The sequence below is a fragment of the Calypte anna genome, chromosome 7 (genome assembly GCF_003957555.1).
Source record: "Calypte anna isolate BGI_N300 chromosome 7, bCalAnn1_v1.p, whole genome shotgun sequence".
Taxonomy (NCBI): Eukaryota; Metazoa; Chordata; class Aves; order Apodiformes; family Trochilidae; genus Calypte; species Calypte anna.
The window spans coordinates 36029567-36099672 of record NC_044253.1 but is presented as its reverse complement, the minus strand read 5'-3'; the positions used below and the strand labels follow the sequence as shown (position 1 = coordinate 36099672).

At 49.3% G+C, this 70106-nt stretch overlaps 1 protein-coding gene across 1 annotated transcript; it reads left to right on the top strand.

Moving 5' to 3' along the window:
- The first annotated feature begins 22015 nt into the window (after positions 1-22015).
- On the top strand, positions 22016-69865 carry KLF7 (Kruppel like factor 7). Its single transcript, XM_008495932.2, has 4 exons — positions 22016-22195; positions 48271-48883; positions 62544-62667; positions 68553-69865. Exons 1-4 carry the CDS (start codon positions 22016-22018, stop codon positions 68602-68604), a joined length of 969 nt encoding a protein of 322 aa, XP_008494154.2. The 3' UTR covers positions 68605-69865.
- Positions 69866-70106: the final 241 nt, after the last annotated feature.

Below are 70106 nucleotides of genomic sequence, written 5' to 3'. Positions count from 1 at the left end.
GGGGGCACCCATGGGCATAGCTGCCCCCTCTCCACCCCATTGCTCCCCCCAGCTCCCTGGAAGGAGGATGTAGCCAGGTGGCTGTTGGTCTCTTCTCCCCAGGTGATAGAACAGGAGGAAATGGCCTCAAGTTGTGCCAGGGGAGGTTAGGATGGGATGTGGGGAATAATTTCTTCACCAAAAAGGGCTGTGAGGCCCTGGCACGTGCTGCCCGGGGAACTGATTGAGTTCTTGTCCCTGGAGGGATTTAAAGCCAGGTAGATGTGGTGCTGAGGGACAAGGTTTAGTGCTGGATATTGCCATGTGCTAGGCTAATGGTTGGGCTGGGTGATCTTAAAGGTCTTTTCTAAACAAAGTGATTCTATGGCTGATTTTCAGGAATGGAAACTGGAGGGCACAAGGCCATATCCCCTTGTGGCAATTGCTCCCGGGGCTCCTTGGCAAAGGAGAGGGGGAAAAGGCAATTTAAGTGAAGACCAAACCTTCCCCAGACCTCTGCTCAGTGAAATGGCATTTGTGGAGAACTTCAAAGTCATTCCCCACAATTTGGGCTGGGGGAGAAGAGCCAGTACCCTGATTTGCCTCCACTGCTCTTTAGTGACCACAGATGCTCCGTGGCACGGGATCGGCTTAACGATATTCCAGTCAGAAGTTCCTAATTCACTAGAAATTAGTAACTGCACACAGCAAGCTGGAGGCAGCCACCTCTTTTCCTCCCCCCCGGGGTCAGCATTAATTTATTGATCCAGGCAATGAGTAAGAGTGGTAATCCTGGAGGCAGGCAGTGCCAGCATCTGGGCATCCCCTGGGAGGTGCAGATGGTCCCTTCAGACCCCGTGGGGCCTCAGCAGCACCAGAGTGTCAGCTCCTGGCTCTGGGAAAGAGAGAGCTCATTTCTGAAATTCCCGGAAAGTTGGGGAAGTTGAGTCTTTAATGGCACCCACCACACCTATATCCACGTTTAACTGTTCAGCCTTGTCTCTAAGGTAAAGAAAAGTGAGGCTCATTAGAGCTCTTTTTCTAATTAGCTGCTGCAAACAGATTTGCCTTTATAAATGTCTGAATGTAAAGTTATTTGTGTACCTAATTTCCTTTTTATGTTACATTTATTTTTAAGTGTAATTCACTAAGGCTTAACATTTGTAATTCTTACAGGGGCACTACAGCCAACGATGCACATTTATTACAACCCTTTAAATTGCTGCATTTTATTTCCATATGCTTTCCAATTGCTCTCGAGCTTGTTCTGTACTCTTCCCATCGTTAAAGTGTATTTTTTTATTGTACATAAATGGTAAATAATTGATACCTGCCATCTGGTGCTAATCATCCTGCCAGCCCTCTGTCTCCACCCTATCCTTTTATTCCTTCCTAGCTCTCCCTGGACACCTCTTCCCATTTCTTCCCCAGTTTTCTCTGCATCTTCACCCCTTTGCTCTCTGGAGGTGCACGCAGCCTGTGGTGCTGTGAGGAAGCCCTGAGTTACATGGGCTGAAAACCCACAGGCTGAAACCCCACATTTGTCTTGTGTCATTTGTCACCAGAGCCAAGATAGGGACAGCCCAGGGTGAGGGATGGGAGCCCAGGCTGCAGAGGTGAAGGGGAGGCTTGGGGAAGCTGAGGAGAAAAGAGCCAGTGCTTCAGCCCCTCCCCACTGCTCCCCCTGGCCCTGCAGAGGTGGAATTGGGCTGTTTCAGGACAATTTGGTCATTCTGTCCTTGCTGTGGCTCTGCAATGAACCCAGCTCCTCTCCCCACAGCCTGTGTGTCAGGGAACCTGCGTGGAGCAGCCACCTCCCAGCACCAGGCAGCTGAGCTTCCCCCTGTCCTGCAGAACCCTTCTTGGCAGGCTGGGGCTTCACTGGGGGACCTACTGAGCCGTAATTAAAACACCGCATAATTAAAATCTCATGAAAACCTTCTCTGAGTTTGCTCAAAGAGAAATACATCAGCGGCTCTACGAGCTGCAGCATCCCCCAAGCACACGGTGATGTGACCGGGGCTCCTGCTGCTCCCCCGGGGCACTGATGCATTTCCAGCACGGGTTGCATCATTTGCAGGGCGGGTGCCTGCAGGGAGCTGGGCTGCTGGGATGGCTTTTGTTCAGAAAACAGAGCAGGTTTACCTGGTTGTGAGCTCCAGCAACTGGGAGCCCCGAATCTGAGCAGTGAACCCCTTGATGTGGAGCAAGAGGCACCGTGAGGAGCCAAAGTCCAGTGATAGCCCTCCACAACCGAGTGAAATGTAAAGGCATTTTACCTCTTTGCTGCCAGGTGACCATGGTGAGAGTGGGACCTGCAGCCGAGGTGCTTCTTTTTATCTGTCCATCACCCCAGTGATGGTGGCAAAAGGGCACTTTTCCTACAGAAAATACAGATATTTGGTTCTGGGCACCTGAACACTAAAGCCTACCTAGCATCCTCTCTTTGTACCCCCAGTTCCTGCCGGCAGAGCCAAGCCCCTCTGCCCGGGGACACTTTTCTGGGTTCATTCAGGCTTCTGGAAGGCTCTGCCTAAGTGACATTCATTAGCTGGGGGAAATTTCTTAAGAGGGGAAAAAAAACCCCAACCTCTGCACTGGAGCCCGGCGCCACCGATGTGTGATTAACGCTGGGGTCTGGGCAGGCCAGCGGGGGGAGCAGGAATGTTCTTTCACTCCCAAATGTCTTTGGCACAAGCCTTGGCAGCTCTTTCTAAGCTTTTCTTGAAAACGAGCTCTCTTGTGGGATCCAAAAAAAAAAAAAAAAAAAAGAAAAAGAAAAAAAAAAGAAAAAACAAAAAAATCGCTGCTGCCTCAAGAGCCAAGCAGGTGAGACACAGCTCTGACCTTGCCAGGTTGTCCAAGCAAGACAATTCCTGACCCTGGCTGTGCCTGGATGCTCATTTTGGCCACCAGACCACATCCCATGTCCCCCTGGACCACATCCCCTGCCGGGCAGTGAGCCCATGAGCCCTGTGGGCCACCAGCATCCCCAGCAAGGTCTGTGGTGCCTCCAAATCCTCCCACATCCCCCGCCAGGCTGGGGAACACGCCGGCTTCCCAGCCGGAATTTTCTCACCTCCGGGCTAATTATTATTGATTGACATTTTTGGAGTTTTTAGGGGCACTTTGGGGGAAGAGCTGAGTGTGGGAAGAGGAATATGTTGACAACTTTTTTTCACACAATCCTTTCCAGCCCCCTCATTTTTCAGCCGGCCGTGGAACGTGTCCAAATATCTGGGGTTTTAATGAAATTAAAAGCAAGCAGACCTAAAAGCCCCTTTGAAAAAAGAAAAGGCAGCCCACGAGGGGCTGTTTCCCTCCCCTCCAGGGCTGGGGAAACGGGAGGGAATGGGAAGAATGGGAAGAACCAGCTGTCCTGAGCAACCTTTGGAGAGCCACAGCTGCTGGTGTGTATTAATCCTCAGCCTGGAGTGAAACCCCACCCGGAGCTGTACCTCAGCACAGGCCCTGCAGCATCCCCCAAGGGCTGCCAGCAGGTTTGTCTTAGGGACAAAAAAAAAAAAAAGCCCTTTGTACCCTTTGTATTAATAAGAAACAATCTACTTGAGCTGAACTGGACTGAATTTGTATTGCATGTGCTTTCAAGCTGCAGTCCAAGGTGGTTACAAGGGACAAATGATTGCAGTCTGGGTACATCAGCATTGACACGTGCAGCATCTCCCTCAGCTGCTTTCAATGCATTCGGAGGTAACTTCTGTATTATATGATGTATGATGCAAACTGGGGTGCAGGGAACACCTGACAAGCAAGCTGGGTTTTAAACAGGCATCAGATTTTCCTTGGGAATGGCAACAACCCCGCAGTGCCTGGGAGGCATCATCCCTGCACACCACCAGCAGCAGTGAGGGCTTAAACCAGACCCCAATACCTGCCCCTATCAGGTGAGGATTATGCACCTTACTCAATTTAAACAAGACTGGACAGGGGGGGTTTCCCCCCAGCCTGGACTAGTGAGACAGGGGGAAAAAAGGAAATTCAGCAGAAATCCTCTTCAGTCATTTTTATTGGGGTTATGTTCTCACATCTGAATCTCAGCTGCCAGTTTGCATCAATAATCTCAGATTAGCCCAGGTCCCTGGATTTTTTTCTTTATTTTTTTTCCTTATTTTTATTTTTTATTTGTTTCCCCCTTCCCAAAGAAGCACACTTTTGCAGTGACAAAGGAGACAAACGGTTCTCTGGGAGAACGTCTGTGACATCTAAATAACAATGATAACAAAGTCAGTCTAAAAAGGAGCAGCTTGGCACTCCTGGCTCCCCCCTCCCCACTATGCATTATTCATAGTAGACAACAGGACCAAATGTGTACACTCCCTGTGCAATTACCAGGAGAACATATTCAAAGACATATGCTGGTGCCTCTCAGTGAAAGGAGATGCACGAGTACCCATTATTTACCAGGCACTGTTATAAAATCTGCAAGTTTGACTCCAAGGTTGCAGCTTAATTGACTCCCCCTGGTAGCTCTTGTCATCCATCTAATTCAAGCCATGCGAAAGAGTGGTTGTTGTTTTGTGTGCATACAATGCACTGGCTGCTTGGGCACACGCTGGTGGAGAAAAAAAAGAAGTGTTTTGCATCAATTAGGCTGTTTTATGGGCAGGAGAAGGGCTGACTGTCAGGGATCCCAGAAGGGTGTCAAACTTCAGCCCTTCACTCCAAGCTCAGCGGTCCTCTGGTTGTCCCCGTTACAGGGAGACCCTTGGTCCTGAGCACAGAAGTCTCAGTGAGGATCATCTGCTCGGTTTATTGCTTTCCTGAGCCAATAAATAAATTTCCTGCCAGAAAAAACCCCTCCTGTGGGATTTACTCAAACCAGCCTCCCCGGATTCATCTCTGCAAACTTCCCTCCTCTTCCTCCCGCATGGGTTCTCTGTGTGCCGTAAGCTGCAAGGATTCTCTGTGCTGATTCCTTTCTGTAGCCCCTTCCCAGGCAGGCAGGAACCTGTGTGAAGGTGGAATTAATTATTTTTTCTCCAATCACCAGCACCAGTCCAGCTCTTTGTATCCTTCACGTGCATGCCCCAGAGACTGATATCCCTTTGGAGCTGATGCGCTGATGAGGGGTGGCAGAGAGGCACCACCAAAAGCCTCAGGAGGAGGGTGTTTCCCTCCATCCCTTTTCACAGTCCAGATGAAGAAATCTGGGGTTATTTATTTTTAACAGAGATATTTGACTTCTGTGGATCAGCCACTGCCCTCCTGTTCAGTCTTGCACCAAACGCTGTTTGCCTGGAGCCTGGCAGAGCCCAGGTAGCCCCCTGGCTCTCTCCAGGGGTGACCCTGCAAAAAAATCATCAGCAGCCATGCTGAGGCAGTGCAGGCACGGAAACCTCTTTCCTTCTGGAGCAGGAATGCCCCCAAAACAGGAGGGCCAACAGATCTGGTGCTTTCCAGGAGAGCCCTCGCAGTAGCCACGCTGCAGCGCCGCAAAGGGGAACCGACTTCCCTGCAGATGAAGCAAGGGCTTTAAGTGCTTTGTTGAACAACAGCCCAGCTCTTTGGTAATGAACCACAGTGACAAAAAATAAATAAAAAAAAAAAATAAAGAAAGAAGCAAGCGAGCAGTGCTAGCCTGATGTGGCTGCAGCGGGGTGGCTGCTGGTGTGGAGGGGACCTGAATGCCAGCTCTCCCCACACCATGCTGCAGCCTTTCACCAGGGGCTCGCTCAAAACCCTTGAAGGCTTGGCAATTAAGAGGGTCTCTAATTGAAACAGCACAAGGGTAGCATTTTAATTGTTATGCAGCTCCTCTCCGGAGCATCGTGGTCTCGCAGAAATCCAAGGTTTGTACAGGCAGGTTTAAAAGCTGGCTTTAAAACTCCCAGAGAAGCAGGTGCCACCTCCATGCTCTGCCTCCGGAGCAGCCAAGGAAGGGCTTGCTGGGGTGGAAAAGAAAGGCTGCTTCAGGGGTGACATGTGCCCTGGAGATATGGAATATATTGCTCTTCATCTCAGCAAAAAAAGGCCACTGGAGTAATTTTTGGGTTTTAACCCGCCAAGTAAAAGCTTTCTAGCTCATATTTATAGGTTTTATCTGATGAAAATGGTGCATCCACCAGGGGAGGGCTTTGGGTTTTTTTCTTCCCCATTAAACTTTCAAAGAAATGCTTTAATTTTATTTAAGCTGCCATTGATTTTTTTTTTTTTTTTCAGTAAGCAGAACGGGACATGTTCAAGCAGAAAAAAAAATCCATTTCGTTGCAAGCCAATCCGTTTAGGAGAACATTTCAACATACAGTTTCCAACTTGGTCTCCTCGCATCCTCCGATTGCTACACAGCAAGTAACAAGTGCAGAAAAAAAAAGACCCAAACCCAAAGACTTCGTTTGAGGAGCAATTGGACCTTTACACTTGTTTCCAGAGACTTTTGTGTTGCTGCTTTGTTTTTTTCACCAGCTGAAGAGGCTTCTGGCCCTGGGGAGCTGCAGGTTGGTGCCCAGCCCCTTTCGGGGGGATTTATCCCTTTCCCTCGTCCCACCACCACCGATGGCCAACAGGTAACTCCCCTGTTAAACCCAACCCCCTGGTGAAGCGCTGCCTGTCCCAGGCTCCCCGAAGGAGCTTTTGGATCTTGCAAGGTCACCCCCCTCCTTCTCTCCCCGTGTTACCCCCGGGGATGTCCCGCAGCTCCATCTCCCAGCCGATGCCCAGCAGCCAGGGCTCCCCGATGCCACTCGGATGGGCTTTGCTGCTGTCTCTGTTTGCTGCCAGCTGAAGGGGAAAAGGGAGAAGGTGAAAACCAAGGGAAGGGGCTCGGGCATTGCTCCTCTCCGAAGGGGGGAGGAAAGCTGCAGCTCCAGCCCGCAGGGGCAGCGTCTGCCGTGAGTCAGCAGCCAGCCAGATTTACTGCCGATTGATTAAATTAACATTTGTTATAAGCCAGGGAAAGGGGAGGAAGGAGGGGAGAAATCCTCTTCACGGCTCTTGAATTATTTATGCCCTGGCAGGCTCCACGCCAGGCTGGGGGCAGGGGCCACCTATTTGCAGAGTTAGTAGCCAGGCTGAGTGAGAAACGAGGCAGCAGCTCTTCCCTTTCTCTGGGTGCATTTCCCTTCCCGTGCTTTCCCACCCGAGGGGTCCCTGGCCCCTTTAGCCCTCCAGACCCCGGGGTCACCGTGCAGCATCAGGGCCAGGCCATGCAGCACAGGAAAATAAATTTAAGTATTTAAAGTCCTCGTTACAGTCAGCCATCAAATATTCATAGTAACAAATAAAGGAGGAGAGGAGGGGCCAGCCTATTGCGCTGGGCTGAAAAGGGACATAACATTTTACAACCAGCCGATTAAGTTATAAATCTGGAGACGTCCGGGATGTATTTTAAGCGCTCTCTGGATGTAAGCACTCTGCAGTCACCAGGGGAAGCAAGCAGGAGGGTTGCAGCTTCTCCAGCCCTGGGACAAACATGGGGCAAAGCAGGAAAGGGAGGAGAGGAGACTGGGATTGGGGTATGGGCACCAGCATCAGCTGGGAGGGGAAAGTTGTTCCCTCCCCAGCTCCCCAGGGTGAGAAAAACCCCGGTTTGCCATGGTGTGTCTGGAAATATTACAGGGAAAAAGCCACATCCCTGACATGGAGGGGTGAGATGGAGACCACACCACCCAGGAGGTGCCCCTGCAGCCCCGAGGGGTTGGGTTCTCCTCTGAGAGGGGAGGTCAGCAAAGTTTATTTCTGCACCAGGGTTTCCCTAATCCCCGAGGCACTGGGAAGGTTCCAGGGTGTATCTGGGCAGGGCAGAGCATCCGGCATGGCCACGGGTACCTGGACTCCTTTCCCAGGGAGCATTCCCAGACAATATCGTGGCTGCAGCTCCCGGTGTGCTGCATCCCAGGGAGCAGAGCAGCAGGGGGGTTGGAGCCATGCCGGGGGGGTTCAGTCGCTGATGAAGTTTCCAGTCACATTCTGTTTTAATTGAATGTTGAGATCCTCCCTTTGTTCAGTTCTTAGAGGTGACCCACAAGGGAAAGCTCAGGTTGGGCTGGTGCCCAGCCTTCCCTGGGCTGGATCAAAAGGACTGGAAGCAGTGTTTTTACAAAGCTGCTTTTTGGCATTAGGAACGGGGATCCTTGCTGTACCTCAGGACCCTGGGGAGGCCAAAGGCCTCACAAATGTTACAGAAGTGATAAGAATGTGAGCAGCAGGAGCCTGTCCAGCCCTGCCTTGGTTTGTTATTAACATCCCCTCCGTCCCGACGACAAAGCTGACATTTGGGGTGAAAAGCCCATGCTGAACCTTTGCATCCTTCCCCCCAGGCAGCCCTCCTCAGCAAACACCTCGGCTGCCACCCCAGCAGCTACAGCAGCAAGCAGGAGAATCTTTAGCAGCTTTTTCCCTCTAGGATCTTCATTCACACAGACCAGAAACCTAGGAGGCAGTGTAGAACATCACCACTCCACAAGCCCCTGGATGTCTTCCCGCAGGCTTCTGCCTCCCCCTCTGTGCCTGTGGTCCCTCCACGGACACCCCCACCTCTCTGCTCTCACCAGGGCTACCTCCAGCCCCTGGGTGGTGGCCAGGCTGGTGGCCAGGCACAGGGGACACTGCTGCAGCTCTGCTCTGCTGACTCATGGCCTCCTGCAGACCCGGTGCTGCTGGAAAGGCACCAAGAGCACTGCCAGCCCCAGCCCTGCACAGCCAGCCCGGGCCTGGCAGTGGCTCCTCCTGCAGCACATGGCTGCCTTCCTCCTCTCCTACAGCCACCCAGCGTCCTCCTCCTCCTCCTGCAGCACATGGCTGCCTTCCTCCTCCCCTACAGCCACCCAGCATCCTCCTCCTCCTCCTGCAGCACATGGTTGCCTTCCTCCTCCCCTCCAGCCACCCAGCATCCTCCTCCTCCTCCTGCAGCACATGGTTGCCTTCCTCCTCCCCTACAGCCACCCAGCATCCTCCTCCTCCTCCTGCAGCACATGGCTGCCTTCCTCCTCCCCTACAGCCACCCAGCATCCTTCCCCTCCTCCTCCAGCCTCCTCTCTGCCTGATGCCCACAGCAATGACACCAGCAGCAGCTGGAAAGGCACCTCCAGCTTGGGACTCCTCCAAAAAACCAAAGCCTCCAGAGCTGGCCAGCTGCTGCCACCAGTCATCCACAGCCTCTTGTTCCTCCTCCTACGTTCCTGTCCCTCAGCAAACCTCAGGATGGCTCCCACCCCCTGGCTGTGGGCATCCCCCCCTCCAGGCCAGGAGCAGACTGACACCTGAGTGACACTGAAGATGGACACTCAAGCAGATGGACACTCATCACCAGAGATGTGATGCTGGCCTTTTGTTGACACTTGTGAGCACGGGGCCTGCCCTGCCTCCTGGGAGGTTCACAGCCCATGGGCTCCCCTTCCCCTCATCAGCAGAATGATTTCTGGCCCCTGTGCCTCAGTTTCCCCTCCCAGGCTCAGACAGACATCCCTTCCTCTCCAGGCTGCTGTGACCACGGCTGTGTTGAAAGCCTGAGGTTCCTGGACACTATGGCAACGGGGCCAGACAAACACTTTGGGCTGATCCACCCTTTGTTTGGGGTTTCTGGAGCTCTGGTGTGACTGATGAGCTCTCACCAGACCAAAACCATCTCGAGCAGGCTCTGCTGGGGCCAGGCTCCTCTTGACGTCAGTGGGATTTGGACCTGGGCCCATCTTTCTGAGGAGGCAAAGCCACAGCTGCTTTTAAAGCCTGTTGCTTCTGCTGCCAGCAGTGAGGACAGAGCTGGGTGCAGGACCAGTGAGGTTCTCCAGGGATGGAGCTTGACTAAATCCACCTGCTTTTATCTGGCCAGCCCCACTCACCATGAGGGGTGGCTGCTGGGACCACCACGTTCCTGCAGAGCCCCCAGGGCCCTGCCATGGACCCACACACTCCCTGCTCTGAGAGCCCCAGCTGTGGCTTGGGAAGACAGAGCTTCCCCTGCCCAGCTCCTCAAGCATCACCCTTCAGCTCCTACAGAAAGGTTTCCTGAGGGGACAAGGTTACTGCCACCAGGATCTGCTGAGACCTGGGGACTGAGGGAGACCCAGAAGCAATGAGACCAGCTCCTGCTGACATTCCTGCTGTGGGAGACACCAGAAAGAGCAGCCACAAGACCCTGACAGCCCTGAAGAAGTATCTGAGGCCACGCTGCAAACACCAAATAACCAGCAACTCATGTCCCAGGGATCTGCCCTTACTGTTTGGCATCTAAGCATCTCCCTCCATGTCTGGGTCTTTACTGCGGTGTGGGACCCTCCCTGGGCCTCCACCTTACCCCTCTGGAGCTGTCTGCAGCCCTCTCAAGTGCCTCATTTTGTGCCCCATCCCCTCATCCCTCCCCCCCCAGGGTTTCTTCTCCCTGTTGATAATCCATTATCTACATTTACTGCCTGGCTGACGTCCTCCCCTTTGTCTGGTGGTGAAGCCCTGACCAGATGTGAAGCTTCTTCTGTTACTAATGGAAAATCTTTTTGCAGGAGCCTGTTGGAAAAAAAAGGGGGGAACTGTTTTTCTGGAATAAGAACTGAAACACTGGGCTCGTTTTCATCCTGCAGGCTTCAGGAAGGAGCAGGTTTTGTCTGGCATGGTTTCTGCTCTTTTACAGAAAACAAGTGTGGCTGGGGAGGTGGGTCTGCAGCTTCTAAACACTGCTGTCCCAGGGCAGTCACTGCTGCTCCCACCAACCACTGGCCCCTGAGAAAAGTTAAAAAAGGGGAGCAGGAGAGGGAATTGAAAAACGCCAATGTTCTGTGCTGTGCTCAGCCTTCAGAAACTGGAGGTCACTGGCATCCCTGCCAGACCCAGGATGCTGAGCTGGGCCCTGGGGTGAATTGTTGCAGCTCAGAGGAAGGGCTCCACTTAACCCTCAGACTGTGTTTTTAACACTTGGCATTCTTTCCAGAGTCCTTCTGCTTTTGTTTGTTTGTTTGTTGCTTGTTTTGGTTTTTTTCTGAGACAGGTGGTAAGAGGAGATCCTGGACCCCAGGAACCCCCAGCACTGCCAGCAAGCTGGGAGAGAAGTGTCCTCCTGCCCAAATGCTGATTCCTAGCCCTGCAGGTGTCCCTGGCTGTGCTTTCCCTGCAGAGGCAAGCATCCATTTTTGCAGCTAGTTGGGAATTCACTGACAAATGCCAGCTTGAAATGTTTCATCTCCTGTTCAATGAACTGTCACTGAACCAAGAAACAACAACAAAAAGAACATCTGCAAGGAGGTGCCTGGCCTCCTGGTGGGTCTGCCCCAGAGCCAGGATTTTAGGATCCCCCCAGACTTACTCATGACATTCATTTTTAGGTTTGGGGAATTCTAATTCAGAAAGATTTTTGCTTTTCATTTCTGGAGGGCCTGGAGCCTGCTGGGCTCTGCCTTTTCTGCTCCCCAGTACCACCAAGGAGAGGTGACCATAAGAGGGGTGACTGACCTCAATGAAGCCACAGTTTTACTGAACCACCTGGCTCAAGACCTTTGTCCTGAGAGGAAAAAACAGATAACTGAAGCCAAGTCCTGAGCCCAGAAGGAGTGCTCCTTTGTTTAAGACCCTTGCTAATGGCTGTGCTGCAGAGCCACCACACACACTCCTGTGATGCCCACCCCAGAAGTGTGCTGCCCCATCCGGCTGCCCAGGTAACTTTTTGGGGGCTAAAGCCAGTGCTGCTCCCTCCTGACCTGCATTATTTGCTTTACTGCATCCTCAAGTGCCCCCTCTGCCCTCCTCCCACCATCTGCTCCTCATTTATCCCCAGGGATGAAGCCCCTCAGCAGCATCCCGCTGGCCACCCCGTTGCTGGGGGCTGATGCCAGGGGGCTGGATGGCCACGGAGAGGGGTGACATCATTCCGGGGGCCAAGGGAAAGCCTTAGCCCACTTATTTTCTGACGCACACCTACAATTTTACCCTTTCAATCTCCTTCCAAGCTGGCTGCTCCCCCGTGAGTTCCTAATGTAGGACACGCAACGGGGCTTCTCCCCGCCTGGCCTCTCCTCATCTATCTGACTAATTAGCTGGGTTTGGCTGGAGGGGGCCTGGGGGTAGAGAGGGGGAGAAAGGATGAAGGGGGAGGGGGGAATCTTACCCAGCAGGTCCAGGAATAGACAGGGAGGATTTGGGGAATGTTCTCCCCCAAAAAATCCTGAGCTCCCAGTGCCAGACCCACCAGCACCAAAACTGCCCCAGCCGGGTCTTGTGGCAGGGGAGAAGCTTCCCGAGCCTGTTTGGTGGGGAAGGAGTGGTTAATTACCATGTGCCACCACTGCTAACCTCTGCAAACAACTCTAATTATCACAGATTAATGAATAGAGCACAGGCACATCCGAGGAGCCCTGGCTGAGTGTCTTTCTGGGGCCACATTTCATTATCTGTCCCAGTGCTGCTGTCCTGCCTCCCCCACCACCCCCAGCCCCACTGATGCTCTGCCTGATCCCCCCCAAAAATGTGATCCCACTGCTCCTCTGCTGCTGCCCCAGTGGAGAAATCCCAGGGGAAAGCCCTGAAATCAGGGCCCTGATGGCTCCCAGAGCCCATCCCGTGGCCATCAGCAGGGTCCTGCAAGGGTGTTCACATCTCAAATCCATCTCCTGGCACAGCCCTGGGGCACGATGTTTGGGGTGTGCCTGCCCCAGAGGCTCCTGCAGGTAATAATCAGACAAGATCCTCTGGGAGGGGAAAAAAAATAAACAAAGAACACCCTAAAGCCTGTTACTAGCTCCTGTGGTGGCAGCTCAGATGGATCTCACGGGCTGGGAAAGCAGACAAAGGAAAAGAGAGAACATATATTGATTAAAAAAAAAAAAAAGAAAAAGAAACAAACAAAAAAAGATTGGTCCTTCCACCCCAGTGTTTTAGGGGGCCTGTGTCTGGGCACAGGGGTGCCAGCAGCGTGGCAGTCACCTCTTGGGGATAGAGGTGTGGGACAGGGCTCAAGTAGGCAGGAGCAGCAGAGGCCTGGGCTGGTGTGGGATGCAGCCTCAGCGTGAGGAGCATTAATAAATGATAAGATTTTATGTCAGGAAAGCTTAAACTTCCAGCGTTAAAATAAATAATGAAACAATTTTTTTTTCCCATTTTTTTTTTTTAAGCTATTCTGGCTGATTTTCAGCACTTGCTGAATGGCTGATGCTTTGTGATGGTTGCTTACCCAGCACTCCAGAGCATCCTTTCAGGTTGGAACCAATTAGCCCTGCTCACCTCAGCTCCAGTGCATGCCACTGCCACACCGAGGCTCCCAGGCCAGCAAGTGGAGCCTCTTTTTGGGTGCTTTGCCCGAATTTGAGGAGTTTCTAGCCCCATCTTCACGTGCTCTGATGCCAGGAGGGGTTTGCCAGCAAAGAGAAGAATTCCATGCCTGGGGACGTGCTGCCTGTGCAACCAGCATCCTATTTTCTCCTCCTGCAGAAGATCTCACTGCTCCCCCTGCATGGGGACCCGGCATGTCCCATCCTGGTGGCTCCCAAATCCATCTCTGGCTTCCCCAGGCTGCTGCAGGGAGGGAAGCAGCAGATGCAGAGGAAGCTGAACAGGCAAATGAATGTTAAAATAATTGGAGCCACCATTTCAGACTTGATGAATATGTTGCTCAAATTACAGCTCTGCCTTGAAAACAAAACAAAACAAAAGCCTCGATGAATGTAACATTAATTTAATAATAGTGAAACTTGTAAATAATGTAACACTCATTTAAATGGTTGCTCGGGCGAGATCTCTTGAGAGGAGAGCAAGGGACTTGATAATTTGGGGGCTGGGATGACACATGTTCTGCAAAAGGCCATGTTTTATTCATCAGCTCCCCAAGAGCTGCTGGGGCCAGCAGGGCACCCGAATCCCCTCCTCCTCCTCACTGCTCCCTTGGGTTTGTCCCTCCTCCTGCCCCAGCAGCTCCTCAGTGCTCCCCCAGCCCAGGGTCCAACTCCACCATCCCAGAGAAACCCAGAGGAAACCAGAGCAAAGACACTCAGTTTGACTCTATTTAAATTCCCCTGTTTTCCCCCCTTTTTACAGCCTGTCAGCGGTGTCTACAGCTTCCTTTCACCAAGGACCTCTGGGTTTTTTCCCTGCCTGCTTCCTTGCCTTTATTTATTGACACATTCAATAATTCAGAGAAATCTGATTTTAAATGCCCCAGGCAGAACTCACCCCCAGGTTGAAGGAACAAACCCTGCCACGTTTGGCGAAGAGCTGCATGCAGAAGGCAGACACCAAACCTGCCCATACCCAGATCTATACATCCAAGGAATCGATGGCAGCAGAGGATTCTTTCTTTTCTTTTTTTGTTTTTTTTTTTTTTTCACCTGGAAGGAGAAGCTGGTGTGTGACAGGATGGTAACACTGCCATATTGATTTCCTCCCTCCCTGGGAGCCAGGACTGAAGGTCAGGATGCTGCCATGCGGATGGCTCTGACACCACCACCAGTGCTTGATGGGGAGATTGTTTGGAGGTAACTGGGGAAGGAATGTGAAGGTGCCAAGAGGATGGAGATACACACAGCCCGTGGCACCAGGGATGGGGAGAAAGAAGGAGCAGGAGGAGAGCACATCTGGGAGCAGCCTGTGCTGCTCCACCCTGGCTCACCCAGGACCCTGGGCCAAAGAGGTTGTATTGTAAAACCACCAGGCTGTGCCTCTGGGGTTCCTTTGTGCATTACCATTTTCCATTCCATTTTCATGGGATAAATGTGGATTATCAATACAGGTGTGGCAAGCAAGCCCCTGTTTTGAGGAGATGTTGGCATTGTCTGATAAATGTCAGCAGCTGAAGAGAGACAGCGGGCTCCCTCACTGCTACCCCCTCTGTAGCTTCCCTTTTATTAAAAATAGATATTGACAATAAAAGCTCTGGTTGGAAAAAAAAAATAAAATAAAAATATCCCTCCTTCCAGAGCAGAAAGCTCTTGCTCTGCTCTTCTTGGAAAATCTTTAAACGTGTGCCCTGTGAAATGACCTTACCTATCTCCTCCCCTCCTGTGAGCACCACTGAAGAGTGCTTTTAAAGCACCAAGTGAGGCTCCTGGAAGAGGTTTTAATAGCGGTGCTTCTGCAGCAACCCCGGGAGCTTCCTAAAACATCGCAGCCTGGGGAAGCTGCCCCTCTCCAGCCACGCTGTGCCAGGTCCCTGGGAGAGGTTTCTCAGCTGCCTCAAGCACTGCAGGTGGCACTGCTGTAGTTTTATTAACGCGTTTAAGGTTTTGTTTTTGTTTGTTTCTTTTAGTTCTGTGTGGGTTTTTTGTTTTGTTTTGTTGCTGTTTTTTTCTTCCTTTTTGGTAGGTGAATTATTTTTTAATTGAAAATGTTTTTTTTTCAAGTGGAAACCCCTTTCCTTTCTGACTTAACACGGGAGAGAGAAGTTAGGAAAGCATCCCATGAAAGCAAGTGGGCTTTATTTCCACAAACCCTGCCTCAAACCTCACTTTTTGAGTTTCTGCCTCTTTTTTTCTCTCTGCTTTTCTTCACCAGCTGCCTGGAGGAAGGAAGGAAAGCCAGTGATGTTTCAGGAGGGCACAGCCCACTGGATGCCTCAGACTCTCACACATCTCATCCCTTGGGTTTGCAGTGGAGATGCTGCTGAAGAGACAAGGGACATACCTGCAGTTTGCAGCCCTTTATCCCTCTGTTCCAGGTGTTACCAGAAAGCTCCAAGTGCCAGCACCTTCACAAGAGCCCAAGAGAAGCCACAGGCACCTGAAGGCTGCCAGACAACTGTCAGTCAGCACCAACCCCAAACATGGGCCACGTGTAAACTACCCCACTGTGAGTCAGATTGTTTTATGGTTAGAGGAGCATTTAATACACTATGAGCAGTTTAAAGTTAGCATTTGGTATTCAGAGTGATTAATGGCACCATATTGTATTTCAATTACTATGAGATACTTCCCCGTAATAAACGATGGCAATAATATTCACATTAAGTCAATAAAAAGCATCTTCACAGTGTGATCTATAAGTGCCATTATCACAGCTCGACGTGGAGGATCCACACAAGTTAGAAACTTTTCTGAGAAAGCCCCAGCACCCAAAGGCTGGTGTTTGTTTGGGGCAGAGGGTTTGGAAGCCCTGCCAGGCTCATCACCTCCAGCTGACAGTCAGTCCCCAGGGACCATGGCTCTGAGAGCCACACAGCAGCTCACCCCAAAGCCTTTCATCCTCTTTCCTTCTTCCTTCCACGTGGAACTTCATTAAGGGAAAAGGGAAATTGTTTTTGCTCATGCTGTTTTAACCTGCTTGCTTGCTTGCCTAATTGCTAGCACTGATTTCACTTGAGTGCCCAAAGAGCACATTGGTTGGAAACAGCTGCTTTCCCCAGCCTCACACCTAGCATGTAGCTGAATTCCCCACCAGGAAGTGGAAAAATTAAGAATGAACAAAATAAAAATATTAATTTAATGTAAACCCCAGAAACTATTTCATTTCAATAGACAGTGAATTCTTTTTGTCTTGGCATCTTAATTTGATTTTTTTTTTTTCATTTGACTCAAATAAAAAGATACTTGGCTTAGATATCAAACCACAACAGCCTGTATAAAAAATTCAGATATGGTATTAAATATCATCTAGAAAAGATAATGATAAATGAATAACTGCTATAAGCACTGTATTTATAGCTAGCAGAAGCCACCCAGGAGGGTCTACAAAGTGGATGCCTCACAAGAGCCCTGAGCCCAAGACTCAGAGGTGGTCTTTGCAAGTCTTTACTATTTATTATTTGTCCTGCAGAAGCACCTGGGAGCCAGCTAATATGATCAGAGCCTCTTCATGTCAGGTGCTGAACACTGAAAGAATAGCAATGACAAGTGCCCTTGCCTGCAGGTTCAGGAGCACACAGAGCACTTTGGGCAGAAGCAGAGGGGGTGGTTGGATCCAGATGGGTTCAGAACTCCTGGTGGAACCCAGGAGGGATGAGATCTCCCACTGGTAACTGTACCCATCTGTCTCTGGAAGCTCTGACCCATGGAGAGCACTGCTTTGCATTCAGATCCAGGCTAGGTCTGGACCTGGCCCTTCAGCTGTGATTTCCAACCTTCCCTTCAAGCACCAAGGCTTTGCTGGGGTTTTTTTGTCTCAGTCCAGAAGACTCTGCTGGATAATGTTTCTGCTTTGGGATGGCACATCCTGCTTTCCCACCAAACATCTCCTGTGCCTGGTCAGAGCTCAGCTTGCAGGATCCACTGAGACCCCTGGATGCCCTAAACTGTGATTATGGGTTAAACCCATTCATCTCTAATCCTGGAGAGTGCTCGTTAGCTGCCCTGCAATTAAACCCCCTGCAGTGTCCCCTGGGCACTGATTTGAGAGGGGAGCCTGGTTTTAGGGAGGAGGGGAGGCAGGGGACCTGCAGTGCCACACTCTGCTCCCCCCCCCCCCTTTCTGTGGCTGCAGATCTGGGGAGCAGCTTGTGGGTCTCGGGGGGCCAGAAGGCACCTCCAGGCACCCATGGCAGCCCAGCTTCACAGCATGGTACCCCCCTGGGAAGAGCCAGGTGTGGATGAGGGCTGCAGCAGGATGCTGGGCATGGAGATGGGAAGAGAAACCACCTCTGTGCCCTTGGGGTGAGTGCTGTTCTGGGTCTGCAGCCTGCCAGAAGGAAGTGTGGAATGCCAGCTGTGGTTCTCCTCAGCCATGGCCATGGCCACAGATGCTCTGACACGTTTGGGTGTCAGGAAGTGGCAATCCCAAACAGCAGGGAGGCTTCTAAGCTTTCCTGCTCTGCCCTGGCCATAAACCACAACCACCACCATGGGTTCTCACCTTCTCTGGAGAGAGCTTTCTGCATCCACTCCTGGAGCCACTGCAGCTGCAAATCCAAGCACACTCCAGAGGGCTTCTCAGAGCTCTTCTGCCTCTTGCTTTTTGCAAGGCTTTACAACCAGTGGCAAGCTCAACCCTACCAACCTGCAGGCACAGCCTCTTCCCCTCCAGGAGGGACACTGACTGAAGAACCAGCACCTCTGGACATCCCTGTGGCAGGGTCTGAGCACAGGAAAGCTGTTTCAGCTCTCAGTTTGAGGTTCTGAGCACAGGAAAGCTGTATTAGCTCTCAGTTTGAGGCAGCCTAACAGGCAGAAGTGATGGGGGAAGAAGCTGATAGCCTAAACACCTGGAGAAAGTGCTTTAACACACTTGTCCACCACAGAGAAGACCACGTACCCTAAACCTGTATCCTAAACAGTGCCCAGGGGGTCTCAGCACAGCTGTTTCACTGACACTGGTGGGACTGTACCCAGAGAAATGTTTGGAGAGGGCAGAAGATGTTGCCAGAGGTCCTAGGGCAGGCAGTGAGAAGTTCGAGCTCTTCTCAGAGGACAGTGAAGTCACCTCTCCTCTTTCTCCAGAAGAGCAGAAGGGACGAGGAAATGTTTGTGTCCTTCCACTGGGGCAAAGAAAAAACAGACCCCCTTCCCTTGCTCCAGGTGCTATGGCACACCCAGCCAGACCTCCTTCCTAAGGTTTCAGCAAGTCAAGTTTGGGGCTGATCTAAAAAATCACCTCCCCATGCAGGCTGCTCTCTCCTCCCACAACAGGACAAACCTGTGCCATGGCTGAAGCACCCATCCCTGCTCCCTGCAGGCTCAGCCTGCACCCTTTGCCTGGATTTTGGTGCTGTCCTCTGTGCCCTTGAGCCCAGCTGTGCAGCAGTGGGGAGATGCTGCTGCTCCTCCCCATCCGATGGCGTTGCTCTCCGTGATGGATGGTGTGGCTGGGCTGGAGCAGGGAAGGTGGCTACCTGCCAAGAGTAAGGTCAGTACAGCCTGGGTAACAAAAGAGAGCTGGGCAGAAAGTGCCTTCCCTTACCTCTGGGTTAGCACAGGTGGATGCTGCCTCAGGTGCTGGACCAGCAGCACAATCCCCAGCCTCACAGCAAGTTCATTTTTTGTCTGAACTTCCCTACTTCTGCCAAGTGACAGCCCCGTCCTGCTCTCTCTGACTGACCTCCAAAGCAGAAAATCCAAGACAATAAAAATGCAATGTCTGCCTGGAAACCACCCAGGCAAGCAGCCAGAGCTGTAGCCCAGCTCTTCACCTTCTCAAGGCTCACAGCCAAAATCCTGCCCTCAGACACTGTTCCTCCTGAAGGCAGCCAGGGAGCAGCAGACCAGCATCTGCTCAGTGGATCTGGCCAGCAGGTAGAATGCAGCCTGGGTCCTTGGCTGGTGGGAAGCAGCTGAGCTCCACAGCTCAGAGCCACCTTCACCCTGAGCATGGAGAAGCTGCTGTTCCCACGGGACCTGTGTCCAGCAGGAAGCTCAAGAGAAGTGGGAAGATTTTAATTGATGATTCAACTTAAAAGTCATTCAGTAGGAAGCAGAGGGGACTCCTGAGCTGCCTGCATGCACCCAGCTTTGCTTTAGTTATCCAAAGAGCAGAAACACCAAATGAGTTCAGCAGTACAGTGCCAATATGTTTTGTTTTCAGCCACAAGAATTACAGAATTCGAAGATAAAAGTGTGTGTTTAAGAAGACTGTACCTTAAACCTTTGCTGCTTTTGTCCTCTGCATATGCATATGGCCTTGTTCTGACAAGCTCTTCAGGAAAAATGCTTAGGGAAGCGTTTTCTGAAGCAGGTATTTCATGCATAACCCTCTCAGTACTGGAGCTGCGTTCTGATACCCAAGTGCTGCATCCTTCCAGCTCTGACCACCTCAGGTCCCTTCTCTTCCTTCCTCCCCTGGCTTTAAGTTCTCCCCTCCCAAGGTGCCCAGCAAAGGTGTTGCTCTGCCAGAGCAGGGCATGCTTGGAATGGGTAAGGAAGGTCTGTAGGACCTCTCCAGCAGCACTGACCTTGCCTCCCATCTTCCCACCGGCGCACGCATTTGCACATTTATGGGTGTATTTATGAGGAAGAGCAGTTTGTTATTCACATCCAGCCTCACACCTAGCTTTTCTGCTCAGCTAAAGGTGCCAGCCATGGTCCTGTCTGAGACACCCTGCAGCTCCCCTGCTGAAGGCTGGGACACCAGCAGATCCCAGGGGACACCCACCTTCCAGCAAGATGCCCCTGGACTGTTCAGACCTTCATCCTTGGGGTCAGAACCTGAGCAACACCTCCCACAAGCTGTCCCGTTGCTTCTGTGATGAAAGCACTCAAACAAAAAGTGGTTTTGCAGAGGTGACAACATTTTTCTGAGAAAATGGCCCATGTTCAGTCTGATTTCTGCAGTTCCTTCAGCTTCATTTCCCCCTTTCCCTATAGATTTTGACTCCTCGCACTAGGGCTGGGGTGCTTGCTCCTTTTTTCTTGTAAAGCTACAGCAGCACACCTAGAAGAATCTGGGGCTTGGTGCTGCCGTTTTCTGGGCTCTTTTCTAGATGCTTACTCTGAGCAGCTTTCTTCAAGCATGGCTTTTAAAATCATTCACATGGTCCCAGTCTTGAGCCATTCATCACCCAGAGGGAAAACACTCCACGAAGTAACGAGCAGTAATGAATTTTGTGCCTCACTCCCACTTCCCCATCAGTCTGAGTGGGGCAGCTGGGGTGGTACCAGTGGCATTGCACCAGTCTGCAGCAGCTGAGCCTGGGCCTCATCTGGGCACAGAAGGAGGATGACAGCGTGCAGGGGCATCTTAAGCACCTTGAGCAAGAAATGTGTGGTGCAATTGCCCTGAACCCTGAGCCCAGGCAGCACTGGCATGGCCTGACAGCCAGTCCAAACCACACAGATGACCAGAACTCACCAGCAGAGATCCCTGGGGAGATGTTTGCCCAGCAGCCCGGTAGCTATAGCCCTGGCAACGCAATTGATGGGGACTGCAGGGCAAAGAGAGCAGAGAGAACGTTGCTGCTGCTGCTGGAACCTCCCCATCACCTTCCAACCAGCACACGCAGCTTTACAACCCTTCCAGGAGCAGAAAGGCAGCGGTGCGGGGTGCCAGAGCAGTTTTGAGGAAGCTCAGCACCACAGTGACCATTTAAGGTCACAGAGCCCATCCATGAGGCAACCCCCGTGTCACAGGGAGGGCTCAGCTCCCACATAACCCTGGTCGGAAGCCACCAGAGATGCTCCCGTCCCACACGGAGACTCCCGGTAACAGCTCGTGCCTGGAGGAGGGGGAGCTGCCTCCTTCCAACCCCTCAGCCGTGCATCTTTTCAGTCACAGGTGGCCGGCAGGAAAAGCTTTGCTGGGCCGGGACACCCTCAGCCCCCAGGGACCCGCCGAGCACCACGGGGGATGGGCAGGAAAAAGGGGAATGTGGCGGCTGAGCGGCTGCGTGCCCCTTTCAGCGTGGGAGCGGAGGGGACGGCGTGGCTGAGCCTCCCCGCAAGCCTCGGACGCGGCACTTTTCGTCCGACAGCGGTAGGAGGAGCGGCGCTGCCGGCCGAGCCCCGCAGGATCCCCGCTCCGCCCCTCACCGCTCCGCGCTCTGCCGCGGCCGCTCTCTCCGCCGCCCCTTTATATAGCGCCCTAAAAATAGCTCTCCGCGCGCCGCCTGGCGGGCGGGCGGGTAGGAGGCGGGAGCGACGGAAGGAGCCGACCAATGGGAGCGCCGAGATCCACCCCTCGGCATCGCCATTGGTGAAAAGTGCCGTCAATCCTCCGCGCCGCCCCGCCCCTCCCGCCCCGCCGTTGGCCTTACATGGTCACGCGCTGCCGGAGTGGCTGGGCGCGCGGGGGGGCGTGTCCGTGCGGCCGTGAGGCGGCTGAGGCGGGAGGAGGGGAGGGAAGGGAAGGGGGGGATGTTGGATGTGGATGTGTGTGAGGGAGCGAGGGGAACCGGGCCGGGTCTGCCGAGGGAGGGTGAGAGGAGAACGGGGAGGGGGTGGTGGTGGTGGTGGTGGAAACGCCGGGTCCCCCAAAGATAGAGGGGAGGGGGCGCTCGGTCGCCATCGCGCATGGCCGCGGTGCGCGGCGGCGGCGGGGACGTGCCCCGGTGCGGAGGCCGCGGGGTACTCGTCTTCCTCGGCCCAGCCCCCGGCCCTCGCTGTCCCTCCGTGCTGACCCTTTCTCCTTTTTTTTTTTTTTTTTTTTTTTTTTTTTTAAAAGTGTGACTGAAACAAAACAAAGCCAAAGGGACGCTGGATCTATCATTGGTTGATTTTCCTCCTCCTTTTTTTTTTTTTTTTTTTTTTTTATGATCAAAAACAACCCCCCCACCCGAGCAAACAAACACACACAAAAGCAGAAAGAAAGGGTCTTGCTCAGCAGCAGCATGGATGTCTTGGCTAGTTATAGTATATTCCAGGAACTCCAGCTTGTCCACGACACCGGCTACTTCTCAGCTTTGCCATCCTTGGAGGAAAACTGGCAGCAGGTGAATCATTTAAATTTCTCCTGTAAATCTCTTAAGTGCAGACAGTCGGTGCACTGGGGCTGCATTTCTGACTTTATTTTATTTTTGTTCTTTAATTTAGGGTTGGTTTTTTGGTTTTTTTGTTTTTGTTTTGGTGGTTCTATATTATTTATTTTTTTTTTATCATCCGCGTGGTTAAACCTTTAAATGTGGGTTTTTTTGCCATGGCAAACTGAGCAGTCCATTCCGATCTGCTTGCCTTCAGCCCTTTCTGAGCACACCCGGCAGCACCTGAGACCCGGTGACATTCTTCAGGGTTTTGTTTTTATGATGACGACTCTTTTTATTTTATTTTTGAGCTTAGATTTTTGTTGTTGTTGTCACTGTCGTTCTCTTAAGCAAGGCTGATCACTTCCAGCCAGTGCTAACAACTGGCAGGTGGTGGAAACGGAATAGATCTGTTCTTATTTTCAGGTAATTAGTATATGTCAATAAAAATCGTTGCTTAAAGCAAAGATGGGAGGTGGGCAGGTGCGTGGAAGCACCACCAGAAGCTTTTAGGCTGAATTCTGTAACTAGAGAGGTGACTTATTTTAATTTTTTTTTTCTTTTTAGAAGGTGGGGAGAAGCACACACTTCTTGCTGTATCTTCAAACAATGATGCCTCAGGCTGGTTCCAGGAAACCAGCGTGTTCTGAGGCTGGTAGCTATAACAGGCAGACAGAATTAGGGTGCTTTTAAGGATGGAAATCAAGCACTGTGAATGCATTAAAATGACGACTGGTCATTAAAATGACTGAATAAATGAGACCAAGGGGAAGGGTGGGTTAGAGAGAAAAGAGTGGTGTAAAATGAGCTATGAGAGATGTGTAGTTATCAGACAGATGGGATGCTGAGGGCAAAGGACAGGCAGGATTCCTCCTTATGGCAGGACCTTGTGAGGTGGTCCCCTTTCTGGATGTGGTTTTCTGGCAGAGGTGGTGTGCCAGGCGAGACTGTGGAAACTAGTGTCTCTTTGAAAGGAATAAATAAAAAAAATAAATAAGGAAACCCAACCAAAACCGAAACCCGCTGGTGGGTAGGAGTAGCGGAGTGTGGCTGGGCTGACATGTGGCTCTGTGGCTGCAGGAATAACCAGCAGCTGGGTCTCACCTCACCTGAGCTGTGGCTGGTGTGAGGCCAGTGCCTGCTGGGTCTCCAGGAGGGACAGTTTTTGGGATATTCATATATTTTCCCTCAGAAGCTGTGTGGGGAGGCGTGTGGATGGTGGGGCGAGCGCTGAGGCTGTGGCATTGTCATCCAGCGGGGTTCTGAAAGGTTTGCCCCAGTAAAATCATTCTGGCTTCAGCTTTGTGTGCCTAAACGGGAGGTTCAGTGACAGCTCCGGGCTGAACACATGCAGGATTTAATTTGCAAAACGACTGATCCAACTTTGTTTTATCCTCTGGGGGTGGGGGGGAGGGGATGCTTTTTTGTTAATATTCAGCTCGCACATCCGTGGTGGTCACATCTGCTTTCCTTTTATATGTGTAGCATGCCAATTAAACCAAAGAGGTTAATATCATTTCGTTTAAAAAAAAAAAAATAATTAACTCGGTAGCATCATTACTGTTGAATTGGTTGCATATTCAGCTGCCTGTTAGTAAGAGTGCCGAGAGTCCAAAGCGAGCTAATCTGTTGCCATAGCCAGCATGCTCTGGGCAGTGCTGTGTGTGATACTCTCTCTCCTGCTGCCTGCTTTTATGCGTGGAAGAGCAGCGGTTTGATTTATCCAGTACAATGTAGCTATCCAAGCCCGTTGTTACTGGTAGGGCATTTAAAGCTCACACTCCTCTGCTTGAACCCCTTGAACATCCACGGATGTTTGAAAAGAGAAGTTGAAAATAATTTATGACGTTTTCCCCCTTATTTCCCCTCGGATCCTCCAACCTGTCCCTGGCGTTTCATAATGCATCCTGTATTTACCCTCTGGTTTCATACCCCTGTTGCTGCCAGGGCTCTCCTCGCAAACAGCAGGGAGCAAAAGTGTCGTGTGAGTGGTGGGAGCAGCTGAGGGTGGCTGTGCAGAGCAGGCTGCCACGCGGGCTTGGCAGACCCACTGACACACAGACCCCGATTCCAGCATTCCGGATCCCTCGCTGCTGTGGCCAGGGCTCGGGAGGTTGTTTATTTCAGGCAAACCGTAGCAACTCGGGGACAAAGGGGATGTGTGTGTGTGTATGTTTGGTTCTAAAGGGACCCTTTAAAACTGTGGCTTTAAAACAGGCTGCAGTGGAGACCCCAGGGAAGAGAGCTAATAGGGCAGTGAGTGATCCCTGCGGGAAGCGTCGGGGTTGCGGAGCAGCAGCTTTAATTCTGAGTGAAAACACTTTGAATGGGTCTTGTCTCTGCTCCCAGGAAGAGCTCTCTGGTGCTGTACTCGAGCTCCACAGAGGCTCCAGATCACTGCTTCTCCCAGCAGCAAGGCAGCACCCCGAGGAGGTTGCCTCAGAGTCTCTTGAAAAGGGGGAAGTAGTTTTGTGGGTCAAGAGCAGGCTTCCTCGTCACGTCGTGAGCCTGTTTGTGAGTAGCAGCTACTACTGCTTGATATGGAGAGGTTATTCCCTGCCAGTTCCTGCTCCCAGGAACAGTGCCTGCTGTGGTACTGCAACAGATGCACTTGCCCCAGTGACAATCAGAGCGTGCCTTGGGGTGGAAGTGTTGCCACAGCCCTGTCTTCCTTCTCTCCTGAGCCTGGACCATGCTTTTCTAGCTGCTGGCAAAGGGCAGTTGCTGGTGTTTCTGCTGGTGAAACACAGCTCAGGCAGGTTGCTGCATGCTTGCATGCAGTCAGCTGATCTTCTCTCCCCTTTTTCCTTCCCACCACAAGAGAAATGTGAGCACGTTTGGTATCTGTGCTTCTGTCAGATGGAGCTGAATGGGAGCAACCCAGGGATACGTACAAAGCAAAACAGATTTTGTGTAGGAAGAGATTGTCGGCTCTTGTGTAGCCTTCTTTTTAAGGAGGAAAAAAAAGCACCAAAAACCCCAAAACAAACAGAAAAACCCTTCTCACTCTACCCTGGACATAGTTGACATTGTAAAAATGGAAATATCTAAGTGGAAGCTGGAGCCTAATCCATGATGTGTTTCACATTATTTTAAAACACACTAGGAAGGGAGGGCTTGTTTTCCAGGCAGCAAAAGCTTAGCTTCAGCGTGTCAGCTTTGGGTGTACTCCTTCAGGCACAACACTTTCGAGGTCAAGGAGGGCTTTTTCTTGGAGTGGGAAGGTCAGGGTCTAAGGAGTAATTTGTAGCACAGCTTCATCAGGAGGGAGATAACTTTGCTGACTCTTTGTTTGGCTCCTCCAGCAGCGCTGAGCCACGGGGGGGGGCACTGAGGTTGAAGGAAGAGGTGTGCTCTGTGCTGGAAGGCGAGGTGCTCGCTGCCCATCAGCTGGCTGGTGCATCTCTGTGTCTCTGCCTGATGCTCCCTGCTGCCTCTGAAGCGTGGTGGTTGCTCTCTGTCCCTGCCAGCTGACTCTGCAGTTCAGGAGCAGGGCAGAGAGAGGCTTCAGCACCTGCTGGGGTGGGGCAGGAGGGCCTCTGGCCACATTAGGCTCTCTGATGTGGCATCTCCAAGACTGGAACCAGGCTGCTGGGAGGGAGGGTGCTGGGCTGAGGAGAGCTTTGCTGCTCTGCAGAGGAAGGAAGTGGGTGGGTGGGAGGCTGTTCTTGAGGGAGGTGACTGTGAGGAGCCAAGCCTGTGCAGCTGCACGTGGTCCTGCTCTGTCTGTGCTGGGCTGAGCATTGGGCAAGGGATGGAGGTGGTGGGGCTTCGGGCTGTTCTTCTAATGGGCCTTCACAACGTCAAATGTGAGGGGGGACATTAAAAGCTCAGTGAGCAGGAGGCATCTTTTGTAGCCAGCCATGTCTTCTCTTGGTGGGTAACATTTCAAATCACCCCTGTGCTCCTTCTCCAGGGGTCTCTTGGAGGACTCAAGCCCGGCCATCCTGGTGTGGGGAAGTGGTCTGATCAGGAGACCTTTTCAGCTCTGAGTCCACGCTCTGCCTGGTCTGTGCCTCCAGCATGGCAGTTGTGCAGTGTCAGAGCACAAAGAGCAGGCAGAGGCCACCTGTGTGGCTAGAAAATCAGCAGAGAACCAAGTTGCCTTCCTCTCAGAAAGGAGGCAGCCTTTCTTTCCCATGCCGGGCATCAGGTTCAACCCATCAGGACCGAGGTGGCAACAGTGTATTATCATTTGCTGGGTAACAATTGCTCCTGAACATTTCCTCCTGCCTGGGCTGACCCCTTTGCTCTGGGCTGCAGCAAACAATGACCTTTCCAAGGGAGATGCACGTTTCCTGTAAAGCAAAAGATCAAGGCAGCCTTTGTTTCGCTCCCGACGCTGCTGTAGAGCCTTCTTTGCATATTTTTAATCAAGTCTTCAAGTCTCAGTCTCCCCCTTTCTGAAGAGACTGACAGCAAGGATGCAGGGGCATGGTCTGTGGGGGCTGGGATGCTGAGGGCTGACCCTTTCTGGCAAGAGGTCTTGGAGATCCCTGTGCTGTATGAGAGTGGAGTATCCCAAGGTGACTAATCTAGCAGAACCTTTACATCTTCAGGCTGGCTTCTGTTTGGCAGACGGGGTCATTTTCAGGCCTATAGGAAAAATTTCCACTGCCACTGGAAAGGCATAAATCACACTGGAGAACATTCCTGCCTCCCCATCATCTCCATTGTTCCAGTTTAATGGCATAGTTGGCCACTACATAAACTAAACCATCTCTTAATATTGCTGTTTCATCTTGGTTCCAGTCACAGTGTAACACATTTCTTAAGTGCTTATAGTACATCATGCCTCTGGAGAATAACTTGCAGGAATGGTTGACTTCCAAGAACAGCCACGTGTGTCAGGCAGCGTAGTCCAGAATGCTGGTCCATTTACACCTGCAGGCTCTCTGCTTGCTCCTTGTGCTGAAAGCAGACTCCTGTCACCTGATGGGAGGAGGTGAAAGACAAAATTGATGTCTCCATTGTCTCAGGATTCCTCCCTTACAGAATCTGTTGTTACAACTGATTATTTCTTGGCGTGATGAAAGGGATCCACGTGTTGGGTCTTAAATAGCTGATTACGTGTGTGACTTGTGTCAAGTGGTTTTGAAACATGGTAAATACCTTCAGGCAGTGGACAACCATAATGTGGGTACTCAGCTGGAAAATACTGTTTGTTTGGGAGGCTTTAACCCCCAAGCCCATGGTTCTGTATGTCCTGTTGAACAGGCAATGCGTGGATCGGAGTAGGCTACAGAACAGTGGTGATACATAGATACTTCCATGTGGAAGTGGCAGAAGGTCTGCTGTTCCACGCAGTAATTTCACACTTGAGCTTCCCAGGCTGGAGGCAAATGGTATTTTCTGGATATTGTTTTGGGTTTTTGGGGTCCTTGTCAGATGAGAAACATTGTGTGTTGGGAAAGGTTATAGGGGTGTGAGAAGGAAGCTGCTTCTCTGTGGTGCTCTAGCTGCAGGTGAACAACCTTGAATCTGATTGTCCTTATAAAAAAAAGATTTTGCTTGCTGGCTGGGCAGTGTTGGTGTTTGGTGTGTAATAGTACACCTCACCTCCTGTCGAGTTGGTCACACTCTGTAGAGGGGAAGGAGAAATTGTAGGCTTTTGATCATCACGTTCAAAACCTCATCAGAAGTTACCACAGCTACTGTAATTAACAGCAAGTTTCCTTTTGATGGTAAACCTGAATTCTAACCCTATTATTAGCTAATAAAGGTGTTTTCAAGAATGGTGCTGAGTCCCTCTTACTTTCCTTGCTGTGTCCCTGGACTCTGAGGTGTCTCCTGCCCATTCCCTTACCTATTTGCCTATTTCCAAGCTCCCAGCAACACTGAGGAGCTGGGGGTGCCATTGTTGTGGTGGCCTTCAGGTCTAGCTGCAGGAACCACCCACCTGGATTGCTGAATTTCTTCTCCCCACAGATCCTCTTTGTGGTCCTGAGTGCTTGGTCCAAATGAACTGGAATTCACTTGAACTGCAGGGTTCAGCTGGTTCTGTAGCAAACAAACAAACAAAATCTGCCAGGGAAAGAGCCTCCCCCCCTCCCAGATTTTCCCGGGTGGAGAAGAGGTTTGGAGTGCAGATGTTGTGCAGGTATATTCCCCAGCTTGATGCTGTTGGAGATGAGAAACCTATCCTGGGTTTCTTCCCTTGGTTTCAGGCTTGGCAGGCACTGCGTGAGTTCTGAGTGGAGGAGTTTGGTACTCTCTTGGCATTGTCTGGTCCCAGTAGTGCCACTTTGTGTTAAAAAAATCACGTGCCTGGTTTCCAAGGCACTCAGATTGTTATTAAAGTCATGGAGGGGGAGTTATTTTTTTATTTTATTTTTATGTCCTTTCTGCTTTCCTTGCTTCTGAGCCACTGAGGGTTTGTTTATTGTCTTTTATTCTCAAATATAAAAAAAGCTGGGTTTTCCAACAGTTGCTTGATTGCAGCAGCGTTACAGAAAGGCCGCTGTGGTGGCATTCTGCAAGCTGGCAGTGCAGAGATAGGTGTGTATACCAAAATAAGCTCGTGTGTGGCTGCATTTGCCACCCCTGCTCTGGGAGGGAAGCTGCCAGGCAGCTCAGGTGGTCAGGCTGCCTTTCAGAGCAGGGTTCATGTCTCCTTTCCCTTCTCAGGAGGAATCCTTTCAGCCTGTACGCTCCGGAGCTAGTTAGGAGGCTCGGATTTCATCAGGACATCGAATCTTTGCTTCTCAGTTCTTGGGTTGCAGGATGAGTTGGTTGGCAGCTCTTTTGTTCTCCCAGGGCTGCTGCCAGGATTGGTGCTGTGGGCTGGGGCAGGAGGAGGTTGTGTCAGGCTGTGGGGAGGGGGGCAGCCAGTCAGCCCCTCGGAAGCTGCCCCCCCCAAACCCTGCTCTGCCTGTGTGGGGGCAGAAAAGTGAAAGGCAGGATCCAAAAGGTAAGCTTCAGGCCCCCTGCCTAGAGGTCACTGTTGTCTGGGGGACAGCCTGTGAGTAGCAGGGATTTCACACCTCCTCTAGGCTTTTAAGAGGTGTTGGGGTTGAGTGCAGGAAGGTTGGGCAGGAAGGCATGGGCTGGTTTTTGTTGGGGTTTTTTTGTTGTTATTGTTCAAAAGGTTTAATATATCAGCTCTGATATATTAAGCTTCTCTGTTGCTCTTTAACCCTTTTAAAGCAGGTACCTGCTGTCTCCCTCTCCTTACCCCTGAAGGATCCTTCCCAGCCCACAGCATTTCTGCTGGGTGCAGCCATGTGTTTGTGACATCCATTATTGTTTGGAGCACTATTAAGATTCACGTGGTGTCTTCTCCTGCACACACACTAACGAGCCTGAGCCATTTACTCACAGCCTGTGTGTTGATGCTTGCTGCAGGTCCAGCAAGCACACTGACTGAAGCCTCGTGGTGGCTGTGAACATGGTGCTTACAGACCATGTCCCCATCCCCTTGGTTATTTCCCAGCCACTGGGCATGGGGATCAGCAGCTCCTGCTCTGCACAGCAGAGAGAAGCATGGAGTGACCTGGGAGAGCTTGCGGAGACAGGGTGATTGATGGGCAAGCATGTGAAGGAGAAGGATGCTGGCTTGTGAGAGGCCCTTCTGAGGCACCCCAATTAGTGTCCTGCCTTGAAAATCCTGCCCTTAACCCCACAGCTTCCCAAGGTCAGTTTTAAAGGGGTGCTGGTGTAGGGCTGGGGTCTGACCCTGATGGACCTTTGTAAGCCAACGAGCTTTGACAGAAGCTGCAATCAATGGAAGCATCTCCATATATTTAATTAAAAAAAAAAAACAAAAGCCTGGGAGCAGAGTTTGTGTCTTTTGGAGAGGATTGTCTTGCCCACCTGCTGCCTTTGCAGTGTGCTTCCCGTGCAACTGGGGGAAAGTGACTGGAAATCAAAGTGAAAATGACTATTTGTTTGGATTGTGTGGTGAGGGAAATGCGTGCAGCATGACAAGTAAATTAGATTTAAAAGCTGCTTTCACTACTAATGGGCCACTGTGCTGTTAGGCATTTGGTTTTAATCCTGACTCCTGAGTGGGCAATGTTCATTTGCAAGCAGAAGGAAAGTTCTGTGCGTTCATAAACATTTGCAATTTCTGCTGATTTGTCTTTGCTCCAGCCCAGAGGGGGAGAGTTGGTGTTGGGCTGGGTTGCTTTGTGCTGATGGGGGAGTGCCTTGAGTCATCTGCCTTTGTCCTACACCAGGGTCTGATGGAAAACCAGGGTTCCAGCAAGCAAAGGCCCTGGCCAGAAATGTTCAGTGGGTAGAGAGGTGCTGCTCCCTGCTTGTTTTCTACATCCAGGGTGGACACTGGCCACATCACAGCACTGAGGTGTGAGATTAGAGACCCAGGTTTGAGTTGCTGCTTTGCTTGCTTCAGGTCTGCCTTTCCAGATGACACAGCATGAGTCTTGCAGTGTGTGACATGGTGGTGGCTCCAAAACCAATATATTCCAATAAAACACTTCAGGTTGGACAGAAAGGTTCTTTCGTCCTTTTCGTCCTTTTCGTCCTTTTCGTCCTTTTCGTCCTTTTCGTCCTTTTCGTCCTCTTCGTCCTCTTCGTCCTCTTCGTCCTCTTCGTCCTCTTCGTCCTTTTTTCTTCCTTTTTGTCCTTTTTTCTTCCTCTCCTTCCTCTCCTTCCTCTCCTTCCTCTCCTTCCTCTCCTTCCTCTCCTTCCTCTCCTTCCTCTCCTTCCTCTCCTTCCTCTCCTTCCTCTCCTTCCTCTCCTTCCTCTCCTCCTCCTTCCTCTCCTCCTCTCCTCCCCTCTCCTCCCTCCTCCTCTCCTCCCTCTCCTCCCTCTCCTCCCTCTCCTCCCTCTCCTGATGATGTTTGGTGGAGATGTTTCAAGCAGTCCTGCTTTCCAGAAGTTTTCCTGATGGTCTGTCCCTGTTTTTGGTGTTTGGTTAACACCTTTGGCTTTGTTGTCTACGTTATCAACAAGGGGTCTGGCAAGGTGTGTTGGTGCACCAGATGCACAAGGGGCTGCAGCCACATTTTTGATTTGTTAGAAAATTTATTCTGCTCTGAAGAAAACATTCCACTCATCCACGAGCTGCTACAGCTGTGCTGTGAGTAATGAAAGTATGGAAAGGAGGGAGGGAGAAGAAAGATGGGATGGGGTGTTTCATATGGAAAGCATCAGCCCAGCAGTGGCTTTGTTTCCGACACGTGGACAGCGGAGAGGCTGCGTTTGCTGCTCCACGGAAAATCTGTGCTGGCAAAAGGAAACCTTCCTCATGAGCGACTAGATCAGATAGGGAGGGACTTTGGTGTCTCTTGCTTTTACTTTTAAATGTGTCCACCTTTAAAAATAATAGGGGAGAAGCAACGGGATGTGGACTGACTTCATTTGAGAATACAGCCAGTGTGGGCCAAGTAGCTCTTTTCTGTCTTCATCTCATGCTGCTGTCCTGGTTGACTTTAGTGTCACAGCCCTCCCCAGCTGCTCATCAGCTATGCCTGCACCTTGGAGTGGTCTTGAACATCTGAAGGTTGCTGCACACCAGCTTCTTAGCAAGATACCTGTTCCTTCTGTTTGTTCCTGGTTTCTGATCTTTTGGGGAAGTCTAAAGTCACATTTGTCTGCTCAGCTGAGGAAATTGGGAGCTTGTGTTTTAGTGCTGGGAGAAGTGGTTCTCATGGAACCAGAAGCCTCTGGGAGTTGGAGCTTTATGAAACATGTTGGGAATGGCAGTCAAGTAGTGAGAGAAAGAGGTTTCTCTGTCTGATGAGATCAGAGGAAGGAAGCACATCCAGTTTCAGAGGTCTCTGATAGCTTGGAAGAAGGGGCAGGCTGCTGTAAGTGCTGATGTGGCGCAGGGAAAGAGTGTGTAAGGTGCTTCTCCTGCAGTCTGGAGAATTCCAGGGTAAGTGGGTGTCACCTGGAGTAGTGTTCCATGTGGCAAACCAGCACAGACTTCTCTCACTGGCACCCATCCTCTGTGTTTTGTGAAGTGAAAAGAGAGGTTGTTGTATGCAGCCTTTGAAAACGGAAGGGCCTGATTTGATCCACAAGGTTATTTTTTCTAGAGAGGATGAGTCTTCTGGTGTTGGAGTCTACAGTGAAGGTCAGGAGGAGCTTTGCTGCTTCTCCCATTGATTACACCTTCCAGACACAGGCTGACACCTCTGCCTCCAGTGCCAAGAATGCCAGGAGGTGCCCAGACCCCTCAAGGGCTGCATTGGGATTTCTTTTTTTCAACATAAAAATTACTGTTACGTTTCTTGGAAGAACACATTTGAGGGAGAGCAAAAGGCGTGGGTGGTTTCTTACTCCCAGATCCCACGTGACTTTTAGAAAATGCTAAATGCTCATCTTCCAAGTTTGAGTGCCTGTCAGGCTCAACACTGGAGTGGATGCCCTGGGCTGAAGCCTTCTCCTCACTGGAGCTGCCTCACAGGGACCATCTTTGTGCAGCCAGAGCTGTACCAGCTGCAAGGCCTTGTAATTCAGGCAGTCTTTTGTTTGAGCAAGTTGCATCTCTGGCCAGATGTTGCTGCACTGTGGTGTAAGACAGGAATTTCTGCCTCCTTTCCATTTCCTTAAGTGGGAAAGGTCAAGGAAACCTTTGACATTCAGTCCTGAATGCTGCTTCTCTTTCTGGATGGGTAGAGCGGTACCCACATCACGTTGAGGAGTTCAGATCAGGCAGTGAGTCAGATCCTGGGCTGATGCAAACCGGTGCAGATCTGCCAGACTGACAGTGATGATACATGGATTTACACTGGCCCAGTGTCCCCAGAGTCACTTGGCACCTTGCAGTAGAGTGGGCTTTACAAACCCCAGGTCTTGTCAGGATGTGGAATAAATATCGGGATGTGGGCAAGAACCAGCGCGCCTGTTGTAATGATCTGATTAAAACAATATTGCTGCTGGATGGCTCTCACAAATGTATTTCCATGAGTATTTCCACAGGAGGAGTTGTTCTCAAGAGCCATAATGAGAGAGTGCATTTTTTAAAATGTCACACAATAGGAACACTAAGTTGTACCCTCGCTATATTGGTTTATTTCGGTTTTGCAGTGAGCGTGGCCTTAGGCGTCCTGTAAATACCATTTCTCCCCCCACCTTCAGCTAATAAATAATGGAAACTGCTCCAGAAAGAAATTTTCTTTCTGTGAAAGAGTGGGAGGTCCTGAGCTGCCCTGTGTAAAACAAAGGATGTAGCATGGTTTGCTTTCCTTTGGTTTTTCGAATGAAGAAAATGTGGGCGTGGGAGAGAAAGAAAAGATGTTCTGAGAGCTCTCCCCAAGACTGCCAGGTAGAATAATGTCTGGTGTGAGCATTGCTTCCCCCAGGACAGCAATACCCATCTGTGAAATGGAGACAGATGAGAGACATTGCTGAACAGTCTCAGTGCATGGGAAGAAGGATGGATCCCATTCTGATTTACCCTGGGGCTCTCGTATCCAGCAGTGGAAACCAGCCTGGAAGTGGGTGTAAATGGGTGTCTGGAGAAGCCTTCTGTGTAATTCCATGGGCTGTGTCATCCAGGGGTCACACTAAATTTTCAGAACAGCCCGTTTTGACCTTAAAATCTGCTTCTGTAAGTAATTCCTCTTTGAGACCTGCGTTAATGATGTCAAAAAGCTGTAGTGTAAAAGTGAGTAATGAAGGGTCCCTGTGTGTGCACACACAGGCAAGGGGGTCTTACTGGCTGATTTTGAAGGCAAATGAGGTTCAAGAGCAGGGTACATATGAAGAAAAGGCACTTTCAGTCACTGCTTCCATCCAGCAGCAATTAACTGTGCAGATAAATAGATTGGGTCTGGAAACAGGCTCAGGAGTTAGCACTGTTAGAGGATGAAATTCTTCTGCCCAGGTGCCATTTCTTATTGTCTTTTCAGTCTCATTTGAAAGGCAGCTGTGGTCAGGCCCTGCTTTCCTTGGAAGCATTTGCTAAAACCTTGTTTTGGGGAGGAACATTGAACAGGCTGTTCTTTCTCCTGCCTGGGTCCAGCTCCCTCCCATATTCTCTCTCTTCTCCGTGTACAAGTCCATCGCTTTGTTTGGGTTCACCCTGTTCATAACTGCAGGGCCTGGGGCACTTTTTCCCTTCTTCATATTTTATCTAGAGTAGTAGATAAATATTTTATTGAAATATGAAGTGAGACCCCTGCTCGTTGACTGGGTATTACAGCACTGACTGTGGAACAGACGTGATAAATAGTAATAAATGTGAATGTCCCTTTCAGTGTTGTCATTATTTCCATCACTGTTTTTCTTCCAGTTTTCCTGTGTATCATATGCTAAGAACGTGTCCTCCAAGCTGGATTGGTCTTCTCTTCTGTTTTATCTGTTCCAGGTCTCTTTTCAGCCTTACTGCTTTGTAGTGAGCCTGCAGTTGTGTTGCTGTTTCTTCCATGAATGCATTGTTTTGTCTTTTTCCAAATTCAATCTCAAGGATTTATTGGATTTGTTTCCTGCCCCTTCATGGCTTTCTTTATGTACTGCCTCACAAAAAAATTAAGCATTTCCTCCATAAGCCCTTTTCCCTGCTTTTCTTCACAATGAGAGCTTTTTGTCGGTTTCCTTAGCTTTCTGATTTGTTTTTATTAGGCATGTTTTTGTAGGGAGGGATGTGAATCCATCAGAGTAAACGGAAACAAAAAATTTTATGCCAATTTTTTTTTTTTAATGTAGCAAAGCAGATCAGACTTTAAATAGTAGGAAGCCAGATTGGTGCTGCTGACTTGGCTTGGTGGTAGCTGGTTCTAAGCTGGCTGTTGACGGCGAGTTGTGGAAGATCTCAGCACTTTGAAGGGCCTAAAAAATGTGAATAAAAAGGTGGGGCTGAAAACTGACGTGGTGGTGGTAGTGTCAGGAAGAGCAGGGTAGCTGTGACCTCCTGGGAGAGCTGAAAATGGAGAGGAATGCAGAAGATCCCTCATCCATCCAGATGTTAATCTGCACAAAAGTCAAAGTTCAGAAATAAAACACGAATGAAGAAATGGTAGGAAGGCAGTGCCCTCTGTGCTACCTCTAGTGCAGTTCCAGGGGCTGTGCTGCTGAATTCCTGCAGTCTGGAGCAGCAAAAATTCCCATCACTACCCCAGTACATCAGAGGACATGACACCTTCAGTCTGGGAAGCAAAACTTGCAAGTTGCCTTCTTGAATCCCAGATTTTCGAAGAGCAGTGGCAGAGCTGTTTCAGCAAAGAAAAAACCACATCCCCCTTTAATCCAAGACCCAGAGGTTTCTGAGCATTCAGCTGTCTGTTTGATTTGATGGTGGTTGGGCTTTGAGCAGATAAGATGCTTCACAGCCACTGATTGCCCTCAGCCAGCAGGGAACCTGCAGCCTGCCCGTTTTTCCAGGCTGGGAAACTGGGACACCCAAGCACTTGGTTGCTGGAGAGAGGAAGTGAAGAGCAGAGCTTGAAAAGAATACCAGCTCCCTGATCTCCATTTTAATTAAATTCCTTCTGCAATCGTCCTCCCTGGCAGTTAAACTGGTGGAATGTGGTCTAGTGGGGGAATTTTTGGCTGGAGACTTGACAGAGGAATATTTTGCTGGGCCAGATCCTTGCTCAGTGTAAATGAAGAGGACTCCACAAGCTGCGGTTGCGGCGCTGGGGATTTACTCCTCCTGAGAATCTCACCCTGCTTTGCAGACAGTGGGCAGTGTCGTGTAGTTCGTTCCTTTTTTAATTTTAGTCTGTCTAGACACTTGTGCAGCACCCATTCCGGGGAGGACTTTGTGCCAGCATCTCTGGAGCAGCACCACACTTCTCTGGTGAGAAGTCTGCAACTGCGTGTGTCAAGAGCCAAGCGTGGAAGGGCTGTGACTGCCTGGGGCTCAGGAGCTGCAGCAGCTTGGACCCTTTTGCTACCATTGCTTCTGTTTGAATCCAGAGGCACCTAGCCCCTGATCCTCATAATCGTTTCACCAAAACTGCTAATCATGAAGGCATGCTTTCTGTTGGTAACCACCACTATCTATGTGTCTGCGCCCTGCCCCCTAGAAGAAAGGATCTTCAAAAAAAGCCTGAAGATAGGAATCTTAAAGTCATTAGAAATAAAATTTCTTTTTGAGAAGGCCCTGATGCACCCACTGTTTCTGGGATTCCACCTGAGCTTGATCAATACCAAGGAGGCAGAGCTCTCCCAGAAAAAGCAAAGCAGCTTGCATGGAAATGAGTAAGAGATGCTTTGTGCAAGGAACACATGACTGTCCTCGGGTACCGGAGTGCAGTGTTAATGATGCTGCTGTATTGATCACATCAGGCTGCTTTGTCACCAGGGACATCTGGGAGGATTTATTCTGACTCCTGAGGCTCTGCCTCCTAAAGTGCATTTTCCAGTCCTTAGGCTGGGCGAAGGCTGTGTTGTGTTTTTTGTCTGAGCCAGCAGGAGCGAGGCTTTCAGAAGGTTTTGTGGTGTCCCACCATCTGCTGCTCTATCACTGCTGCTCCCAGGGCTCCCACCTCACTCCCACTCAGAGCTGGACATGCCTCAGGTTCCAAAATGTGCTGTGGTGAGGACCATGTGCTTGCTCTTGGAGAGCTGCTGGAATGTGGATAAACACAGGGTGACGGGAACAGGAGAGGCTTCCTCTTTGCTTAGAAAGTGATCAAAACATCAGTAAGAAAGCAGTGTAGAAGGAAAAACATGTGCAGGGTGGTTTTGTTCCCTCCTCCCGGCTGATACTCGTGACCTTGTTAAGAAGATCAGTCTGATTCAGAGGCTGCACGTGGTCATTTTTAAGTGTAGGGAGAATCTAAATGTGGCTTTTATTTTTCCATCTGATAAATTGCCAATTGCAGGTTTTACTTACAGAACACCGAGTAGTCCGAGGAGAACACGATCACCTTGATATTATATTTATGAGTAAAAATGGTAAGAGGCAAAGAGAGCTCTTAGCTCTCACAAAGACGACTTTCAGTACAGTTTTTGCTTCCAGGAATGCACCATTACTGGTGGCAGGGAAGGGACACATTAGCAGGCTTGTCAGGAGGTGTCTGGGGGCACTCAGGGGCTTGCAGGGTCAGGTTGACATCGTGTTGCTTTGACAGGTGTCACCAGCCCGGGAGCAGGGCAGGCTTAGAGACATCTGAAAGGGAGGAAAACCCCTGAACCTTGCTCTGGTGAGGGTGGGGACACCTCTGTGCAGAGCCCGGGTGTTCCAAAGCACTGTGATACATCCAGCAGGGACTCAGGGGGCAACCAAGGCACAGGTGATGCCTGGAAAAATGTGTCCTGAGTGCCCAGGCTGCCAGCACGGCTTGGAGCACATTTCTCTGCCTTTCTGAGTCCCAGATCCTGGGCTGTTGGGTCTGAAGCAGCCTTGCCCACCACAAGGCATTTGGGCATTTTGCTTCAGTTCTGGTACCAGGCAGCCACTCGGGAAGCACAAGTGCTTGAGGAGCAGAGCTGGAAGGAGAAGTGGCTCCCAGGAATGTTGCCTGTAGCTCGAGCTGTGGCCTCTGGTGTGGCTCCTCCACTCCCGGCGTAAAGGTTACCTTGGGATGTTTATAACAAGGATGAAGCTGCAGCTCCTGGAAGCTGTGATTCGTGCTAGGGGGGATGTGATGCTTTTGTTCAGCTGTTGCAGGGCTTGTTTAGGATGATGATAGCTGGCAACAGGCTCCCCCTTTGGGGAGGGGAGTACTAAAGAAGCTGTAGTTGAGCAGTGTTGATGCTCAACAGAGTGCCAGGGAGGATTGGTTGTCCCCTGGAGAAGAGGACCCCCTCTTGCAGCAGGAGAGGGCTGTTCCCCCTCAGTTCCTGCTCTTCCCCTTCCCACAAACCAAGCCAAGAGAGCCTGGCTGCAGTCTCCCGAGCTGTGACATTGGAGACTTCCATCCCATCTCAGGGAGACAATAGAGGGAAGGAGCAGTATCCAGCCAGCCTACAAAGACAGGCTTATCTCTGGAGATGCTGGATAGGCTTAAAGAGAGGGGGAAAGGGAAATCGGGGAAAATAGGACACTTAAGGTAAACGAACTACATTTTTTTGGGGGGGGGGTGTTGGAAATCTGCCAGGTAACATGTCCACTGTTGGGTTTATAATAACTACAATACGTTTCCTCTTTCCCTTGTTGGTAAGTGGGTTTTGTTTGCTTCCTTTCTGGAGGAGTGCTGAGGGACCACAGTTCCCTGCAGCCCATGTTCTGTCCTGAGCTGGAGCTGACCCTGCCCCTTTGTCTGTGGTGGGGCCAGTAAGGTGACACCTTCCCATTCCCAGCATCATCATCATCATCATCATCATTTAGGCCTTTTTGGCCTTGGGGAAAGATGCAGGGTCGAGTTTCCTTCGGCTGGCTCAAGGAGGATGCTTAGGTATGGGGCTGGAAATCTGAGGACCTCGGAGAGAGGTGCTGCACAGCGAGGATGCAGGCAGGAGGGATGCTGAAAGCCTCTCCAGCAGAGAGCTGCTTTTGTCTGGTGGTGTTGAGAGGCTTTGTTCACCTGAAATTAATTGGAGAACCCTCCCAATTAATATTAGGGGGAAAGGTGCCAACATAAACTACAGGCAGGGTCTGGTGGTTTTGCAGAGTACTCTCCAATAGGGCTGTTTTGCCAGCAGAAACAGGAGGCTTAAGATCGAGTATGAAAAGGAGAGTGAGTTACTCTGACTGCACGAGTAAACACTGTTGCTGAGGAGATGCAGAGAGACGAAACGAGGAGAGGGTGCTTGTAGGGGAAGAGAGGCTGAAAAGAGGAGCCTCACTGAAGTCCTGGAGTCAGGCAGGTTCCTGAGCAGGGCTCAGTTAGGTCCTGTCTTTCACCTTGTCCAGGAAGAGCAGAGCTTCTCCTAGCCTCTGTTTCTGCTGCTGCTCCATCACACCTCCCAGCCTCTGCTTTTCATCAGCCTGCTTAGAGTAACCAAGTCCTGCCCTTTGGGCCCTTCTGCCCTGTGCTCTCTGCAGGTACCCAGAGAGGGCATTTCTGTGAAGAGCTGTCATGGTCTGTCATTGAGTTACCTGCTCTAACCACAGCCAAGTCCTGTGCCCAGAAACATCTTGAATTAACCCTGGTGGCTGCTCAGATGGTGGGAAGTTGTTGTTATCTTCCAGGAATACCAAGACATTTGCATTCCTTCTAGGCTATTTTCTGGCTGCTTTGCTATTAATAACTTTGACCTGAAATAACACTTTCATATTGCAGCATATTAAAACCCATAACAACTGGGTGGGTGACCACAGCTAACAAGGCTGAAGCAGGGGAACCCGGGTGGGAGCCTTGGCTGTGTGAATTGGCTCACAGAGGTGTGCTGACTCCCAGCAGCTGGAGATCTGACCTGCTCTGCTGTCTCAGGTCAAGAAAAGGCTCTTCATGGGATCTCCCCAGCTTCCCATGCCCTGCTGCAGCCTGCTGGAAACCAGCCTGACACCAGCCTGATCTCATGGTCCTGCCACCAGGCAGGGAGCAGTGCCTCATCCAGCTCTGGCAGCTCCCCTTGAGTTGCTGATAACCTCCACCAAAGGCCTTGCCAGATCTCCTCTCTGTTTGGTCTGGTGCATTTTGGGGGTGCAGGTCTCCTCAGCTGCCCCTGGGTTGTGTCTGAGGGCTTGGGCCAACATTGGCAGGTGTTTCAGCATTGTGCTCCTGCACACTGCTTTTAAAGAGGACTGCACTGCTTTTATCAGAGTCTGAGTGCACTGCCTGGGAGATCTGAGGCTGACCAAAGTCCCTGGTGGATGGAGTTTTGAAACAAGAACCTTGGCAGAGCCGTGTAGGAGAGCAAAGCAATGGAAAAACACCCTTGGCTGTAAGGGAGCATCCTTGGGAGGGCACCTGGCTTCTGGGTGAGAGGTGAATTTACCTGAATTTGTTTCTGTGCATGGGTGGTTGGAAACACTGGCCTAGAAGTGGCAGGCATGTGAGAATAACCTCCATAGAGTCTGCCCAAATTAAAAAAAAAAAAAGAGAACAAAAATGAAAGAAATCCAAATATCATGATGTCTGAAGTTGGTGTTGTTTTTATATTTTTCCCATTTTTCCACTTGTTCATGCTGGTCCTCATAAAGTGGATCTGTACTATAAAATAACCATCTCCAGCCGGCTGAGAACGTGTTGGGTTCAGTTTCACGTAAGCCACAGAGTTAAATGGTGCTAATCAAGAGCAGAATTCCATGGAGCTGGAGTGTTGGCAAGGTCCTCAGCTGATGTAAACAGGAACTGTGAAATCAGGGCTGCTCTGGGCTGATTTACCCCAGCTGAGAATCCGGTTGTGCTTCCCATAGCTTTGTTTCTGCTCTGAGGTGGTTATTTTTTTTTTTATTCTCAGAGCAACAGTGAGACTGAAGTCTGTTGTCTTCTTCCTTGCCCAGACTGGCATATTTATCACAGTAGCACGAGCATCTTCTTGCTCCTCTGAGATAATCAAATTTCATGAGTGATTTAAAAAAAAAAAAAAAAAAGAAAAAAAAACGTGAAGAAAAAAAGCAGCTTTTTGCAAATGTGCTCAAGCAGTTGCTGTCTCAGGGTAAATTCAAACTTCACCCAGACAGCCCAGTGCTCCCCACGTGGCTGGGGGCAGGCTTAGGTCCTGTCTGCTTATTATTGTTTAGAAATGGTGTAAATTCCTCTTTTATTCTTTTTCTGTTTGTTTGTTTTGTCCTTACTCTGCAACACATTCTCCCCCTTCCTCCTGCTTCCTGTTTCCCGGACAGGTCCCCACCTCTTCCTACCCACAGCCAAAAATAATACAAAAGAGAGGAGGCACAAAGGGTTTTCTGAGCCAGGAGTTGTGGTGATTGATGAATGGGCATCAGAGATAGAGGAGCTGCTGCACAAAAACGTTGACTGTGCAAAGGCAGGATTTGAGGGCCTCCACGTTCTGTGGGGTAGGATTTTGGTGTTTTGCACACTCTTGTTTGTTATGTTTTTAGGTCAGAGCAGCAGGGATGACTCAGAGGATTCTTCTGAAAGTGCCCATGTATCAGAGTATTGATCACATCTCCTCTCCAGGTTTGATTTAAGGAGCTCATGGTGCTTGGGCACACACACGGATCGTGTCAGCTGCTGAGGAGGAAATGTTCAGCTACCTCTGAATGCTAATGAAGCATATCTGAAGAGGACATTTTTTCATTCATGATCCTATCCAGAGTAATTACCAGGCATCCAGTTCTGCTGTGTAACCCCACTGCAGTACAGCTGAATCTTAATTGAGGATGGAGACCTGAAATGTTGCTCTGCTTTGTAGGTTCCTCAACCATGAGCGCTTCTCTCCCACATCCATTTCCTGTGAGAAGTTTACCACACTCTGAGGCAGGCTTTGAACCTCAGCCTTTGATTTCAGTGGGAGTCAGGGCAGGCACTTTGAGGAGCTGATTGTGCCTGTTTGCTGTCTGTAATCCTAAATTAAAGCAGCTTCCAAACCCATCAGCAAGAGGTTAAATGCATACTGGATGAAGCTTGGAGAAAAGTTTGCAGGGAGGGCCACTAGCCAGGCCATCCAAAGTTGTGATATCAATAAGTGATCTCTTTGGAGAGATTCTGAAGCAGAGGTACCATATATATCATTTCTCACAGTGGTCATTGTGCAGCTGGTGGCTGTGGGGTTTGCAGTGCACGTGCTGGTGCACAAGCACACGTGGGTGTGATCATATTTTGGTATTAGCACAATGGGCTGCCAGCACTTTTGCATTCTTTATTGGGCCATCCTTAATCCTTTGCTGACACTGATACTATTTTTTGTTGTTGTGACTGGTTGGTATTTTTTTCTGCCTTTAAACAGTCGAAAAACAACAGAAGCCCTCCAAACCCCTGCTTCCATGTTTGCAAATCCTTTTCCTTTTTTTTTTTTTTTTTTTTTTTTTTTTTTTTTTTTTTTTTTAATCTAGATGCCTATCAAATTCAGGCATGCTTAGCTGCAGTCCTTTGTTCAATATCTCACAGCCAGTGTGATGAAATTCCCAATGCTTAGAGCCCAAATACCACAGATTTTAGTGAAGAAATTTGGCTTGTCTATCTAAAAGAATATCTGTTAGGTAAGATATACTTAATTTTCACTGACTTTGGGAAAAAATCTTAATTGTGAGTCCTTGGTTAGTGTTATGGGTTCAGACTTCTATTCGAGGCATTTTGTTTACCACCCATTTCTGCAGGTGGAAATTGCTAATTTATGGCAAAGTTGGGTTTGATCCTTTGTGCTTTAGAGGCTGATGAAGAGTCTTTGGTAACCCTGGTTAGATCATACCCCAGAGCAACAGGAAACACTGTTTGTGTTAAGGTTTGTGATCCTAACCTTTAAGTAAATCTGTGTGACTTCTTACTGAAAATGTATCTTTGCTGAATGTGGATTTCAGGATCTTTTGTGCTCTGAGAAAAAAATAATACAGTGGAGAACAGGCAGGGAGAAATCCCTGTGAATGGGTGGTAGGACAGGGTTCCCTGGGTGTGCTGCTGTGTAGGAGGAGCAGTGGATGGGCTGATCTGGATGAAAACATTTCCTTACAGGTTCATTCTTTGGGCTGAGATCAAGAGGGGAAAATGAACCTCTTGGGTGTTGTGATGTGCTCACAGAGTCTTGAGTCCTCTGTATCCTGGTCAGGAGTTGACAGGTTAGTCCCTTTCAGTCTCTAGTGGCTGGTGAGGCTCCTCCAGCTGGTGTTAGAGAGGGCTGCCCTGGTGGCTGAGGCATGTGGGGAAGTGGCCACAGGAAAACAAGTCTTTGCCTAGCAGAGGATCCTTGCTGGCTGGCTCTGTGCCTGTTCTTTCCTCTTGCCCACTGCCTGTTTGCCGAGCACACCCTTAACTCATGGACATACATGAAGGGATCAGGGACGTGCGTGCAGATATTTACCATGAGTTGGCTGTCGTTAAGTGTCTTATTGTTGGGTCTGAAAAGTGGGTTTATCTGCCTTTTTTCTCCCTCAATGAAGTGTGTAACACTCAGGAGAGATGTGCTGCCACGTCATGTGGAGTTTTGTCTCAAATCCTTTGCACCAGAAATCATTTGCAGTCGCCTGAAACTTCTTTTCTTGTAATTCATTCATTTCAGGCTGCAGCTTTCCCATTTTCCCCAGTGTGTTTTGCAAAACTACTTGCTTTAATACTTGCTACTTGCTTTAATACTGAAATTATTTTTAGTTTATGCTGTCCCAAATGTTAAGCTTCTGATGTGCTGCAGCTTTTTGACAACCAGCGACTGGCCAGTGGAGGTTGCCAAGAGGAAAAGCTGGAGGTTTTGGCAGCTGGGTGGGAACAGATGACAATCTTGGAAGAGATGGGCAAGAGTATTGAGTTTTGTTGTTGTTCAGGAAGTAATGAAGGCTTTTGGCAGTGGGGAGAAGATGCATCTTTCAAACCCTGTTTTAGGGTTAGGGACAAAAATAGTGTGGCATTTTGGGGAAGGCAGGTGAGTCTCTTATCTTGACTTCAGGGCTGCCCCTCCACATCCAGTTCCATCTCTGCCTCTGGCATCAGCAATTCAAGTGCCACCATAGCTCAGAGGTTCTGCTGTTCTGCTGAAGAACCAAAGCCTGGTACTGAGTTTCAGTGAACTGCAGTGGCACCAAGCTCAGAATTATTGTTTTGGGTTTCTTTCAGGTTGAGGGTGCTTTTTCTCCCTTGAGATGTTCATAATTTATATAAAATCAGGGATGAGGCCCCCTTTTTTGTGTGCCAGTGGAAAGCAGTGGGGCCACGATGGAGGCTGGAATTTGACTTTCACTACTGCAAGTGTAATTATGCTTTGCTCACATAAATTATGCCATGAAGAGAAACCTTTCAAGGATTGTAAACAGAGCCAGTTGATCAGACCTGCTTGTCAACCACATTTGACATTTTCATTCTCTGTCACATTCTGATCTAAGTATCCAGCTTCTTAATTAGGTTTTGGATAACTTCCAAGATCAGTGCTTGATGTCCAATTATATCTGCAGTAAAATGGCACTGAGGGGTGACTAGCACTTCCAGATGAGAACTTCCCATGATCTACTACAAAAAACTCAAAATCAAGATGTTCATCAAAATGCTTTAGCACCAGAAACGAGAGGAACCCAGTGAACATGCTGATAAGGTGCCTTCCCTGACTGTTTGTCCCCAGATCATTATAAGTGTTTAGGCTTTGTTTAGCCCTTGGCAGCACTTTGCTGGTGCCACATCTTTAGCTGTGCAAAATGCCCAAGGGTTTGAGTGCTGTAAAGACTTCACAGCACTGTCAGGTGCTTCTGTGGCTTCTCTAACACCTGTGTGTATGGGTCAAGTGCTGATACACAACTGGGCTGCAAATGCAATTCATTGGAGCAAGTGTTTGATTTATACCCTGCACACTGAGAGTCCAGTTTGGGTCATTGGTTGGAATTACATTTTTCCAGAGCTGTCTGGATGTCAACCCAGATGCCAAACTTGGGTCCCTGCAGAGGCCCCTGGCCCATGGGCATGTGTTTCCCCGCTCATTTTCTGAAGGGGAGACATCAGGTACCTGCTCTGCCTTGAGCCTTGGTACGTTGATGATGGCTGTGGTTCCAGCTGGATTACTCTAGTAATCATGAGTGGTGGGTCCAGCTCCTTCAGATCTGCATTCTGAATATGCTGAGATGCAGCCTGGACAGGCATCCTAAAACTTTGTCTGTCTGAGTCAGAGTTACCTGCAAGACTTGGGAAGTCTTGGGGCTTGTCTTGTTGCAGTGAGCAGCAAAACTGCTGGGTGCAGAGTGCTCAGCTCTGCTGCTCTGCTGCACATCTGTCACATCTCTGACAGAGAGGCACATGCTGGGTTTCCCCTGCAACGTGGTTGATAATGGTGAGCACACTCACTGTGCTTGGGAAATCATCTTGACTTTTAGCAGGTAAGACAAGCTCCAGAGGTAAGAATGCAGGTAGCTTAGAGGTCAGAGCTTTCTGAAGTGACAGAAGGACAGAACGCTGAATTTCCCAGTGCTCCCACAGGCTCTGGAAGGACTAACAAGCAGTTGGTCCTTACCAGGTGTAGGACAGTGCTGCAGTGGTTGTCTCCTGCTGTCTGAAGGATCTGCTGCTGCCCGTGGAAGTGTCACAGTGTGCAGGCTGCCTGTGTTCTGCTGCTACACCTGCCCCAGAGGGCTGAGGTGACAACACAGCATGGGGAGCAAGGAGGTGTAGTGAGTGGCTGGTGTGGGGGCAGGAAACACATGGTGGGAATGTGGCTCTGCTGGGAAAGGGAGAGCTTCTGCCATTGCCATCCTTTCCCAGCTGGCTTTCGGCAAGTGTCTTAGGGCTCAAAAAGTCACATCCTATTCCTTGTCAGCCATGAACCATCCTGCTGTGGGCTGGGTAAATGGAGGAGCAAGGGGCAAGGAGGGTGATCCTGGTTAATCAGGGCAGGGGGGTTGAAGTCCTGGGTCACTGTTTATCCCCAGCTTGCCAAGCTGCCTTGACAGCAAGCAGCAGTGTTATGGATCTTCTTGTTGTGCACCCGAGGGGGACTCATCTTCCCCTTCCCACTGCAGTTTCAGAGTCTTTATTGCTGTAAATCCCACAGGCACTAAGAAGGTTTATACCTACCAGGTTGCTGGCAGTGTAGTAACTAACCTCTGTAGTAACCAGAGGCTTGTCACACCTCATGTTACACAAAGCTCCTCCTCTCTTGCATCAGTGGTTAAGGAGAAGCTGAACATCCAGCAGAAGTATGACAAAACCAGCTCACTCCTGTCTTAGGGATCCTTGGACCATTCTCCTACCAGGCTGGTAGTGGAACTAGATCTCCAGGGGTGCACCATCATCTGAACCCAGAAGTTTGGTTCCCTATCTCTCTGGATAGTGTCAATATCCTGCAGCTCCCACAAAAAACCAAACCAAAATCTGGCACTTTGTTGTGCACACTGGCAAATAACTGTTTGGGAGTGGAGCCAAAGGACTCTCCTGCCCCTCCTGATGGCCCACAAGGCTGGAGCAGGGACCCTGGTGCTCTCAACCTGACTGCTTCCTCCAGCTCAAGCCACTGGGGTTGGCTTAGCTGACCTAAAAATCTCCTTGCCAGCAGGGCAGGAGTGAAGAAAGCAGGGCTGGTTCCAGAACCCACCCCAACCCACCCCGGGGTGATCTGGGCCAGGAGGAATGAAGGTCACCTGAGGTCCTTGGCAGGAGCTGGGCAGTGCAGATGGGGAAAGATGCTTCCTTTGTGCCAATGATGGTCTGCTCTGGCAAAGGCAGCAGCAGGTAGGGCCCTAGGGGGGGTGAGGGAAGGGCTGTGGCCCTCAGCCCTCCCCAGGCTTTGTCTGCCATGCAGATGAGGTGGTGGAGGGCTTTGCTCTTCCCCCTCCTGACTTGGTGGAGAGGCTGAGGGGGGAGGGAGGCAGGGCCTTCATTATGGTGTTTCTCAGAGTTGTGGTTTGTTGGGTTGGTTCCCCCTCCCCTCCCCTTCTCTCTCCCCTCTATGGGGAGATGGGCTTGATCCACTGGTTTTGGATTTCAGAGGCAGAAGGCAAGACATGACCAGCTGGTGTCTTGAAATGGCACAGGTGCAATGGCTGCGGGAGGGGGGAGCCAGGAATAATTACAGGTTTCTGAAGCATCAGGCTCTGCCTGAAAAGGGCTCATCGAGAAACTGCTCTTTATGGAAAATTAATGGTGAAGCTGGAAAAAAATGTCAGGCCCACTATTGTTGTCGTGGGGTAGTGATGCCTTAAAGGAGCAGCACCTCCTGCTCGCCTCCCCTCCACGGGCAGCCCTAAGCCAGCATGCAGCTTTCTGATCCCACAGCTATTGAAATCTCATGTCACTGTCATCAGATTTAATGGCCTCGAGTCCCTCTCTTTTTTTCCTTTTTCTTTTTTTTTTTTTTTCCCCTTTCCTCCCCTAATTTATGATTGCGCTTGCTCTTTCCTTTGGAAACCTTCTATTTATTAAAACCCTAAACCTGTTTCTGGCCCTCTGGGTGAAGGCTAAATGGGACAGAAAGCCCAAATTACATGATGTGAGGAATTATTCAAAAGCATTGCCTCTCCTGGTGTGGGTTATTCCTGAAAGACTGTTGGAAAGCACATTGGAAAGCTGCTCCCTATACCTGGTTATGTGAAGCTTCTGTTTCTTGATCAGATGCTGGAGTCTCCAGGCTGAGATGTAGTTGGGTCACCAGCTCCCATAGGCTGAATTTTTTTTTTTTTGCCTAAAATCCCTTTTTTAATATCTCTAAAACTTTTCTCCAAGGAGTAGTTTTTAGAGGTTACTAAAAAGTATTTAGTTAGAATGCCTCTTTCTCCACGCTGTGTAAAATGGCAGTGGTGGTACTAAACCAGCCAGCCTCTCAGGCAGGGAGAAATGAAAAACAGCACTGATAAACTCCATTAAGAGCTCCTGGGACTGCAGCAAATGGTTTAATATAAACAATAAAAGTTTATATTGTTGGTTATGGAGAACACTGGGCAGTGTGATGGTGCCTGGAAGCTTTACTGGGGCTCGCTCAGGCACCTCATAGTAAGGTACATTCAAGGAGGAGACTCACCCCATCCTCCTGCTGGTGATCACTGCTCTGGAGGTGCAGGAGCACGTTTCCATGTGTAACTCTCTGGCTATTCACCTGCTTTTTATAGGGAGAGGAGTTTGTGTGTCAGTCTGGTGTCTTCTACACAGGAAGCCCCATATGGCCAGGTATGCTAAAAGCCCTCTGAAAATGTCAGTAGATCCCTTTGTTCTGTCCTAATTTTCCTTCTCTCGGGCCCTTTAAACAAGCTGTGGTGTCACTGGAAGTTTTTTTCTGTCTGACAGCTTAAAATGCTGCACTTCAGAGCTGTGCTGTTTCAGGGACAGACGGGGCCCCAGCCAACGACACTGAGTTAAATGTGGGGTGAAAGTTAATGTTTGTGAAGGAGGGGGCAGCACCTCTTTGGGGAGGTGACTTTTCGTTTGCAGGTGGCCAGGCAGCAAGGCTGTTGGGATGGTTTCACGTGGAAGTGACCACTGGCCAGGTTACACTTAAAGGTAGGAGAGGCCTGGTGCCTGTGGGGCGATGCACAGACCTGGATGGACGTGTGGTGGGTGCTTTCTGCTCGCCCCATCTTACTGCAGCAGCACCAAAGTGCCAACTCCTTGTGTCCCCCAGGATGTCACCATCTTGCAAGGAGGTGCTGGTGTGCCTCTGGACCACGTCCTCCTCCTGCCCTAGCTCTCTAACAGTGGTTTCTCTGCCTTCCCCCCCCGCAGACATGCCTGGAGCTGGAGCGGTACCTTCAGACTGAACCCCGGAAGATCTCCGAGACCTTTGGGGAGGATTTGGACTGCTTCCTCCATGCCTCCTCAGCCCCGGATCCAGAGGACAGTATCCGGCGGCTGGACCCCATCCTGTTACCTGTGGAGACGAGTGGCTGTGACAAGAGCTCCAGCGTGGACATCATCCTCTCACGGGACAAGCTGCTGTCTGAGACCTGCCTCAGCCTGCAGCCCACCAGCTCTTCCACGGAAGGCCCCACAGCCGTCAACCAGGCCCAGCTCAATGCAGTGACCTCACTAACACCCCCCTCCTCCCCAGAGCTCAGCCGCCACCTGGTGAAAACCTCACAGACTCTCTCGGCAGTGGATGGCACGGTCACCTTGAAACTGGTGGCCAAGAAGGCTTCGCTCAGCTCCCTGAAAGTCGGAGTGGCCACAGCGACAGCGGGGACGGTAAAAAGCGGTCAGAGTGACAGTGAGCAAGGAGGCCCAGGGGCAGAGGCATCCCCAGAGAACAAGAAGAGGGTTCACCGCTGTCAGTTCAATGGGTGCCGGAAGGTTTATACAAAGAGCTCCCACTTAAAGGCTCACCAGAGGACTCATACAGGTACTTGTGTGCAGGGTGCTTCTCTCACCTTCTCCTCTCGCCACCTAACCGTAACCATCTCCTCCTAACCTCAGGTAGAAAAGAGAGGAAAAAAAAACCCCAACAAAACAAACCTGTACAAACCTTCTGAAAGCCCAAGCTTCTACCTGTGAAACAGGGCAGTGGAAAAATATGGTAGGCCAGGGAATGTACCCCCAGTGTTCAGTCATACAGAGGAGCCCCCCATTAACCTTTTCATATGTCTTCTAGGGCTTGCTGCAGGGTAATTTTGTGGATATCCAAGGGATTTATGTGTCTCATTCATGCTAAAACTGTGGGCATGCCCATCTGGGCTCTCAGAACTCACTTCCCCAGGACAACTTGAGGAATGATGTGTAGATGCAGACGTGCAGGTGCACATGCCCTTGGGATAGTCACATTCTTGACCTTCTCCAGTGATAAAACACAGTGAGGACAAGAGAAGAATGGCCTGGAGTTTGGGTGGAATAGCATAGGTAGAGTGGAATACAATACATGGAGACCTGTCAGGCTGTTATTTTGGGTAATATTTACTAACGTTGCATGTAAGAGCTTCTGTGTAAGCTTCTTGAAGCATGCAGAATTGGTTTAGGTTTGGCTGCTCAGGATCCCCACTCTCCTGTCATTTGTTCATGGGCCCCAGCAGCTTTTGAGCTGGTGTTCACTGGCAGTAATAGCTGTGCAGTTGTGTGCCTTGCTGCTTTGTTCTGACCCTCACGTGTGATGGGAGATGATAAATTCCCATTAGCACTGTCTTATCATGTGATTATTCTTGCTTCCAGAGGGACTGCTGTAATCAGTTTTTTCAATTTTACTGTAAAATGTGTGGTCTGTTACAATAACTGCACATTTAATTCACCACCTTATCATGCAGGCGGATTCCTAGGAGTGAGGTTGCTCTTGCAAGGTAGAAAATAACATGTTGGGCCAGTGCAGTAAATCAAACAAATGTGTGGGTGGTTAAGAGAGCTGCATCCATCAAATACTCAGCAGCCCCGTGAAAGTTACGTGTTCTAAAGTATAAATCACATAAAGACGTAAAAGGCATTGGGTTTGATCTTTTTATAAGGGTTTTCTAGTGCTTTTACTGGTTTAAGCCACCTTGCCAGGAGTGACCTCACTTGTGAAACTGATTTGATAGCCGGGGAGAGTGGTGCAGTCATCTTAAAATCTGCAGTGCCACAGTCAGGAGGCTCCTCCTAGCACCAGAGCTGCTGTGAGGTTGTCCCTCACCAGGGCTGTCCAGGGGGACATCCCAGCCAAGGCCACAGCAGGTGATGGGGCTCCTGTGAGAGATGGTGACACGGTGGCCTTGGCTTCAGGTGTGACCTGAGTGTTCCTCCTCCAGCTGGGAAGGAGGGATGGGTCTGCACAGCTCATCCTGAAGTTGGTCCAGGGATGTGACAGGATCACCCTGGGATCAGAGAGGGTGATCTGGGGGGCATCTTTCTGGGTTTGTCATCCAGTAGGTGGGGATATGGACAAGAAGTCCTGAGAGTGTGCTTGCCAAAACCTTGACTCTTTCAACACCTCCACCCTTTGGAGTAAAAATCCTGGAATATTTTAGATGCCTTTGGTCTGGTCAAAGTCGGTATCAAAACCTTTCCCTTCCTTTCACACCAGCCTGTGAAATCTGATGTTTCACAATTAATCCATGATGAGAAACCTGCCCCACTGTCCCTGTGATCAGGAAAAGCAGGAAGGCAAAAGGCAAGAGGGAATATAAAGAAAATCTTGGCAGCCATATAAGCACCCTGCACCCATCCATGTCCCAGCTGTGCAGAGCTGTGTGGAGAGCTTGGGTTTGGGTTGTGATGAGGATGGGATTCAGCCTTGTTCAAAGCCATCTTTGATGCAGAACCTGGGAGCAGGTAGACACCTGGCTCCCATTTTTCTTTGTGGAAATGTGTTTCCTAAATACCTTTGAACATTCCCATCTTGGGAGCCATCTGAGTGAATCGAGGGCTGGGGTGTGATAGCGGCCTTATCTAACAATCTTATTTGTGGCCAAAGCAGAAAGTTATTCAGGCCCTCCACCCTGCTTAAGTGCTTCAAACCCATGGATGCTTGGATGCCTTAAATCAGAGCTGGTACCATGGGCACATTAAATCTGCTCACCCTGCAGCCAGGTTTCACTGCAGGCAGCTCCTGCCTCCCAGTACAAGAGTGGGGTAGAGAGGAAGAGCTGTGGAAATTGGAGGCCAAATTATAAACTTTATGAACATTTATTATAAATGACAAACACTTTGTTTTTTCCCTCTAGAAGGCAGGCAGCAGTGCCAGTGGCTGGTAGCCACTTGGCTCAGCCAGAGGGGCTGGAAGGATTGTGAGATGTTTTCCTTTAGCTGGTAGTTTGTTAGTTATGTCAGGCAGATGTGTGGGCTGGTCACTCAGCTTGCACATGCAAAGTCCACTGGCTTGGATCAAAGGGATTTACTGCAGCACAGGAAAACACGAAAACCCTGGGCTGGGGAGCTGGGGGGTGGGAGGGAGGAAGGAGGTTGCATTCCTTTGGTTCCTATGTAAGGCTGAGCAGTGAGGCGCTGGCTGGGGCTCCTCCCTCCAGGCTGATGAGCCAGGCTGGGCTGGAGGCAGAAGAGGCTGATGGCAGCCTGCTAGATTGGAGGTGATCTTCTCTTAGGGCTTCACTTCCCTCTGGAGAGCCCAGAGACAGTCGGACCCCATGCTGCACTTGGGGTATCCTCCCACAGCTCATCCCTGAGAGAATCAGGACAGCGCTGTGAGGCCCGTCGGTGGTTGAACTGGTTATGAAACCACCTTCTGGATGACCTTTGGGGAGGGAAAAACAATCATCTGTGTGGGAGAGAATTTAATCTGGAAGGGAAAGGGAAAAACATTGTCTGGATGGAAAGGGAAATGAAAATATTTGACTGGATTCAAAGTGAGTTCGGGCATCGAAAGCGAAGGGCGTGCGAAGGAGCCAAGAGCAGTGGTGAAACTGGCTGGCAGAGAGCAGCACAGAGGCCACTCAGGAGAAATGGCAGCTGGGCCTGCAAAGAGGAGGAAAAGGTCACCTATGGGTTTGCAAAGACCACGCTGCTAGTGTGAGGGTGAGGGAAAAACATCTAGAGAAGGATCCACCAGGACTGGCACGCTAATCTAACCCCAGCACGTTCTCTGTTATTCATGGAGCAGACAGCAGTGCAAACAATGACATTTTGTCTCTTTTGAGAGACAGAAATTTTCATCCAGCCTTCACACATGCATGGAGATGAATTGCCAGTATAATGGAGAGTGCAGAGGGAAGGAGTCTGAATGAGCCAAAACCCTCGTGTAGTCATCAGTGCTTCCTAAATTAGAAAACAGGATATTGCTGGTGAGTGTCTGAATGCAAATAAGTCTTAGGTTGAGCTGGCCTGAGACCTGTGGAAGATTAGGCATAGGACAGGGCTGTGTCTCCCAGATCAAAGAGCCCTGGAGGAGATTCCTGTCTCCTGGCAGAACCATTCACACCAGCCTTTCTTGCAGTAATGTACAGGGGAAGGTAGGAGACAGCGTGGGTGCTTTCTGGCCAGAGATAAAGCACCACATATAAACTGACCAGGAAATCGTTAAGATTGGGACAGTGATAAAAAATTACCCTTAGGAAGTTCTGCTGGGGCTTGCATTTCTGCAGTATCAGAGTGTTTTGGCTTTTTTTCTTTATGCATCTAAAAAAACCCATCTATCCATCTAAGCCTCAAGTCTGAGAAATAGCAGCTGGGCACCTCACATGTCCCTGCTGGTTTCTGAGGCCTAAACGGGGTGAGAAATACCCATGTAAATAAAAGTTAGGAGCCTCCATGCAATCTTAAGATAGCCCTTATTTAACTGGAGTTTGTTTCACATTGCCAGGACATCTTATTGCAAATTATACTGTTCTTTCATCCAAAGTGCTGGGTGAGACTAACTAAAACAAACAAATCCACCCTGCAGGAAAACAAATTACTATATTCAGAAGAAAAAGAGGAGACACACAAGAGTATTAAAAAGAGCATTAGTGAACAGGAAGGATTTTGTGATGGGATTTAAAGCAACAGAGAAGAGCTTTCTGAAAGTGCTGGGGATAGGAGCTTGGATGACTTTGCCACTGTGAACAAGAGCAAGGGACTTGAGGGAGGAGTGTGGGTGAGGAAGACCTTCATTCAAGGCTGGATTTGTTTTGGGGTACAGCTGCATTGCCAAATGGGAAAGAAGTGTTTTGCTGTGGGGCTGGTTTGTTTCTGCTCCATCATTCCCCAGATCAACAGCCCAGGACAGCCTTGCTGCTTGGGTTTGGCAGTGGAAATAGGTGGTGGTTTTTGTTTGCTTGTTTGCCAGGTGAGATGATTCTTGGCACAAGGGAGTGATCTTTGCTGTCTGCTCAGCAGCTGCAGGAGAGAGGGTGCAGGGGCCTCCAAAGCACTGGCACTTGGGAAGCATTCAAAATAAATAAACCCATGGGCACCATGAGGTAGGTGGTGCCCAGCTGCAGGCTGGCAGACCAGCCAGGCATCAGCACTGGAAATAATGGCCAAAAAAAGGTGCTTCAAGATAGCTAAAGGGCAAGGTTATGGTGCAGATAGTGCAGGGTGCATCTCAGGAATAATGTTGTCCCTTTCTGTTCTGCAGAATGCCCTCTGGAAAAAGGGTATTTGTATCTTCAGAGAGCCTCTCCCAAAACTCACGTGTCACGTCAGGCAGTGGGTGGGTATGTGCTGCAGTAGATGGCAATGAATGAGAGACAAGGGTGTCCACTTAGGACACTTCTTTGGGAAAGGGGAGTCCAAAATGACTGTGTGGGACCTTGCTTTATCCACAGGTCTCTGGGAGTGACCAGAATCTTTCTGTTGGCCAGCTTGATTCTTGATAAGAAGGCTTAACAAGAATGAAAAGCCTGTGAAACGCTCACCATCCCACTTAGAGACAGGTGCCTGCCCCTCAGAACCCGAGGCTGGAAACTGAGGCTGCAAAAACCCAAATGCTAAGGAAAACCCCAGACTTGTAGGCGTGCTGGCTAAGCTAACAATGTCAAGCATGTGTTTCAAGATAAAAGCTGATCCCCAGCTGAGTTCTGAAAGAAAGGTGTCCTGGCTGTATGGCACTGCACGTTCAGAGGCTTAGCGGGGATTTATTCCTTCCTCCCGTGCAGCTGGACTCTTACCACCAACAGAGAGGACTTAGTAGATTGGCTGGACAATTTTGCAGTGATCATGAGCTGCCATTAGTGCACTAGAAGCTTGCTTTAAGTCTTGGAAATGGGTGTTAGAAAAATACATCTTCGTGTGCTTCTGTTCAAGAACTGTGTGACAGTGAATTTTGCATTAATTTCTATTTGGACCTCTTCGTGCTGGTTACCTGTAACCTTGCCAAGCTTTTCCTTCTTCAGGGTGAAATTTTCCACATTCTGTCTTTTTCCAGTGTGGTTGCTGTTTGTTGTTTTAGAAGTTGGAAGAAAAATATTTGTTTTTTAGGAGAGTGTGGTCCTTCAGTTGGTGAGGGGCAGGGAGACAAGAACTGTACTCAGCGTAACAAGCTCACCTAAAAACTTGGCCTGTGTAGAGGAAAATATTCTGAGTAGAAGACTTTTATATGTGAATATCTGGATAAAAATTGACTGGAAGGGACTAAGCTATGATTTTTTATAAACTGACTTTCAACCCTGTGGCCCATGCAATTCAATTTTATCATTAATTATGTGCAGACCCCATATAATCCCAAAGGCAATTCTTTCCCTGGCCTTGAATGTGTGTTTGGAAATGTGTTTCATGCAGAAAACCTCTTTGTTTTTCAGAATTTTTATCCTGATGATGCAGATTCACCCAGCCATGTCACTCCCAAATCAAATCCAGTCTCTGAATGAATGAAAGTGTCCTGAGTCTTCTTTCTTTCTCTTTTTGTTGTTGACAAAACCAGGAAACAGAAAAGAATGTATGTTGTTTTCCTCTTGTGCTTTATTCCTGTGCTGTCTCTGCCAGGCTGTATAATTATTTTTTTTTAATCTTTCTCTGATTTTTCAGTGGCAAAAGGGAGAAACTGAAGTGACACTTCAGTGGTGAAAAAGAGCAGCACTGACAGAATTTGCAAAAATATAGAGTAAAACCATTAGAAATGTTAACATTTGGAAAAAAGGGATGTCTGCTCCTCTTTTTTTTTTTTTTTTTTAATTGGTTCTGCCTCATATTTTACCAGGAATATTTGCCTGTATATTTTATATTTGCCTGTATATTTTGCCTGGGATATCTCAAACTCTTGGCCTGAAATGTGGGTGTGCAGAGAGCCCATCTCTGAGACACTGCTCCAGCCTCTGTGCCGTGTCCCACAAAGGGCTGTCTTTGTTATTCATCCTTTGGGGCAATTTAGGAAAAAAACAAAGCCAAAAAAAAATGTATTTCAGGGTTCTGGAGAAACCTGCCCCAGTGAACAGCCTTTTTTTCATCCATGCCTTCTGCCACTGCTCCCTCGCCTTGCACCTTTGAGCTCGCAGAGCTCGGCTGAACCCGAAACTAAAAGCCATTATTAGATGAGATTTTTTTTTTTTTTTTTTAAGTTCTTGCCACTCCTCTGGGGACCCAAGTAATGGCAGCTTGCAGCAGCAGAGAATGTGTAATTAGGGCAGGCAGCGAGGCCTCTGCTGATGGGGAGAAGCAGGAGGAGAAGAGAGGAGGGGAGCTGCACGCCCGCTGTTACCAGGAGACCCCGGCACAAAATGCATGAGATGCAGGGTGCTAATGGGCCAGCCCCGCCTGGGTACCAGCAACCTGCTGCACAGCTGTTTCTGCCCTCCAGTTGCCAGGCAACCACACCTTTATTTTTTCTTCTTCTTCTTTTTTAATTCCCCCCCTCCTCACTCTCTCATCCTGGAGGTTTAATTGGGTGGTGTTGCTGCCGGGTGCTGCTCGGCTGCCATCCCTGGGGCTGCGGGAAGGCTGTGCCGGCCATTAACGGGGCAGGAGTCTGGGTTGTGTGTCCTACCTCCAGCCCCACCAGCCAGGAGGTTCCTCTGGAGGAGCTTTTGGAAAGGAAAAGTGGCATTTGGAAGGTTCTGGGTGTGGAAGTCTTGCATAGGCCCAGAGAGAAAAACCGTGGGGTTCCTCCCCTCTGTCAGTGCTGGGCAGTGTCCTCTTGAGTGGTCAATGGAGAATTCCCATTCCTGCTCCTTTTCTCTGCTTTTCAGATCATCTTTGTGGGCATATGTGTTAGGTGCCTGCGTGGGGGTAAGATATAATGCTGCAAAAATTAATTTCTTTTCATGTCCCCAGTGGCCACATGCTGAAGAGTGCTGCTGGCTGGGTAGGCAAGCTTTGGCAAGGCCCTTAGGAACTAACGCGGAGCTTTGAAGTCTGAAGAAAGACTGATTGGACATTGGGTTTGGTTCTTAACCTCCTTCTCCCCTTCTCTAATATAGACATGATCAGAGCCATCTCTCTGTAAGGGCACTGCTGACCTTTTTGGATGAAAGGAGCTGTACATCCTTCATGGAAATGTACTGCTTTTACACTTGATCATCCCTGCCCCTCTAAAAATAGGCACAACCTTCTCACATTGTGTATTTCACAATCCTGTCACATTCCTCTTCTGCCCCATACCATCTCTTGCCAGCTTTTCTCTTATGCTTTGTCACCCTTACAAAGGCTTTTCCATCTTTCCAGCAGGTGGCAAAACTGTGAATAAAATGCCTTTTTTTTCTTTTCTTTTTTCTCTTTTTGGTCAGAAAGCATTGGTAAGGCACTTCAAGACTGACCACTGCTCCCCCCCTTCCCGCCCCTTGCATTCTCTTGTAATAATAAAAATAATAATTAGGCTTTCTATTCTCCAACAAAAATCAATTAGGAGTATATTGAGGAATGAAAGGCTCAGAAAAGTATCTGAAATTGATTTTTGTAATTAGTTTTGCTGGTTGATGTGTTGCACTAGCATACACTTAGATGTCAGCATTGATCTCCAGGGGATGTGTTCAGTAGCCTGCTCTTCCTTTTTTTGCTAAAGAAATGAACTTATTAATCTCAAAAAGAGAGTGATGCTGTTGTCTGCTGACTGGCTTGTGAGCTTTCCTGTACCCTCACCAGCAGAGCAGCTGCCTGAGCCTGGTGCCTGAACTACCATGCAGCTCATTCATGGGAGGAGAGGGGTGACCAGCAGTATTTTCTGTTGTGCTGTGTGCTGATGCTCTGCTAATTAGAAGAATTATGGCTGGGCTTCATTGATATGCCATGGATGTAGCTTGTGAAGCTCTGGGGGACCCTTGGAGATGAAGAGTGCTACATAAATATATTGTTAATGTGCAGTTCCACATGAGGCATCCCATTGTGCTGGGGCAGGCTTTGGTCATAAACTGCACAGCAAATACAAATGCCTGCATGGCTTCTCTCTCTCTCTGCAAGGCTGTCTGGGGGGGCTGCTTCTCACCCAAAAACCACCCTGGCTTCTGGCATTGCTGGGCAACAACACCTGCATGGGCACCAGCCTCCAAGGGATGTCTTGGCTCATCTGGCTGCAGTGGCATGGCCCAGAGCAGCAGGTCCCATAAGGATTTCTCAGGAGGGGTGGTGAGGAAAGTTATTAAAACGCTCTTCTTAAAAAGCCAGGGGTGCTACTTGATTCTTCACACATTTCTTTGGAAAGCTCAGGCCCCCAGAGCTTCCTTACAGGAGAAATCCAGGCAAGAAATCTTGCATTTAATTCCTTTTTGCAGCTGTAATTTGCAGAGTGTCTGTTTCTCCAGGAGCACCAGTCTTGGAGTGAGCGTAGCTAAAGCTGTATTTCAGCATATATATTTTTAGACATTGAAGCTTTTAGAACTGGTTTCACTTTGAATAATTTTTAAAGCACAGATTTTTAAAAAGGAAGGAAATGTTTTGTGTTTCTTTCATAATTTTTTTTTTTGGTCCTGAAACCATATTTAAATAATTCAGGGTGGATTAGAACAGATGAGGATTTCTGAGTGGGTGTCTCTGTTGTTTTCTTAAGGGCACTTTTGCATGCTAGTTTTGGGCACTTCCTTAACATGATATTAAGGAGCTCTTAAAACATAGTACAGACAGAATTAGTTTTTTTCCCCTGGTTTCTTAAAGCATTTTTGGCTAAATTGGTCATACTGCCAAAAGGAGACCCGTGAGTGTACCACGTTTTAGCACAGAGGGATGCCAGCAAACCTTTGGGCTCTCATTCTCTTCTCAGTGACTTCTTCAGGGCTGAGGGCTTAAACTACTGGGTTGTTTTACTCAGTGCCCTGTAATAATCATGTGTTTGTTACAGGGTCAGTGTAAAATGGGGTGTCTCAGGTGGGGTGCAGGGGAGGGGTAAGGAAATAGATGCGGGTGGATAATCAGAGCATCTTTGTTTACTTTTAATTCTGTGAAGACACAGGGTGAAACTCAAGCCTTAAATGGCAATTTTCCAGGGAGTTTGATGGAGCCAGCATTTCACCCCATAGCACTGCCAACTCTGTGATGTTATCATGCTCATCCTAAAGCCTGGAGGGTTTCCCCCTTGAAGCCCCTGCTCTTGAAATACAGGGAATACAGAGCAAATTCTTTTCTCCATATTTCTTAGTAGAAGTTCCTGGATTAGTTTAAAGCTGTGGCCCTTGTTTATCTACAAAGCAGAAGGCACCTGATCTCTCAAAAGAAGAAATACTCCCAGGACCTGGAGGATGTCTGTGGGATATTGGTGGCAAGGAGAGGGGTTCTCTGGATTTTGAGGAGAAGCAGCCCCACTGCTGTGTTTTCTGGGGGAATATTTACTGTGGGGGCTTGTACAGGGTTTACAATCTGGAGACAAAACTGCATTTTCTCTGTTTGGTGCCTGGAGAGCAGAGATAAGAGCTGCCTGCAGCTTAGTGTCTTGCTTAGCCCTCTGTACCAACCAAGGAGAGAAACTCAAGAGTCCAGCCTGACTGCACCTTGATGTGTCACACATGCCTCAGCCTCTCCATTAACTCCAGCAGAGCCATGGGTGGTTATTCCAGGTGACAGTTTGAAAGCTGCTTGAGATGTAACTCTCCAAGCCTGCTCCAGGCTGGGAAAGGGGGGGAGAAGTCCCACGAGCCATGGCATCACCAGCCCAGGTCTGTCAGTCTTGTGCTGCTGGGAGCCTGGTGTGTGCTTACCCCTTTAGTAGTCTTACTGGGATTGTGTGCTTGGCTCTTCCATATTTTCAAGTGATAAATTTCTGGATTTCAAGGGAAAACTATACCAATCATTTGTTCGTTTTTGCAGCTAGGTGCCTGATACTTGAAGTCTTGCATTTGTCTTAGTCACCAAAGGAACAGTGACCTGATTTCAGGGCTGACAAAGCCTGATGGATTTTTCTTATGACTGGTAAATTCTAGCTTCACTATTACATGTTTCCCATAAATTTGCAAAGCTCTTTGGCCTCCAGGTACCAGACTGGACCGGGCTGGATGAAATAAAGGGGCTGGAGGGCCAGACTGTGCTCAGGTGTGCTTTGGGGGTACTCCTAGAAGAAGAGCTAAGTTGTGTGAGGTGCCATCAGCAGGAGCAGAACAGAGAGCCTGTTCCCCGTGCCTCCCAGTCCCAGGGTTTGGAAATAGGCTCTAGAAAGATGAAAGGATTCCCAAGGAAACTGGAATGTGGTCAGTGAGCTTGAAATCACTAGGCAGTAATCTCCACCTGCCAGGAAAGACATCAGAAAAAGCTGAAAGCTGCTGTTCTGGGTCAGTTCTAGGTGACAGATTTGGCTTCTTTTTGGCTGCATGTTGGCTCCTCCGTTGAGTGCGTTTGTGTAAGTGTGGATTTATGGATTTGTTTGCACAGATCCTTGGGTTGAATAAATGTGACCTGAGGAGCAGAGCCTCCTTCTCCTCCTTCCTGGGAGTGGCTCACAGGCACGAGTTTTTAAGTGTGGCTATTAATTTTGAGGAATTAGAGCCTGGAAAAAAGTCAGTGTGGCACAGCTCTGTGATGTTCCTATTTTTAATTGGATTTTTAAGCTCATAATTAATTTCTTTAAAAGGGGGAGATCCTCGCCCTGTAGAAGTGAGTGGGAGTTTTGCCATTGCCCTCAGCAGAGGAGGATTTCACCATCTATCCTTTTATTCTCACTAATCCTCCACAACAGGAGCAGAGCAGAGCAGCCAGGCACAGGGAGAGGATCCTTCCCGTTTCTTCTCCCTGCCTCTGCCAGCAGGGAGGTGGGAGGACCCTCCCTCTTTCCTTCTCCATCCCTCTCTCGGCAGGATAGGCTTTCATTTCTCGTTCAGGTGAGGTGAAACAGCCATTACAGAAGCAGTTTGTTCTTGCTCTTCCCGTGCAGAGATGTGGAGGTCTCTCTCCTCCTGCCCTCCCCTGCTTTGGACTAGCTGCAGGAGGGCAGGACATCCACCCTCTGTGGGGTGTCTGGGTCAGGGAGCCACCTGACATGGCTGGAAAGGTCACCCCGCTGCTTTGCATTGATCTGGTGCTACAGGGAGGGCTGTGTTCCCACCCACCCCCTGTGCTGTCAGGAGCACAAAGAGGTTCTGGCTGACATTTTGTGCAGTGAGGCTGGAGATGCAGAGGGAAAAAGCATCTGCAGAGAAAACTCAGCTCAGGTCCAGGAACACTCGAGAAAGGAACCCCTGCAGCAAGGGAGAGAGAGATGTGGCATCCCATGGGGTCACCAGTATCCAGGCTTGGCATTTCTTGTCTCTCCTCACCTCTGTGCAACTCCAAGCCTGGTGACAATTGTTCACAAGCCACACTCAGCTTCAGTCCTTGTAGTCCTTGTTTCACAGAAAGCCCAGGATGGTGTCTGTGCCTGCCAGGTTTGGCTGGGCAGGGAGATGTTCTGCCTCTGCAGCAAGGCAGAAGGGCTGGCAGGCAGCTTTGTCTCGCTGTCTGCACCCCGAGGTAGGCACTAGAGAGCGTCAGAGAACCGAGGAAGCCCAATTGTCACCAGGGGTGCTTTTACTGACAGCTTCTACAAATAATGCACCGAGTGTTCTGACAGAACTGGTGAACCCTAACAGACACAACCCGGGCTGGAGAAATCCCTTTCCTTTGAGAAGGGGGGAACAGGTGCAGTTTGCAGGGAGGGTGTCAGGGGCTGATGCAGGGGAGCACTGCAACTGCTGCTCTGGTGGCCAGCACTGGTGACAGTGTTGGAGTTACAGCAGAGGAACCAGCCCAAAAACAAGGCACTTGGCTCACTAACAAGAAGTTTCTTTCTTTTTTTTTTCTTTTTTTTTTCTTTTTTTTTCCCCCTGAAGAAATCCTATTAAAAGAAAAAACAAAGGAGCAGAAGGCAAAGTCTGCAGTGAGGAGCAGGCAGGCTCAGCCTAAGTGGGATGGTGTTATTGTTGGCTCAGTCCATTGTCCTGTTGGGCACTTCCCTGTGGTGGGCTGGCACATGACAGAGACATCCAGACTGCCCTTCCTGCATCCAGGGACTGAGGGACAACTGGATATTTTGTCAGAATCTCACTGCCTGCTGTCCCCTCTTCATTGCTGCACCCCAATGAATCTAATGGAGCTGCTGAGTCTGACTTCTCAGAGGACAGTAAACTGGCTGAAACTCCAGTGAATGCCTCAGCCCACACCACTGTCTCTCTGGGGTGGGTGACCACTGTGCAAAGTCAAGTCCACAGAAGCTCACTCACCAGAGCACAGCTTTTTTTTTTTTTTTTTTTTTTTTTTTTTTCCCTACATATTTTGATGCAATTCTCTTTCCCTGTTCACTTTTCTTGCTCTTTGGGCCTCTCCAGTTTGTCACCTTGAAATATGCAGGTCTCCCATAATCAGATCTCACCCCTGTGCTTGCTGAATAGACATGCTAAATATAGACATCTGCCTCCCTGCTCCCAGAAATTTGTCTGCTGGGGCCAAGCAAGTGTTTGACCTGACTGGCACAGAGAGAGCTCCTCCAGGCTGCACCTTCCCTTGGGTCAGCCCTGGAGTTTTGAAGATCACCTTCTTAGTGATGTTAAGAACAAATAAATAAGTATAACCTCTTCTCTGGTTGTAACTCCCAGCTTAGATGCTTGGTAGTGAAAGTGATTTCTTGCCTCCATCCATCCATCCATCCATCCATCCAGTGCTGACTCTGTGGGGTTTCTGCAGGAGGAGAAGCACTGGAGGATTGGTTCAGGGGGCTGGGTGTGATGAATTTCCATGCCTGTGGGTATACATGTGTGCTGAATAAGGAAAGGGGAGCCATGAGACCTTGGAATCCTCCATCAGAAGGTGTTAGTGACCCCACAGATGCTACCCAGGTACAGAGTGTGATTTCAGGGACTGGTTTGCACCAGCAGATGGGGAGATGTGAACTCAGCAGAACCAAATCCCTCCTGTCTTGTCACTGCAGTGCTTCCCTGCCCTCCCTGCTCTGATTCATGTTTTGGGGCAGAACAGCAGCTGATAAAGGTGTGGTGCAGAAAGCTGACTGAAACAGGCTCAGGACAGGCATGTGGGGACATTCTGAGGGCTTCTCTGAAGAGTGATCAATGTTCTGTGAGAAATGGGAAATCAGGTTGTGTGACAGTTGTAGCAGGGGTAACATTTGGGCTGGATCCATCAGTGCATGGTAAACCCTAAGTAGCTCCCATCCCACACTGGCCATGGATTCGTGTCCCCAGAGGGACAGAGGTGAGGTGGGAGGGCTGGGGAGCTGAGTGCTGAGTTTCCCTGCTGCTGACTGTTCTCTCCTCTCCTCCCCTCTGCAGGTGAGAAGCCTTACAAGTGCTCCTGGGAAGGGTGCGAGTGGCGTTTTGCACGCAGCGACGAGCTCACCAGGCATTACAGAAAGCACACGGGTGCAAAGCCCTTTAAATGCAACCATTGTGACAGGTAATGCAGCCTCCTGACCCGGGCTTCAAGCAGCATGGGCACTGGGGGAGTGGTAGGGAGCTGCCAATTCCCTGAGGCAAGGGACCTGCCTCCCTTCTGACACCCAGAGGGCCTCAGATCACTTCAGTGGTGGATGGGCCTCTCAACAACACAGCTTTCCTGTGTCCTCTTTCCTGGTCCTGGGAGCCTGGTGGTCTCACAAAGGCAGAGCTCCCTCTGCTTCAAGGGCCACCTCCAGCACCCCTCCTGGCTGCCCCCCTTTTGGCAGGGTGGGCCTCACAAATACATGGGTGTAGGGCATGGGTGATGGGAAGTGTCTGTGGCTCTTGTGTCATGAGTGCCCCAAATCTACAGCAAATCTCTTGGGGAAAGAAAAAAACCCAAACACTTAGTTTCACACTTAATTAATGATCATTGTCTTCTCTTCACTGCTGAGCCCAGGGCTCCATGCTTCCCCAGGTGTCAGAGAGGAGAGTCAGCAAAAGACAGCAAAGGGCATAATTTTCAAAAGCACTGGAGTGATTTAGGCATATCTTACAGTTCAAGCTCATGGGATCATTTTGTCTAGGATCAGTGATCTCTGCACATTCCTGCTGATCTGTGAGTCTGTTCCTACAGTTTTAAATCTCACCCTTAACATCTCTGATGTGGGAAATCCTCTGCACCTTCCTTCTGTATGGGCCCTGATTTAAAAGCCTGAGAGGTGCCCCAAGCCAGGGGACCTGAAGAGCCTCTCATGCTCCTCTGGGCACTCAGAATGGAAGATCCAGTTCTGCCTGGTGTCACCCAGCAGCTCCCAGAGAAGAGCTCTAGTTGCTGCTGCTCACCGCTGGTGTCTTTCTGCAGTCCTCACTCCCCACGTCAGCCTGCTTGAATGAAGGATGGGCTCCTCTGGCAAACCTGCTTCTCCTTGGCCTGCTGCTGCTGAGAATTTTTTGCAGTTCTACACTCTTTGAATGAAGAGACAAAACCAAAAGAAACCCCCCATGCCCAGTCCCAGCCGACAAGAATTAGGGTGGAGCAAAAGCAATTTCCCTGTAATGACTCCTGACAGCAGTGACAGGGTGGAACAATGAGCCTTCTCCCCCTTGCACCCCCTCAACTGGAGATTGGCAGTGCCTTGGGTGAAACCTGGATCCACTATTGAGTAATCAAATAATGTGCTTGCATCTGAACGTGTTATCCAGCTAATCCTATTTATATATATTTTTAAAAGAGGCTTAAGAAAATTACCCATCTTTTTAATGCAGCACTAAGGTTCTCTGCTCTGATAAGGAAACGTTTTATAATACAATAAAGGCTCTAGGCAGCCTCTGGGTACACCAGGCCAGCAGAGAACATGCGTGGAGAGAGGATGTGTGGGACATAAACAAAGGACTCCATCCTTTTATGGGAAGGAAATTCGATCATTTTCACATCCTGCCTTTCCAAGAGCTTCATCTCCTTAAGTGCTCTTCTCCCCTTGTCTCCCCTCTTCCCGTCCCCCTTCCCCCACGGAGGGCTTCCTCTTGGTTTAGCTTTTTTTTTTTTTTATCCCTGGATTAGCTTTTGTTTGCACAAAATGAGGGACAGGATAAGCCAAGGAGGGACCTCTGGAGTTCTGCTTTTGTGCAAGCACCTCTGGGAGAGGGAACAGCTCTGTTCTCTGTTTTAAATGTAAAGCATTGCCACTCTCTTTGCTTTCCTCTGAAGAGCAAACCAACCATCCTGGCCTCACAAACACACACACAGCCCCAGGGTCTCTGTGTCAGGCCAGACAATGTTTTTTGCAGATATCTAAATAAATACAGTCAGTATTTTCAATTCCTCTGTCCCTTTCAGCCCTCTACATATTACCCCTCCCTACCGAGGTTTTTTCCTTTGGCAGCCAACCCAGCCACTGCAGTCAGGAGGTCTATTCCTGCAGCCTAATGCACTTTGTGCTTTTCAGCTGAACCTCTCGGTGAAGGAAAAATATTTATTGATAAGTTAAGAGTGCTGGGGGTTGTGCACTGTTAAGCTGCATGCACACAGCATCTGTGGGAGGTGGTAGGAGACAGATTTGTCTTTACTCTTCCAGCCAGTTGCTTGCTCTTTGAGTGGCAGTGCCTGTTCTTCTTTTAGCCCACTGCTGTGCCACTGTTTTGCCTGATTTGCTCATTCCCAAGTCTCTCTGTACTACCACCTATTGCAGATGTCATCTCAGGCCAGCACTGAAAGCTGTGCACAGATCTATGCTCAGCTCCTCAGGCAGCCTTGTAGTGTTTGAGATGCCCCTTCCCAAGCCAGATGGAGAACAGTGTCTCCATATTTTAACTGCCACCCTGTGTTGTATCCCCCATGAGTGACAGAGTCTGTAGTTGCTCCCTCAGATATCCTGGCTTGCTGAACAGCTCAGGTGGTGCAGAGAGCAGGGTACAAGTCCCTCGTGCCTTCCAGACACCAGGGATATGCTGGTTATTACTGTTTCCTGGAATTCAGCTCTTTAGAAACACAGGTTAGGGCCATGTTCCTCACCTTGTGCAAGCCCTGAGCACCCCAGGGGAAGAGGGTGACAGGGTAGTGGCACTCCCTTGGTCTCCCTGAATGGGAGTTAAGGACAGGCAGCTTAGTGCCAGACTATTGGGGTGTATATTCCTCTGTGTGTGTGTGTGTGTGCACATTTTCCTTTCTGACAGGAAGCTAAGAGCACACTTAGCTGGAATGAACACATTCCACAGTGGGGAACCTCCAGCTGGTAAGAAAGATGGCTGAGCAATACATTCCCTTCTCAGCACATTTACCTTCCTTCTTTCTCCTGCAGAGGCCTCAGTGCAGAGCAGAACCGTGTTGCTAAGGAGATAGAGAAGAAAGAGAAGGGAAGGCAGCGTGTCTGGGAGCAGGGAATTTATGTATCACACATCACTGTGTGACTTTCAGAATGAGGGTGTCTTATTCCAGCATAAACTGTCTTTTCTAGGAAAAGCTGGGCTGAGGGAAGGGTGGTGGAAAAGGTTGTGATGGGCCCATGTACAAAGTACAGACCTGGTCTGGAGCTGGGAGAAGTGTTTGAGCCAGAGGTGTGGAGCAAGGTCTTGTCTCACAGGCAGGACTAGAGACCAGCAAGCTGCTACTTTTAAATCTGTGAAGAAAGGAGTCTCCTTATCCTGCTCTTCCATTGTCATTGCTTCCTTTAGTCCCAGAAGGAAAAAAAAAAGAAAAAAAAATGTCTACTGATCAGTTGACACTGTGATTTGGCTACAAAATCTTGTAGGGACTGTTTTACTGTTGAAAATAAGTGTCCACATCCATCAGCCTTACCTAGAGATAGACCTAACCAAATTAATCAGCAGGAAAATGTGAAGAATTAGAATTGTACCATTTTATTAGCTATAAACTAGCAAGTATGGTGCCATTTTATTAGCTATAAAAATATTCTAGGCTGAAAGACGTATTAAACACTACTACTGTGGTTACTGATGTGAAACAATCCACTGGATCTGTGTTTTTAACACATCTTGCCATGCTGTGACTCAGCACACTTCTGCCTGGGTTGCATCTACAGCTAAGAAAGGAAAAGCTGTGCTTGGGTGGTGGTCTTGTGACAGCCCTAGCCTGGAGTGCCAGCTGGTGCATGTCTTGCTGGCAGCCACTCAAGCTGTTGTTTTGTTTTGGCAGCCCTTGCAGCCAGAGCTTGCTGCTTTCTCAGCTTAGGCTGACGAGAGAGATGTTGGTCCAAGGGTGTATTTTGGCACCTCAGGGCTAGAAAATTCTGTCTGTGCTGAGCCTGCTGTGGTGACAGCCAAGTGTCCACCCTCAGTTTCATGTCTGCCTCACTGTGCTCCGTGCAGGAGCTGGGAGGAATGCAGTCTTCACCCTGTTTTGGAGTCTTGTCTTCTTTTTGCCACTCTGCAGGTATTAACCCCCCTGGTAAGCTGCTGCCAGTCAGGAGGGAACAGCTGACTTCAGCAGAGCTGTGCTCATCCACAGAAGATCAGTGTCTGGCTTTGTGGAAGTTGCCTTCCTGAGAGCTTTCTTTGTCTTAAAAATGCATCTCTTGATTGCTTCTCTCTGCATGGAGGTGCAGATGGATTGCCTGGGCAGGGGACTTCTGCCAGCAGGACAGAAAAATCCCCTCCCCATTTAAAATCTCTTTGCTTTATAGTTCTTATCTTTCTCTGCTTAGGATGTTTATCCTCTAGGTGTTTACTCTTAGATTGAGCATTCTTTTTTTTAATCTTTGGGTTTTTTTTTACTGAGTAGTGCCATTCATTCTTCTACCTTCTTTCTGAAAAACATGAAATACTGAACTACTGGGGTTTTTTGAAGAATATTCAGTGTATTTCTGATTCTATCCAGATTCTCACAATAAGCCATTTGGATATTCTTCCAATGGTGGTGGAAGCTCCTTTGTTCTCTAAATCTTTGGGGCAGTGAAAAGACATTGCAGGTCTGGAATGTCTGTTCCATGGTACCTTCAGAGCCTACAGACCCAGTTTATTCAGAAGCCACAGCCAGGAGGTGGGCAGCCAGACCTGCTTGTGTCTGGTGCCACACATCTCTTGTTAATGCCACTGTGATGGTGGCTGTGAAAGGGCTTGGGGCTTTCACTCCCACTTCTAATGGGGATGAACTTGAAAAAAAAAACATTCTTGCTTTGTGGCAGAGTGAGTGAAATGGGTTATATATTGAATTAAAGGGAATGGAAAGCACTTGTCCTCCTGAGAACTTATTCCCCTGAACACCCTGACAGTATCTTTTAGGTGTGAAGTGCCTAAGTTTGGGCTGCCCTTCCTGCTGCTCAGTGCTCTGCAGCAGGGCTGTTACAGGGCAGCTCTTCTGGAGTAGTAATTCCTGGTTAACTCTTGGAGGGATTGTTCTTGTCCTGGAGTAAGTGTGTTTTATTCTGAGGATCTTACCCCACTTCCCTAGTGCATTAAGTCATTTCAAAGATGACAGTCACAAGCCTTTGGAGAGGGAGTTAATCAAGAATAGATGCTTCATTTCAAATCCACACCCTACCTTCCTCTCAATTAACTGCATGTTTAGATTAGCCTTAAAACCCAACTAGTTCTCTGGGGTCACCATTCTGAGTCCAGCTCATCAGCATCCACCTCCATGTTCAGGGTACCAAAACACTGTGTTTTCTATGAGGTGGAGAAAAGTGGTTTTGTGGATAAAGAGCAGAATTTGAAAGCTGAAGTCCTGGCAATCTTTTTTTTTTCTGGTTTTACCACACTTCTTGTGTGGATTACAATATCCTTGTCTCCTCTGTCTCTCAAATTTCACTCTTACAAAACAAGTATAATATCTTCTCTTAACATCCTTTGGGGAGATGGTGCTCATCAGCATCCACACCCTGCCATGCAGCTCCACAGCAGAGAGAAGGGAAGAGATGTAGCCTGAAGGGGTGTCTGCCTCCAGACTCGGGGCCACCTCTCCTTCCAGGCTAAAGTTAGAAATGAGAATTCACCTTCCAAAATTGGCATCATGTTTTGGTGCTCGTTTCAGATATTGGGCACTCAAGAAATACGGTGGGTTTGGTGGGATTTTTAACTTTTTTTAAAAAAACCTGTTTTTGCTGAGTACTTGTGCAAAACTGACTTGTTTTATTTTTTTTTTTCATATGCACACACAGACTTATATTTGATTTTATACTGTGGGTACATAGGTGGTGCACCCTTCCTGATGTTTGACCCAGTGAGAAAAGAGAGAGGAACAGTGACAGGAGTATTCTCTTTATCTGCCTAAGAGCCAGGGTAGGTGGTAATAGAGGGCAGTCACTCAGGGCTGGGCAGTGACCCATGGAAAATCTAAGGATCATTTCCAGCCTTGGAAATACACATCTCCTCCTGTACCTAGGGGCAAAGGGGCAGGCACTCTGCTTTCCTGTCTTCATTTCACTTCCCACCTCCTTTGCCTTGCAGGTGTTTTTCCAGGTCTGATCACCTCGCCCTCCACATGAAGAGACATATCTAAAGCATCAGACAGCCCAGCCCGGACCTCACCTGAGCAAAGCCTCCTGAGATGGCAGTGGCACTCCTGTGACCAGGCTGCCTTCCTTGCAGGAGAAGAGAACTTGACCCCGTGTGCTCCTCTGTACAGAGACCAGGTGCTCACGCTGCCACACATCCCATCAAACTCCAGTACCTACACCAGTTCTGTTTGCCTTGCCCCAGCTGGATGGGAGGAGGTCGTGTGGAGACGAAGGCAAGGAGAAGGAACAGTTGCGTGCAGTCCTTCGTCCCTCTTGGATTTGTTTCCTGCTTTTGCCAATGGAAATCAGAGGAAAGGGAGAGGAGGCTTCCTGGCAGGAGAATAGCAGGAGGAGGGGCTTTATTTAACTTGCTTCTCAGTGCAACTCAGTAGGAGGATATGTCGTCTTGAAGTTGCATATTTGTAGCACTAACTTTCTTTTTAAATAGCTGGGGGGAAAACAATGACCTAGGAAAACCAAATCTCAGTTTGGTAGCCAAAATTAACCTCTTGGTTCATTTGTTCTTTGTCTGAGAATTCCTAACGTTCAGTGTGTCAGACTTCTCACAGACACTTTGACCTGTCTTGCTTTTGGTTCTTCTTCCTAGAACTGAGCTATTGAGATCCTTTTAAGTCAATACCAGTGGCCTTAATGGCAGTAGACTGTGGAGTGACACTTGTGACACAAACACCCTCTTTTTTGGCCTGAGTTTATGTAGACTTCAAGGAGGACTGTATTTTTGTTGGTTGTTTTAATTTTATTTTTTGTTTTGGCTATTGCACAACATATGCACTAGGGACTCTGGAAGCTGCTGCCATGCTGGCTAAGTGGCCAAGGGATAAACCCCTGAGAAACAGCACCTAATATCTCTGTAGGCCTCACCTTATTGCCATAGCTAGGACTTCTTGTTTATTTGTTGAACAACAACAAAAAAACACCTTTAAAAGCTTATTTGGAAGCTGAAAATTTTTTTTTCCTCTTTTCTCCACGAACAAGTGATCTTCAGAACTCCTTGTCTTCACCTGGATATCAGTCTGGGACTGGCCACACAGGCATGACTACAGGATTCCTTCCACATCATGTGAGCATGTCAGCCACAACCCACAGTGACTTAGCAATGAATTATGTTGCTTTTCCCTGCTGTTCTTCTATTAACCAATGTAAAGCATTAGACTTTTGTTTGTGTAAAGAGCACCTGCACACGTTTTAATTTAAAGCTAATGTTTTTGGAGGATCTTAAACACACACACACACACACACACACAAAAAAAAAAAAAAAAAAAAAGCCAAAAGTCCTACTCCAGTCTCTGAGTGGGGAATCAAGAACCTCTTCCAAGTACAATGGCTTCACTCAGCATTGGCTTTTTAAAGAAATTATCAAAGTCCTCCTTTTCCATTCCTGAAGTTGATGCTGTATCCCACTCCTATATGAAAAAAAAATGTAACAGTGTGAACGGTGAAGGGTTGGATTTTCCATACAGCACTGAGGCTTTTCCATGTGATT

Excerpts from the sequence above, each read along its gene's own strand:
- KLF7 (XM_008495932.2), top strand. The coding sequence starts at position 22,016 with ATGATCAAAAACAACCCCCCCACCCGAGCAAACAAACACACACAAAAG. Across the intron at positions 48,884-62,543 it reads TCACCAGAGGACTCATACAG|GTGAGAAGCCTTACAAGTGC; the intron begins GTACTTGTGTGC and ends TCCCCTCTGCAG. Across the intron at positions 62,668-68,552 it reads AAATGCAACCATTGTGACAG|GTGTTTTTCCAGGTCTGATC; the intron begins GTAATGCAGCCT and ends TTTGCCTTGCAG.